Below are 64142 nucleotides of genomic sequence, written 5' to 3'. Positions count from 1 at the left end.
AACTCTTGATTGGAACAAACTGTCTACGGTGGCAGTAAACCAAGAGGTCTTTCATAACTCCACACCATCATTCTCTTTGCTCATGTACTGTATACAAATATTTTACTGTGATTAAATACGACCGCTCTTTTTATGTCTGGATCCATGAGACCAAGAGAATATGTCCCGCTTGTTTTTATATTATATCATCATAATAAACTAGTAGGCTTACTGTTGGGCATGTGCAAGTTAATGACATAGAGATCTGATTGTCTCACTGAGAAGCATCTGTCTGATTCTCTCTCTACACACTGGTTTACAGTGGCTGATAAATGTATACTAGTTGGGCTGACCAGGTTATTCCTTTTGGTGGGACAGCAACAAGATGGAACCTAGTTTCTCAGGTAGGTATCACCATGCACAATGCTGGTACAGTAGGCCTACATAAGCCAGATTGCTCTCCACTACAATCCCTGCCCATAAATGGTGCCAACCCCAGCATGGTCATGGCATGCTGTACTGAACACTACCTGCCGCTCTGCCCAGAAACGACCTGTGCTGGCAATAACTATCACCCCGGGTGCCGACAGCCATATGGCCCTGTTCAAAGGCAATGCACCAGTCTTGTACTCGGTATCGAGAGCACATTTTGAATGTCTCCGTCTCAGATATTGAGGACTCGTAATTTCTTACCCAGACCAGTGGAGTAAAAAAACTCATAATTATCAGCTTCCATTCAGTCAGCCATAAAAGCACTTCGCCAGGTCAAATATATACACTTCTTTTTGAAATATTAATAACCTATGACCTATTTAAACCTGGGATTCCGACTTTACTCGTAACATTACTGTCCTTCAATTTCACTGAAAGAAATCCTCAAGCTGTGTCCAATATCCTTGGCTGGCTGGTAGGGAAGAGTGGGGAAAATTGTTGGAAAGTTGCGCGCTCACTATTAGTAAAGGGGAGACGGTGAAATTCTAGGTCTTTATATTTGTTATAGACATTTGCGCATTGGCGAACCTATTGAACCTAGTCCTTCAGGCTCGTGATGCTGAAAGGACAGCAACCATAGCACCAGCGCACTCATGTATGAAAGCGCACTTTTTGTAAAAAGGAAAGGGCCGGTGGTGTAGTGGAGGCTATATACATCCCATACCCACTTTTTGACATCGGTAGCCGGTAGGTAGGAAAGACGTTTCACCTTATGATCCACTATATATACAAAAGTGTGTGGACATCCCTTCAAATGAGTGGATTCGGCTAATTCAGCCTCAACTGACAGGTGTATAAAATCGAGCACACAGCCATCCGTAGACAAATATTGGCAGTAGAATGGCCTTACTGAAGAACTCAGTGACTTTCAACTTGGCACCATCATAGGATGACACCTTTCCAACAAGTCAGTTTGTCAAATTTCTGCCCTTCTAGAGCTGCTCCCGTCAACTGTAAGTGCTGTTATTGTGAAGTGGAAACTTCTGGGAGCGACAATGACTTAGCTGTAAAAAGGCAAGCCACACAAGCTCACCGAACGGGACTGCAGGGTGCTGAAGCGCATAGTGCATATAAATTGTCTGTCCTCGGTTGCAACACTCACTACCGAGTTCCAAACTGCCTCTGGAAGCAATGTCAGCACAATAACTGTTAGTCGGGAGCTTAAGGAAATGGTTCCCATGGCCAAGCAGCCTCACACAGTCTAATACCACCATATGTAAATCCAAGCGTCGGCTGGAGTGGTGTAAAGCTTGCCGCCATTGGACTCTGGAGCAGTGGAAACGTGTTCTCTGGAGTGATGAATCATGTTTCACCTTCTGGATCTGGGTTTGGTGGATGCCAAGAGAACGCTACCTGCCCCAATGCATAGTGCCAACTGTAAAGTATGGTGGAGGAGGAATAATGGTCTGGGGCTGTTTTTCATGGTTCAGGCTAGGCCCCTTAGTTCCAGTGAAGGGAATCTTAACGCTACAGAATACAATGACATTCTAGACGATTCTGTGCTTCCAGCTTTGCGGCAACAGGTTGGGGAAGGCCCTTTCCTGTTTCAGCATGACAATGCCCCTGTGCACATGGTGAGGTCCATACAGAAATGGTTTGTCGAGATCTGTGTGGAAGAACTTGACTGACCTGCACAGAGTGCTGACCTCAACCACATCAAACACCTTTGGGAGGAATTGGAACACGGAATGCGAGCCAGGACTAATCGCCCAACATTAGTGCCCAACCTCACTAATGCTCTTGTGGCTGAATGGAAGCAAGTCCACGCAACAATGTCCAAACATCTAGAGTGAAAGCCTTCCAAGAAGAATGGAGGCTGTTTTAGCAGCAAAGGGTGGACCAATTCCATATTAATGCCCATGATTTTGGAAAGAGATGTTCAACAAGCAGGTGTCCACATACTTTTGGTCATGTAGTGTATCTACCAGTAAATGCTAACTAAGGCAACAATGGGTATGCACACCAGGTAGTGAAAATGTTTGGTCCTTAGTCTTTTTTTAGGGGGTGGATCAGCTTTAGAATTGCAGATAGATTGGGGCTTCCATCAATGTGATTGTCTACATAATTTCAAATCCCCCATATATATCTTTTGTACATTTTTACAGTACCAGTCAAACATTGTACGTTGTATAATAATAGTGAAGACATCAACACTATGAAATAACACTTATGGAATCATGTAGTAACCAAAGAAGTGTTAAAAAAATCTAAATATATTTTATAGTATATTTGCCTTGATTAGAGCTTTGCGCACTCTTGGCATTCTCTCAACCAGCTTCATGAGGTAGTCACCTGGTAAAAGTCCAAGTCCATATTATGTCAAGAACAGCTCAAATAAGCAAAGAGGAACAACATCATTACTTTAAGACTTTAAAAGTTTGAAAGTTTCTTCAAAACCATACAGTGCTGTAATGAAATAAATTGGCTCTCATGAGGACTGCCACAGGAAGGAAGACCCAGAGTTACCTCTGCTGCAGAGGATAAGCTCATTGGAGTTAACTGCACCTCAGATTGCAGCCCAAATAAATGCTTCCCAGAGTTCAAGTAACAGACACGTCAACATCAACTGTTCAGAGGAGACTGCGTGAATCATGCCTTCATGGTCGAATTGCTGCAAAGAAACCACTACTAAAGGACACGAATAACAAGAAGAGACTTGCTTGGGCCAAGAAACATGAGCAATGGACATTAGTCCGGTGGAAATCTGTCCTTTGGTCTGATGAGTCCAAGTTTGAGATTTTCGGCTCCAACCGCTATGTCTTTGTGAGACGCAGAGTAGGTGAACGGATGATCTCCGTATGTGTGGTTCCCACCATGAAGCATGGAAGAGGAGGTGTGATGGTGTAGGGGTGCTTTGCTGGTGACACTGTCTGTGATTTATTTAGAATTCAAGGCACACTTAACCATCATGGCTACCACAGCATTCTGCAGTGATATGCCATCCCATCTGGTTTGCGCTTAGTGGAACTACAATTTGTTTTTCAACAGGACAATGACCCAACATACCTTCAGGCTGTGTAAGGGCTATTTGACAAAGAAGGAGAGTGATGGAGGGTTGCATCAGATGACCTGGCCTCCACAATCACCTGACCTCAACCCAATTGAGATGGTTTGGGATGACTTATACTGCAGAGTGAAGGAAAAGCAGCCATCAAGTGCTCAGAATATGTTGGAACTCCTTAAAGACTGTTGGAAAAGCATTCCTTATGAAGCTGGTTGAGAGAATGCGAAGTGTGCACAGCTGTCATCAAGGCAAAGGGTGGCTACTTTGAAGAACCTCAAATATAAAATACATTCTGATTTGTTTAACACTTTTTGGTTACTACATGATTCCATATGTGTTATTTCATAGTTTCGATATCTTCACTATTATTCTACAATGTAGAAAATAGTACAAATAAATAATAAACCTTGAATGAGTAGGTGTTGTCCAAACTTTTGACTGGTACTCTATAGATAATATATTTATTTTTTTAAACTAATTTTTGTTTATTATTTACCCCTAACCCTACCACCCCTCCCCTAATTGGATTAAACTAATGGACAACAACACTTGGGCTTCTACTTTATACAGACTATAAACATTTTACGGACACAGTATATTTTGTAATAATTATATTTTGTTTGTTTTTAGTCCCATCTTTCAGCATCACTCAACCCCTCCCATCTATCTCTGAACACCATCCACTTTTGATTTCGATTTGCCAAATATTTTTCAACTGTGCTGTTTCACAAACGTTCTAAACATTTCTATTATCATAGTTTCTACAGTGACAGGTAGCCTAGTGGTTAGAGTGTTGGACTTCAAGTTCAAACCCCCGAGCTGACAAGGTACAAATCTGTTGTTCTGCCCCTAAACAGGCTGTTAACCCACTGTTCCTAGGCCATCATTGAAAATTTGAATTTGTTCTTAACTGACTTGTCTAGTTAAATAAAGGTAATACAAATCTTGGTTAGTAGGTTATTTGCGATGTGTCATCAAGCACTGTTTTATATCAATATTTCTAAAGGCCTCCCCAAAAAACCTTTTCAATAAAATGCTGACTGCAATGTTAGCATACCTGACAAAACTGATTTGTATCTATGGGGAGGGCATTTTGTTTAGCTCAATTGAATTAAAGGGCAACTACACCCTCCAAAAATATATATTTTTTTCCAGATCTAAAAAATGTTCTGCTGATGAGCTTTAAGAATTATTGTTGACTTTAAACATCACATTTTTGTCTTTTAATTATATATTTTTTTGAGAGGGAAAATCTGAAAATCTATGTGAAAACATAGGATTTTTCCCGCAGGGCCTTTCCTTCACACAGGACCCACTTCCCCAGGCATCACTACAGTACTGCATAGGGCAGATGGAAAGACAGCAGTCCATTCACTCTGACATTATAAGCCAGTAGGTCCCAAACATAAGAATACAAAAACACAATCATCAGGCTAAGCATTTTCCAATCACAATTTACAACTATTACCTCCCATTGCAAAAAAGGTTTAGCTCACAAAGTAATGGGTGATCTAAAGTTTAAATGCAACAATGTTTCACACACATCAGTTATTTTAACTTCTTGTTGAAAGTTATTCTTGAAAAGGGAGAAGCTAACAAATTAGCCATAATATCCTCTTCAATAACACCTGCTGCAGCAGCTGCAAACTAGCCTACAATAAAAGTTAGCTCCTTAGACCATGGGAAAACTATTCCTCACTATTTCAACCGATCGCTGCCTGCACCTGCCCGCCTGTCCAACATCACTACTCTGGACGGCTCTGACTTAGAATACGTGGACAACTACAAATACCTAGGTAAACTCTCCTTCCAGACCCACATCAAACATCTCCAATACAAAGTTAAATCTAGAATTGGCTTCCTATTTCGCAACAAAACATCCTTCACTCATGCTGCCAAACATACCCTTGTAAAACTGACCATCCTACCAATCCTCGACTTAGGCGATGTCATTTACAAAATAGCCTCCAATACCCTACTCAACAAATTGGATGCAGTCTATCACAGTGCAATCCGTTTTGTCACCAAAGCCCCATATATTACACACCATTGCGACCTGTACGCTCTTGTTGGCTGGCCCTCGCTTCATACTCGTCGCCAAACCCACTGGCTCCATGTCATCTACAAGACCCTGCTAGGTAAAGTCCCCCCTTATCTCAGCTCGCTGGTCACCATAGCATCACCCACCTGTAGCACGCGCTCCAGCAGGAATATCTCTCTGGTCACCCCCAAAACCAATTCTTTCTTTGGCCGCCTCTCCTTCCAGTTCTCTGCTGCCAATGACTGGAACGAACTACAAAAATCTCTGAAACTGGAAACACTAATCTCCCTCACTAGCTTTAAGCACCAACTGTCAGAGCAGCTCACAGATTACTGCACCTGTACATAGCCCACCTATAGTTTAGCCCAAACAACTACCTCTTTCCCTACTGTATTTATTCTATTTATTTTGCTCCTTTGCACCCCATTATTTTTATTTCTACTTTGCACATTCTTCCATTGCAAATCTACCATTCCAGTGTTTTACTTGCTATATTGTATTTACTTTGCCACCATGGCCTTTTTTTGCCTTTACCTCCCTTATCTCACCTCATTTGCTCACATCGTATATAGACTTGTTTATACTGTATTATTGACTGTATGTTTGTTTTACTCCATGTGTAACTCTGTGTCGTTGTATGTGTCGAACTGCTTTGCTTTATCTTGGCCAGGTCGCAATTGTAAACGAGAACTTGTTCTCAACTTGCCTACCTGGTTAAATAAAGGTGAAATAAAAAAATAAAAAAATTGCATAGTGACCTGTTGGCCTTTGACCTGTTGGCCATTACAAGTCAATGTGATTGGTTGATTCCACCATCACTCCAAAATGTTGCCCTAATACAGTTGAATGGCAGATGCCTTCTATCAAGCTTCTGATGTCTTAGCCAATGGCTGATTTAGCTAGCTAGATTTATCTAAAAAAACAAAAATCTTCAGCGTTAACCTTATCCTCTCTATCAAAAGTTGAAGAGATTAAATCAGAACATCATTGAAAATAATAATATCACTATTATTATTTTGCTATAAATCCTTAGCCTTTTTTCTGAAACCGGAGAAGGCTCTCAAATCAAACCAAATCAAATTGTATTGGTCATATACTCATATTTAGCAGATGTTATTGTGGGTGTAGTGAAATGCTTGTGTTCCTAGCTCCTCGTTGTTCGCCACTGTGTTTGGATCAGTAATAATGTGTAGAGTGGCTCTATTTGCCTTCAGCATGTATTTGTTTTACCATTCTGAATGCCAAAATAATCCATATGTTGTTCTGAAATATCAACACAGAAATACTGGACATTTTGAATAATTATGGTGACGATTTGACAAAATTACAGTCATGGTCTTGAATTGGACTCTAATTTTTCTGGTCTCGGTCTTGACTGCTTCCCGGACCTCTCATCCCCACCCCGGTCTTGACTCGGTCTCGCCCCCTCTCCGGTATTGGTCTTCACTTGGACTAGATTCCCTCTGGTCTTTGTCTTGAATCGGTCTCGCTTTGGGTGGTCTCGAACAAAACACTGCCGTGCACTATATAGGAAATATGGTGTCTTTAGTACAGAGCCTGAGCTGTATAACATAATTCAGCTTTAGTAGAAATGTTTTACAGTAGACTATTGCCATGAGACATTCTGTATTTCAGAAATTCACATTCACCTATCATATTACATATTGTAGGAATTTTTGAATTGTGTTAGGGCTCTCATAAAACAATCTCTAGTCTTCAAAGGTTTTCAAAATCACAGAAATCGATTGGCCAGTTATAGGGTAAATGGGAGGGGCTGAAAATGAAAGTAAGAACTGGAAAAGATGCGCTCTACCCCTGTGGAAGCATCCGAAGCAGACAGAGCGATAGAGTGCTATTGTTGCCTACACATTTATCCGCTTCATAGGATATGTCGACAGGCAGCTATTATTTATCCTTTGCCTATGCATTTTTTGTTGTTTGCGATTACATTGTAGGGTTTAAACTATAACCCTTTATTTTAGCATGAGTCCACGAGAACGGATAACCCGCTTTAATCGGTGTTCTGCACATTCCCTTCTGCGTCTGTGTCTGTATTTGACAGTCGTTATCTGCTGTGTTGGGTCTGTTGTATCTGGTCACGTAGATGCTGCCGGTAAGTCTGTGCATTCATTACAACAGCTAATCAGTTAATGAATGGAGTTTTTCTGGATGGCTGATAAATATTTCAAGATCATTTATTTTGAACTGTGCATAATGTTGGTTCATTCAGTCCATAGCTATGTGTTTACTGGTGTTTCAAGGTTTATTTAGTCTTTCTTGGGCTATTGTGAATGTTTGAAAGAATCAATTTTCTTATTCATTCACAACATAAGCAAGTTTTCTATAAATTGCAGCCTAAATTATTTTAAAAGCATGTGCCGAAGTCAGTTTTAAATTCAGTAATCTAAAGAACTTCCTGTTGGCTACCTCATGATAAGCTGTAGACCAAACTATGTGCCAAGCAAGTTTTCATCTATATTGTTCATAGATTTCTATTTACCACCACAAACCAAGACTACCCCAGCTGTATAGAGCCCCACAGTAGAGGTGTCATAATACCCATAAAGCCTAGCAGTCAAACAGGGAAACGGTTCCAATCGTTTTTTCACCATTCATTTTTCTCATAAGGAATTTTAGAAACCATTAAAATAGAGTCTGTGTTTCGTGTAGGCTTACCCTGGAGTGACATTTTTGCTAACCATATAAAGCTCTCTCGGACAAGGTGATTTTTATCAATATATTCAAATCTATTTACTCTCAGATTAGAAAATGCTAATTGCATCAAAGTAGCCTCGATTCGGCAGTCACATCCAGATCATCATGGTATTTGTAATTGTTTGTGAAAGCCACATTAGCAGCTAATTAGCATTTCATTTTTGTGTGGTAAATACCAGCAAATATATTGACAAAAGTCACCTTGTCCTAGAGCAGGGGTGTCAAAGTCAAATGGACGGAGGGCCAAATAAAAAATTTAGCTACAAGCCGAGGGCCGGACTGTTCGAATGTTCATTGAAAATTTTTTAAATGACGCATATAGTCTAGTGAACCTAATTGAACCTACTGAAAACCTAACAAATATATTCCAATATGATCAGATAAATAAAGCAATATTTTCTTATGGCTCTGTCAGTAATCTTTAATTTTCAACAGACACAAAAGACAAATTTCCTTTATATAAAAATCCCCATAACATGAACATTAAATGAAAGAAACTGGTATTCAAGGCACCATCAGTAGCCTATATTTTCTATTTTAGCAAAAGTGGGCTAAATTTACTTCAAAGAAAAAAACAATAATAGCAATTTTCTATCATCCACTCAACTGAAATATTTTTAAAATATAATTGGATTGAAATACAATAAAATAAAGTGCAAAAATCTATTAATCAAAAACAACACTTTGTTTAAGGAGAAGTAACATGCAGTGAAAACAAATATTAAACTTTAACTTTTAAACTTGAACTGAGTAAAAACTCTAAATATGTGATTGCACAGTAATGTTCACTTGTTTGAGGTTGAGGGTGATACTTGGTGGTGTCCCATCTTTTCCACAAGTTCATCAATGTTCGGGGTAAGGCTCTGAGCTGAGGAAATCCTCAGAATTGAGTGGAGGTGTTCAGCAGTAAGTCGACTTCTGTGTGATGTTTTGTTCAGGTTCATCAAAGAAAAAAGTTGTTCACACAGGTATGTGCTGCCAAACATAGACAACGTTTGAGCAGCCTGGATGCGCAGCTGGGGCATTGTGTCGGGGAGGAAACGGGCGAACTCCGCAGCACCCACTGCCGCATATTTTGCCCTCAGTGCATCATTGCATTGGAGGTCAATCAACTCCATTTGGAGGTTTGGTGGTGAGCTTTCCACGTCAACAGCAAATGGGTTACCGAGCAGTTCCAACCTGCTTTTTTGTGCTTCAAAGTCAGCAAATCGGCGTCGAAAGTCAGCGGCAAGCATACCTATTTTATCAGCCAACTGTGCGCTCGGGAACGCACTGGTAGAGAGCTTCTCTTTCATGGTCTGGCAGCTGGGAAAGTGGCTCAAATTTTCTTTCCGCATCTGCGTCTCCCACAGAGTCAGTTTGGTTTTAAATGCCTTCACTGTACTGTACATATCAGAGATGACATGATGACCCTGCAGCTGCAAGTTCATTGCATTCAGATGACTCGTAATGTCACACAGAAAAGCCATTTCACACAGAAACATTTGTCTCGGAGTTGTGTTGTGTCTTTCCCTTTGCTGTCCAAGAACAGACAAATCTCCTCACGAAGCTCGAAACATCTTTGAAGCACCTTTCCCTGGCTTAGCCATCGCACCTCTGTGTGATAAGGCAAATCACCATGCTCCGTTTCTAACTCCGTCAGAAATGCCTTGAACTGGCGGTGATTCAAACCTTTGGCTCTGATAAAGTTAACTGTGCGCGTGATGATGCTCATTACATGCTCCATTTTCAAGGCTTTACCGCACAACGCTTCCTGGTGTATGATACAATGATAAGCTGTCAGCTCACCTGTCGCGTTTTCCTCTTGCATCTTTTCCCGTATCTTCGCCACCAGTCCGCTCCTGTGTCCACACATCGCAGGTGCTCCGTCGGTTGTCAAACCCACGAGTTTTTCCCAAGGCAGCTCCATCTCATTTACACATCTTGACACCTCTTCATACAAATCATGCCCCGTAGTTGTGCCATGCATAGGACGTAAAGCCAAAAACTCCTCTGTCACGCTTAGGCTGGAGTCCACTCCGCGGATGAAAATTGACAACTGGGCAATGTCAGAAATGTCGGTGCTCTCATCCACAGCCAAGGAATATGCAATGAAATCTTTTCCCTTTTTCACAAGCTGCTCTTTTAGATTGATGGACAACTGGTCTACTCTCTCGGCAATGGTGTTTCTGCTCAGACTCACATTTAAAAAGAGTTGCCTTTTTTCTGGGCAAACTTCGTCACAAACTTTAATCATGCAGTTTTTGATGAAATCCCCCTCCGTAAATGGCCGGGCTGATTTAGCGATCTCTTCTGCCAAAATAAAACTGGCCTTGACAGCAGCCTGGCCTTGTGATTTGGCTTTTTTGAACAGAGCCTGTCGAGATTTGAGGCCTCGTTTTAATTCCTCTGCCTTTTGTAGCCTTTGTTCCATGTCCATATTCTTGTTTTTGTCCGCGTGTTTATTTCATAATGTCGTCTCAGATTATACTCTTTCAGTACCGCCACACTTTCTCCACACAGAAGACACACAGGTTTTCCAGCTACCTCCGTGAACATATACTCCGACTCCCACCTTGTTTGAAACCCCGGTTCTCAGTGTCCACCTTCCGTTTTGCCATTTTTGATGGGTATCTGAAAGTTAATTTTACTGTGATGCTGACGACTGCTGTGCCAATAAATGTTGAAATGAAGCAGCCTACTGCTCGGTGCGTCACCGTTGCATTGTGGGAAATGTAGTATTGGTGCGTGTAAAAGATCTGCGGGCTGCCGGCTTGCTGCGGTCTGCGGGCCGGTTCTAATAATAAATCAAGATCATCCCAGGGGCCGTAAAAAACCTTCTCGCGGGCCGGATGTGGCCCGCGGGCCTTGACTCTGACATATGTGTCCTAGAGAGATTTACACGGTTCTCAAAACCTCAGGCCAGGGTAAGCCTACACAAAACTCAACCCTTATTTCAAGTGTTTCTAAAAATGAACAGTGAAAAATTATTGGAACCATTTCCTTGTTTGACCGCTAGGTTTTATGGGTATGATGACTCATACTTTGATATTCTATAGGGCTATAATCAAACAAGAAAATGCTCATCCAGAGGCGGCGCACCTAGTGGCCTGTGATTTTAATGCAGGAATACTGAAATCTACGAGCATGTCACATATGCAACTAGAGATGAAATTACTCTAGATCACATTTACTCCACACACAGAAAACACATACAAAGCTCTCCCTCACCCTCCATTAGGCAAATCTGACCATAATTCTACCTCCTGATTTGTGCTTACAAGCAAAACTTCGAGCAGGATGTACCATAGACACACTCAATATGGAAGTATATATATATATATATATATATATATATATATATATATATATATATATATATATATATATATATATAATATCTACATATTTCAAGCAGACCACCATAGTCCCTGTGCCTAGGTAACCTGTCTAAATGACTATCACTCACATCTGTAGACATGAAATGCTTTGAAAGTTTCTTCATGGCTCACATCAACACCATCATCCCAGACACCCTGGACCCACTGCAATTCAAATACTGCCCCAAAAGATCTACAGATGACACAATCTTTATTGCATTCCACACTGCCCTTTCCCACCTGGACAAAAGGAACACCTATGTGAGAATGCTGTTCATTAACTACTGCTCAGCATTCAACACCATAGTGCACTCCAAGCTCATCACTAAGCTACAGAGGGTAGTGCGAACATCAGTGGGGGCAAGCTCCCCACCATTCAGGACCTCTGTAGTAGGCGGTGTCAGAGGAAGGCCCTACAATTGGTCAAAGACTCCAGCCACCCAAGTCATCGACTGTTCTCTCTGCTACTGCACGGCTTGCGGTACCGATGCACCAAGTCTGGAACCAACAGGACCCGGAACAGCTTCTAGCCCCAAGCTACAAGACTACTAAATAGTTAGTTAAATAATTAAAACTGCATTATGTAACTTTTTGGGTGACCTGACCAAATTTACATAGAAATTTTAGTTATAGAACTGCATTGAAAGCAAGTCTAAGAAGCGGTTAATCTGTTCTATGTGCGCTATTTCTATGCTTCTCATTTCATTTGTGTGTATTTTACTTCCGGTTTTGTACATTAGTTTCAAACAGCTGAAAATACAATATTTTTGTTTTTTGAAAATAGATTTCACAGTGGTTTAGATGGTACAATGATTATCTGCACTTGTCTATAGTATTGCTTGTTTTGTCACATAAACTAGTTATATGTTCATATCTACCTCAGTTACCTCGTACCCCTGCACATCGACTTGGTACTGGTACCCATATAGCCAAGTTATCATTACTCATTGTGTATTCGTTATTACTTTTATTTTTACATTTTACTTTTCTATTATTTCTCTTTTGTCGTTCTCTCTGCACTGTTGGGAAGGGCCCGTAAGTAAGTATTTCACTGTTAGTCTATACCTGCTGTTTTACGAAGCATGTGACAGACATTTATTTGAGGTGATTTTACAATGACTACACAAGCTTGTTGTATTATATGTTATCAGAATACATCATATTCAAACCTGTCTAACAAAATGAAGTGCACTGGTTTAATTGAGAAATCAATCAACCAACAAATCTTTCAATAAACTGTTACCTTCTACTGTCCTCTTTGTTGACATGCTTGTAAATGCTTTGTGTAGAGGAGCAGAGACCGAGCCCTCAGGAGAACAGCCACAGAATAGAACACAGAGAGAGCTATGAGATTACCTATCCACACTGGTTGCAGCCTGCAAGACACAGGAGGTCCGTCCATGGAGAGAAGGTGAGATCCGATCTTATCACTGACATTCCCTACTAATTCAGAGACATGATTGTCCTCTGAAATAGCACAACACATTTCACATGTTACATGTTAGAGAGGTATTATGTTAGATATAATGCTAGAGAGATATAGAGTACATTCGAAAAGTATTCAGACCCCTTGACTTTTTCCACATTTTGTTACATTACAGCAATATTCTAAAGTGGATTTTTTTAAATACTCCTTAATCTACACACAATACCCCATAATGAAAAAGCAAAACAGGTGGTAAATTCAATTGATTGGACATAATTTGGAAAGGCGTCAACCTTTCTATATAAGGTCCCACAGTTGACAGTGCATGTCAGAGCAAAAACCAAACCGTGAGGTTGAAGGAATTGTCTGTAGCGCTCTGAGAAGGGATTGTGTAATATTAGATATAAAGTTAGAGAGATATAATGCTAGAGAGATATAATGCTAGAGAGATATAATGCCAGAGAAATATCATGCTAGAGAGATATCATGCTAGAGAGAGATAATGCCAGAGAGATATAATGCCAGAGAGAGATAATGCCAGAGAGATATAATGCCAGAGAGATATAATGCCAGAGAGAGATAATGCCAGAGAGATATAATGCCAGAGAGATATAATGCCAGAGAGATATAATGCTAGAGAGAGATAATGCCAGAGAGATATAATGCCAGAGAGATATAATGCCAGAGAGATATAATGCCAGAGAGAGATAATGCTAGAGAGATATAAAGTTAGAGAGATATAAAGTTAGAGAGATATAATGCTAGAGAGATATAATGCTAGAGAGATATAATGCCAGAGAGATATAATGCTAGAGAGATATAATGCCAGAGAGATATAATGCCAGAGAGATATAATGCCAGAGAGAGATAATGCTAGAGAGATATAATGCCAGAGAGATATAATGCCAGAGAGATATAATGCCAGAGAGATATAATGCCAGAGAGAGATAATGCCAGAGAGATATAATGCCAGAGAGATATAATGCCAGAGAGATATAATGCTAGAGAGATATAATGCCAGAGAGATATAATGCCAGAGAGATATAATGCCAGAGAGATATAATGCCAGAGAGAGATAATGCTAGAGAGATATAATGCCAGAGAGATATAATGCCAGAGAGACATAATGCCAGAGAGATATAATGCCAGAGAGAGATAATGCCAGAGAGATATAAAGTTAGAGAGATATAATGCTAGAGAGATATAATGCCAGAGAGATATAATGCTAGAGAGATATAATGCCAGAGAGATATAATGCTAGAGAGATATAATGCTAGAGAGATATAATGCTAGAGAGATACAATGCTAGAGAGATATAATGCTAGAGAGATATAATGCTAGAGAGATATAATGCTAGAGAGATACAATGCTAGAGAGATATAATGCTCGAGAGATATAATGCCAGAGAGATATAATGCCAGAGAGATATAATGCCAGAGAGATATAATGCCAGAGAGATATAATGCCAGAGAGATACAATGCTAGAGAGATATAATGCCAGAGAGATATAATGCCAGAGAGATATAATGCCAGAGAGAGATAATGCCAGAGAGATATAATGCCAGAGAGATATAATGCCAGAGAGATATGATGCTAGAGTGATACAATGCTAGAGAGATATAATGCCAGAGAGATATAATGCCAGAGAGATATGATGCTAGAGTGATACAATGCTGGAGCTATATGATGTTAGATATAATGTTAGAGAGATATAGCATTAGAGATATATAATGTTAGAGAGATATAACATTAGAGAGATATAATGTTAGAGAGATATAACATTAGAGAGATATAATGTTAGAGAGATATAACATTAGAGAGATATAATGTTAGAGAGATATAACATGAGAGAGATATAATGTTAGAGAGATATTTTTAGAGAGATATAATGTTAGATACAATGCTAGAGAGATATAATGTTCGAGAGATATCTTGTTGGAGAGATATAATGTCAGAGAGATATAATGTATGAGATATATAGTGCTTGAGAGATATAATGTTAAATAGATATAACGTTAGAGCTATTTAATGTTAAAGAGAGATGTAATGTTAAAGAGAGATATAATGTTAAATAGATATAACGTTAGAGCTATTTAATGTTAAAGAGAGATGTAATGTTAAAGAGAGATATAATGTTAAAGAGATTTATTGTTGGATATAATGTTAGAGGGATATAATGCTAGACATATAATGTTAAAGAGATATAATCTTAGAGATATATAATGTTAGAGTGATATAATGCTAGAGAGATATAATGTTAGAGTGATATAATGCTAGAAAGGTATAATGTTAGAGATATAATGTTAAAGAGATATACTGTTAGAGATAATGCTAGAGAGATATAATGTTAGATAGAGATGATGCTGGAGAGATATAATGTTAGATATAACGCTAGAGAGATATAATGTTAGATAGAGATGATGCTAGAGAGATATAATGTTAGATATAGATGATGCTAGAGAGATATAATATTAGATATAATGCTAGAGAGATATAATGTTAGATAGAGATGATGCTAGAGAGATATAATGTTAGATATAATGCTAGAGAGATATAATGTTAGATAGAGATGATGCTAGAGAGATATAATGTTAGATATAGATGATGCTAGAGAGATATAATATTAGATATAATGCTAGAGAGATATAATGTTAGATAGAGATGATGCTAGGGAGATATAATGTTAGATATAATGCTAGAGAGATATAATGTTAGATAGAGATGATGCTAGAGAGAAATAATGTTAGATATCATGCTAGAGAGATATAATGTTAGATAGAGATGATGCTAGAGAGATATAATGTTAGATAGAGATGATGCTAGAGAGATATAATGTTAGATAGAGATGATGCTAGAGAGATATAATGTTAGATAGAGATGATGCTAGAGAGATATAATGTTAGATAGAGATGATGCTAGAGAGATATAATGTTAGCTAGAGATGATGCTAGAGAGATATAATGCTAGAGAGATATAATGTTAGATATCATGCTAGAGAGATATAATGTTAGATAGAGATGATGCTAGAGAGATATAATGCTAGAGAGATATAATGTTAGATATCATGCTAGAGAGATATAATGTTAGATAGAGATGATGCTAGAGAGATATAATGTTAGATAGAGATGATGCTAGAGAGATATAATGTTAGCTAGAGATGATGCTAGAGAGATATAATGCTAGAGAGATATAATGTTAGATAGAGATGATGCTAGAGAGATATAATGCTAGAGAGATATTATTCTATTTCTCTGCTTTTCTACACAGCAGCACCCGTCTGAGGCAGAGGTCCTCATCACAGCTGAGGGAGAGGAGATGACACTCCGTCTGCACAGGAATGAGTAAGAACCTTACTGTACCATACCATAAAATACTGTTGTCGTGTCTTTGGCTATGCCGGATTAAGTGACATGACATGCTATTCTATAAAATAATTTCTCCGTAATTAATATCACCCGATTGAGCTAATCATGTAAGTGTAATTAACTAGAGAGTCGGGGCACCACAAAATAATATTTATAGAGCTGTTATCTTTCGAATAAACTCTTAAAGACCTAGTAATATTTTACACCAATAGAAGTCAATATTAATCATCATCTTAATTCAGTCTCATCTGAAAGTTGTAAATTCTTGGTTATCTGCACGAACCCTGGCTAACCAGTTGAATCAGGAATACAAAATTGGGTTTAATTATTTATTTACTAAATACCTAACAAATCACACAGAATTACACATACACATAATTAAATCATAACTTGATTACAAATTACATCATAAAGGAAAACGTCCCTAGCAGGCGGAACAGATTTGACAGCTGGTTACACAAAGGAAAAGGGTCTGGGTTTGAGTGAAAGAGTGGGAAGACTGAGGAACAAAGGGAAGAAGCTGTGCTATCATAAATACAATATCTTATGCATTCTAAATTACTGTCCATTTGGAAAAGGAAAATGCAATAAATATTTACTCTGAGCTGCGCTTCGGTAGGTTGGTGGTAGATGGAAGGCCGTGTTGCCAAACCGAGTCCTTTGAAGAATGTCAATTGGGTCAATTGGGTACGTTGGGTACGTTGTAGTAATGTCGTTGTGTGATAGATGGTTTACTCTGTCGGTTCCTTCCTAACCCTCGTTTGCAGCGGCTGTTGCTAACTCAACGGCTAGGAGGTATCACTTCTGTAGTGAATAAGAGTTCACAGTTCATACCATTCGCAACCAAAGCTCATGATGATGTCGGCTTCGTTCTGTAGTTATTATCTGAACCATTCTGACATCGGACCGTCGTCCTCACATCCTCGGAACAGGAGGTTACGTTGTCGTCAAGGCTTTATATAGGAAGGGAGAGGAGAGCGTGTTTTAAACGTTTTATAGCCCACTGATTGAGCAGAGCCCTAACCTTATAAAAACCCAATTCTCACATTTTAGAAGCTCAAATCATATTTCATCCCATCACGAATAATTTCATATTCAAACATTTAAATTGAACAACAATTCCATGTGAATCCGATAACTCTGATGTGTAGACTTTCCACTGTAGAGTTTATGTCACCTTATCATTGATGAGAATGTCTCAGATGACAACCGAACTGACATCATATTCATTAAGTACCACCGCATATGTTCAATTGGTCGGATTACCAGAATATAGTTCATTTCCCCCCACCTTCTGATGTTCCCAGAATCTCTATGTTAACCAAAGGGGTTTGCAAATGTAACATCAGTAGGGTAGAGAGAGGATAAAGGGGGAAAGAGGTATTATGACTGTCATAAACCTACCCCCAGGCCAACGTCATGACACTGTACTATACCATACCTTACTGTACTGTTCCATAGCATACTGTACCATACCATACAATACTGTACTATACCATACATTACTGTATTATTTCATTACATACTGTTTTATACCATAACATGATTAACTATACCATAAGATGATGTACTATACCATAACATGATTTACTATACCATAACATGAGTAACTATACCATAACATGATTTACTATACCATAACATGATGTACTATACCATAACATACTGTACTATACCATAACATACTGTACTATACCATAACATACTGTACTATACCATAACATACTGTGCTATACCATAACATACTGTATTATACCATAACATACTGTATTATACCATAACATAATTAACTATACCATAACATGATGTACTATACCATAACATGATTTACTATACCATAACATGATGTACTATACCATAACATGATGTACTACACCATAACATACTGCACTATACCATACATTACTGTATTATTTCATAACATACTGTATTATACCATAACATACTTAACTATACCATAACATGATGTACTATACCATAACATGATTTACTATACCATAACATGATGTACTATACCATAACATGATTTACTATACCATAACATGATGTACTATACCATAACATGATGTATTATACCATAACATGATGTATTATACCATAACATACTGTACTATACCATACCATGATGCACTATACCATAACATACTGTACTATACCATAACATACTGTACTATACCATAACATACTGTACTATACCATAACATGATGGACTATATCATAACATGATGGACTATACCATAACATGATGGACTATACCATAACATGATTTACTATACCATAACATACTGTACTATACCATAACATACTGTACTATACCATAACATACTGTATTATACCATAACATTATGGACTATACCATAACATGATTTACTATACCATAACATGATGTACTATACCATAACATGATTTACTATACCATAACATACTGTACTATACCATAACATACTGTACTATACAATAACATGATGTACTATACCATAACATGATGTATTATACCATAACATACTGTACTATACCATAACATACTGAACTATACCATAGCATGATTTACTATACCATAACATGATGTATTATACCATAACATGCTGTACTATACCATAACATGATGGACTATACCATAACATACTGTACTATACCATAACATGATGGACTATACCATAACATGATGGACTATACCATAACATGATTTACTATACCATAACATACTGTACTATACCATAACATACTGTACTATACCATAACATACTGTATTATACCATAACATTATGGACTATACCATAACATGATTTACTTTACCATAACATGGTGTACTATACCATAACATGATTTACTATACAATAACATACTGTACTATACCATAACATACTGTACTATACAATAACATGATGTACTATACCATAACATGATGTATTATACCATAACATACTGTACTATACCATAACATACTGAACTATACCATAGCATGATTTACTATACCATAACATGATGTATTATACCATAACATGCTGTACTATACCATAACATGATGGACTATACCATAACATACTGTACTATACCATAACATGATGGACTATACCATAACATGATGGACTATACCATAACATGATGGACTATACCATAACATGATGGACTATACCATAACATGATTTACTATACATAACATACTGTACTATACCATAACATACTGTACTATACCATAACATACTGTATTATACCATAACATGATGGACTATACCATAACATGATTTACTATACCATAACATGATGTACTATACCATAACATGATTTACTATACCATAACATACTGTACTATACCATAACATACTGTACTATACAATAACATGATGTACTATACCATAACATGATGTATTATACCATAACATACTGTACTATACCATAACATACTGTACTATACCATAGCATGATTTACTATACCATAACATGATGTACTATACCATAACATGCTGTACTATACCATAACATGATGGACTATACCATAACATACTGTACTATACCATAACATGATGGACTATACCATAACATGATGGACTTTTCCAATAACATGATGGACTATACCATAACATACTGTACTATACCATAACATACTGTATTATACCATAACATGATGGACTATACCATAACATGATTTACTATACCATAACATGATGTACTATACCATAACATGATTTACTATACCATAACATACTGTACTATACCATAACATACTGTACTATACAATAACATGATGTACTATACCATAACATGATGTATTATACCATAACATACTGTACTATACCATAACATACTGTACTATACCATAGCATGATTTACTATACCATAACATGATGTATTATACCATAACATGCTGTACTATACCATAACATGATGGACTATACCATAACATACTGTACTATACCATAACATGATGGACTATACCATAACATGATGGACTATACCATAACATGATGGACTATACCATAACATACTGTACTATACCATAACATACTGTATTATACCATAACATGATTTACTATACCATAACATGATGTATAACACTTTACTATACTGTACTATACCACACACACACACAAACAGAATGGAAAGACGACCCGTTCTGACAGTGGACAACATCAGTTCAAAATGAGGGGTGGGGAGTAGGATTAAACCTGTTGAATAAAGTTATGGTGGTGACCGGTGACACACACACACACACACCCACAGAGAGAGAACGAGTGTGACTCCGCTGTGTCTGGCTGACTCTCCCCCCAGGGAGAAGGCCCCAGCAGGTGGTGACATTACAGCTGGGGGAGTGATTAACATCTGTGTGTGTGTGTGTGTGTGTGTGTGTGTGTGTGTGTGTGTGTGTGTGTGTGTGTGTGTGTGTGTGTGTGTGTGTGTGTGTGTGTGTGTGTGTGTGTGTGCGTGTGTGTCATTAGCAGACATTCTTTGAAATGAGATAAGAGAGGTACTATTTTACTGAGGTTGTGCTTTAGTAATCTGACTCACTCTTGTACCCCTACGTCAACCCCCTACCCCAGTCCTCTACCTCCCTACAGCAGTCCTCTACCCAAAGATCTCTTTACCCCAGTCCTTTACCCCAGTCCTCTTTACCCCAGTCCTCTACCCAAAGATCTCTTTACCCCAGTCCTTTTTACCCCAGTCCTCTTTACCCCAGTCCTCTACCCAAAGATCTCTTACCCAGTCCTTTTTACCCCAGTCCTCTTTACCCCAGTCTTCTACCCCAGTCCTCTACCCAAAGATCTCTTTACCCCAGTCCTTTTACCCCAGTCCTCTACCCAAAGATCTCTTTACCCCAGTCCTTTTACCCCAGTCCTCTACCCAAAGATCTCTTTACCCCAGTCCTTTTTACCCCAGTCCTCTTTACCCCAGTCCTCTACCCAAAGATCTCTTACCCAGTCCTTTTTACCCCAGTCCTCTTTACCCCAGTCTTCTACCCCAGTCCTCTACCCAAAGATCTCTTTACCCCAGTCCTTTTACCCCAGTCCTCTACCCAAAGATCTCTTTACCCCAGTCCTTTTACCCCAGTCCTCTACCCAAAGATCTCTTTACCCCAGTCCTTTTACCCCAGTCCTCTTTACCCCAGTCCTCTACCCAAAGATCTCTTACCCAGTCCTTTTTACCCCAGTCCTCTTTACCCCAGTCTTCTACCCCAGTCCTCTACCCAAAGATCTCTTTACCCCAGTCCTTTTCCCCAGTCCTCTACCCAAAGATCTCTTTACCCCAGTCCTTTTACCCCAGTCCTCTACCCAAAGATCTCTTTACCCCAGTCCTTTTACCCCAGTCCTCTTTACCCCAGTCCTCTACCCAAAGATCTCTTACCCAGTCCTTTTTACCCCAGTCCTTTTTACCCCAGTCCTCTTTACCCCAGTCCTCTACCCAAAGATCTCTTTAACCCAGTCCTCTTTACCCCAGTCATTTTTACCCCAGTCCTCTTTACCCCAGTCCACTTTACCCCAAGATCTCTTTACCCCAGTCCTCTTTACCCCAGTCCTCTACCCAAAGATCTCTTTACCCCAGTCCTCTTTACCCCAGTCCACTTTACCCCAGTCTTCTACCCCAGTCCTCTACCCCAGTCTTCTACCCCAGTCCTCTACCCCAGTCTTCTACCCCAGTCCTCTACCCCAAGATCTCTTTACCCCAGTCCTCTTTACCCGTCTTCTACCCCAGTCCTCTACCCCAGTCTTCTACCCCAGTCCTCTACCCAAAGATCTCTTTACCCCAGTCCTTTACCCCAGTCCTCTACCCCAAGATCTCTTTACCCCAGTCCTTTTTACCCCAGTCCTCTACCCAAAGATCTCTTACCCAGTCCTTTTTACCCCAGTCCTCTATACCCCAGTCCTCTACCCAAAGATCTCTTTACCCCAGTCCTCTTTACCCCAGTCCTCTACCCCAGTCTTCTACCCCAGTCCTCTACCCCAAGATCTCTTTACCCCAGTCCTCTTTACCCGTCTTCTACCCCAGTCCTCTACCCCAGTCTTCTACCCAAAGATCTCTTTACCCCAGTCCTCTACCCCAAGATCTCTTTACCCCAGTCCTTTTTACCCCAGTCCTTTACCCAAAGATCTCTTTACCCCAGTCCTCTTTACCCCAGTCCTCTTTACCCCAGTCCTCTTTACCCCAGTCCTCTTTACCCCAGTCCTCTACCCCAGTCCTCTACCCCAGTCCTCTACCCCAGTCCTCTACCCCAAGATCTCTTTACCCCAGTCCTCTTTACCCCAGTCCTCTTTACCCCAGTCCTCTACCCCAGTCCTCTACCCCAGTCCTCTACCCCAAGATCTCTTTACCCCAGTCCTCTTTACCCGTCTTCTACCCCAGTCCTCTACCCCAGTCTTCTACCCAAAGATCTCTTTACCCCAGTCCTTTACCCCAGTCCTCTACCCCAGTCCTCTACCCCAAGATCTCTTTACCCCAGTCCTCTTTACCCGTCTTCTACCCCAGTCCTCTACCCCAGTCTTCTACCCAAAGATCTCTTTACCCCAGTCCTTTTTACCCCAGTCCTTTACCCAAAGATCTCTTTACCCCAGTCCTCTTTACCCCAGTCCTCTTTACCCCAGTCCTCTTTACCCCAGTCCTCTTTACCCCAGTCCTCTTTACCCCAGTCCTCTTTACCCTAGCCTCTTTACCCCAGTCCTTTTTACCCCAGTCCTCTTTACCCCAGTCCTCTTTACCCCAGTCCTCTTTACCCCAGTCCTGTTTACCCCAGTCCTGTTTACCCCAGTCCTGTTTACCCCAGTCCTGTTTACCCCAGTCCTCTACCCCAGTCCTCTTTACCCCAGTCCTCTTTACCCCAGTCCTCTTTACCCCAGTCCTGTTTACCCCAGTCCTCTTTACCCCAGTCCTCTTTACCCCAGTCCTCTTTACCCCAGTCCTCTTTACCCCAGTCCTCTTTACCCCAGTCCTTTTTACCCCAGTCCTCTTTACCCCAGTCCTCTTTACCCCAGTCCTCTTTACCCCAGTCTTCTACCCAAAGATATCTTTAACCCAGTCCTCTTTAACCCAGTCCTCTTTACCCCAGTCTTCTACCCAAAGATATCTTTAACCCAGTCCTCTTTAACCCAGTCCTCTTTAACCCAGTCCTCTTTACCCCAGTCCTCTTTACCCCAGTCTTCTACCCAAAGATATCTTTAACCCAGTCCTCTTTACCCCAGTCCTCTACCCCGGTCCTTTACCCCAGTCCTCTACCCAAAGATATCTTTAACCCAGTCCTCTTTAACCCAGTCCTCTTTAACCCAGTCCTCTTTACCCTAGTCCTGTTTACCCCAGTCCTGTTTACCCCAGTCCTCTTTACCCCAGTCCTGTTTACCCCAGTCCTGTTTACCCCAGTCCTGTTTAACCCAGTCCTCTTTACCCCAGTCCTCTTTACCCCAGTCCTCTTTACCCCAGTCCTCTTTAACCCAGTCCTCTTTAACCCAGTCCTCTTTAACCCAGTCCTCTTTACCCTAGTCCTGTTTACCCCAGTCTACTACACCAGCCCTCTACCCCAGTCCTGTACACCATTCCTCTTTGCCTCAGTTCTCTCTTTCCTTGTCCTTGAACTCTCCTCTCCTACAGTCCTCTACTGTACTCCAGCCTCATCCCCCTGCTCCAGTCCTATACCTCACCAGCCTCATCCCCCGCTCCAGTCCTAAACCTTACCAACATTATCCCCCTGCTCCAGTCCTAAACCTCACCAGCCTTATCCCCCTGCTCCAGTCCTAAACCTCACCAGCCTTATCCCCCTGCTCCAGTCCTATACCTCACCAGCCTTATCCCCCTGCTCCAGTCCTAAACCTCACCAGCCTTATTCCCCTGCTCCAGTCCAAAACCTCACCAGCCTTATTCCCCTGCTCCAGTCCTAAACCTCACCAGCCTTATTCCCCTGCTCCAGTCCTAACCCTCACCAGCCTTATTCCCCTGCTCCAGTCCTATACCTCACCAGCCTTATCCCCCTGCTCCAGTCCTATACCTCACCAACATTATCCCCCTGCTCCAGTCCTAGTCTCACCAGCCTTATTCCCCTGCTCCAGTCCTATACCTCACCAGCCTTATCCCCCTGCTCCAGTCCTATACCTCACCAGCCTTATCCCCCTGCTCCAGTCCTAAACCTCACCAGCCTTATTCCCCTGCTCCAGTCCTAAACCTCACCAGCCTTATCCCCCTGCTCCAGTCCTAAACCTCACCAGCCTTATCCCCCTGCTCCAGTCCTATACCTCACCAGCCTTATCCCCCTGCTCCAGTCCTAAACCTCACCAGCCTTATCCCCCTGCTCCAGTCCTATACCTCACCAGCCTTATCCCCCTGCTCCAGTCCTATACCTCACCAGCCTTATTCCCCTGCTCCAGTCCTATACCTCACCAGCCTTATTCCCCTGCTCCAGTCCTATACCTCACCAGCCTTATTCCCCTGCTCCAGTCCTAGACCTCACCAGCCTTATTCCCCTGCTCCAGTCCTAAACCTCACCAGCCTTATCCCCCTGCTCCAGTCCTATACCTCACCAGCCTTATTCCCCTGCTCCAGTCCTATACCTCACCAGCCTTATCCCCCTGCTCCAGTCCTATACCTCACCAGCCTTATCCCCCTGCTCCAGTCCTATACCTCACCAGCCTAATCCCCCTGCTCCAGTCCTAAACCTCACCAGCCTTATTCCCCTGCTCCAGTCCTATACCTCACCAGCCTTATCCCCCTGCTCCAGTCCTATACCTCACCAGCCTTATTCCCCTGCTCCAGTCCTATACCTCACCAGCCTTATCCCCCTGCTCCAGTCCTAGACCTCACCAGCCTTATTCCCCTGCTCCAGTCCTAGACCTCACCAGCCTTATTCCCCTGCTCCAGTCCTAGACCTCACCAGCCTTATTCCCCTGCTCCAGTCCTATACCTCACCAGCCTTATTCCCCTGCTCCAGTCCTAGACCTCACCAGCCTCCAGTCCTAGTCTCACCAGCCTCCAGTCAATGGATGTTTATCATCAGGTTGAGGGAATAAAGGAGATTAAATTTTCTCTCCTTCTTTCTACCTTGATCATTATTTCCTTTCATCTCCTTTCCTGTTGTCCAGCTGTCCTTCTCTCTCTCTTCCCCTCCCACTCTCATTCTCTCTCTCTTCCCCTCTCTATCACCTTATGTCTCCTCCCTCTCTCCTTCTCTATTTCAGTCTGTCTCCTTTGCTCTTGTCTTTGAATCACTTAATAATAAACCTGCTGTGAATTTGCATGTGTGTGTGTGTGTGTGTGTGTGTGTGTGTGTGTGTGTGTGTGTGTGTGTGTGTGTGTGTGTGTGTGTGTGTGTGTGTGTGAGAGAGAGTGTTGCAGGGCTTTTAGTCTAATGACAGGCTGTGTTGGGGCCAGAGGGGGACGGTGATTTGGTTAAGAGTCAGGCGGGGCTGTGCTGCTGACTCAGAGAGAGACAGGGAGAGAAGCAGAGAGAGAGAAACGGAAAGATGGAGGGAGAAAGAGAGACATGGAAGGACAAGAGAAGGGTAGAGGTCAGGAAAGACGGGGGGAGTTAAGAAATGAGAGGAGACATTTGGTCAGTCGCGGGAGGAGGGTTATGTGGTTTTCAAATCTGTTTATTGTCCTGTTCCCCCCTGCACCTCGCTTCCCTCCCTACTCCATTCTTACTGTACATTAACCCTCTGCCTTGACAATAGAACTCCTCTGTCCACCCATTTCCTCTGTCCAACCCTCTCCTCTGTCCAGACCTCTCCTTTCCTCTGTACGCCCATTTCCTCTGTCCAACCCTTTCCTCTGTCCACCCCTCTCCTCTGTCCAGCCCTCTCCTCTGTCCAGCCCTCTCCTTTCCTCTGTCCAGCCCTCTCCTCTGTCCAGCCCTCTCCTCTGTCCACCCCTCTCCTCTCCTCTGTCCAACCCTCTCCTCTGTCCAGACCTCTCCTTTCCTCTGTACGCCCATTTCCTCTGTCCAACCCTTTCCTCTGTCCACCCCTCTCCTCTGTCCACCCCTCTCCTCTGTCCAGCCCTCTCCTCTGTCCAGCCCTCTCCTTTTCTCTGTCCAGCCCTCTCCTCTGTCCACCCCTCTCCTCTGTCCAGCCCTCTCCTCTGTCCAGCCCTCTCCTTTCCTCTGTCCAGCCCTCTCCTCTGTCCAGCCCTCTCCTCTGTCCAGCCCTCTCCTCTGTCCACCCCTCTCCTCTCCTCTGTCCAGCCCTCTCCTCTGTCCAGCCCTCTCCTTTCCTCTGTCCAGCCCTCTCCTCTCCTCTGTCCACCCCTCTCCTTTCCTCTGTTCACCCCTCTCCTCTCCTCTGTCCAGCCCTCTCCTTTCCTCTGTCCAGCCCTCTCCTCTGTCCAGCCCCTCTCCTCTGTCCAGCCCTCTCCTCTGTCCACCCCTCCTCCTCTCCTCTGTCCAGCCCTCTCCTCTGTCCAGCCCTCTCCTTTCCTCTGTCCAGCCCTCTCCTCTCCTCTGTTCACCCCTCTCCTTTCCTCTGTCCAGCCCTCTCCTTTCCTCTGTCCACCCCTCTCCTTTCCTCTGTCCACCCCTCTCCTTTCCTCTGTCCACCCCTCTCCTCTGTCCACCCCTCTCCTTTCCTCTGTCCACCCCTCTCCTATGTCCACCCCTCTCCTCTGTAAAGCCCTCTCCTCTCTCCACCCCTCTACTCTGTAAAGCCCTCTCCTTTCCTCTGTCCACCCCTCTCCTCCCCTCTGTCCACCCCTCTCCTCTGTAAAGTGTTTCGGGGTGGCAGGGTAGCCTAGTGGTTAGAGCGTTGGACTAGTGACCGGAAGGTTGCAAGTTCAAATCCCCGAGCTGACAAGGTACAAATCTGTCCTTCTGCCCCTGAACAGGCAGTTAAACCACTGTTCCTAGGCCGTCATTGAAAATAAGAATTTGTTCTTAACTGACTTGCCTAGTTAAATAAAGGTGAAATTTAAAACAAGAAAAAAAAGCCCTCTCCTTTCCTCTGTCCACCCATTTCCTCTTTAAAGCCCTCTCCTTTCCTCTGTCCACCCCTCTCCTTTCCTCTGTCCACCCCTCTCCTCTGTAAAGTCCTCTCCTTTCCTCTGTCCAATCCTCTCCTTTCCTCTGTCCACCCCTCTCCTCTGTAAAGCCCTCTCCTTTCCTCTGTCCAACCCTCTCCTCTGTCCACCCCTGTCCTCTGTAAAGCCCTCTCCTTTCCTCTGTCCACCCCTCTCCTTTCCTCTGTCCACCCATCTCCTCTGTAAAGCCCTCTCCTTTCCTCTGTCCACCCCTCTCTTTTCCTCTGTCCACCCCTCTCCTTTCATCTGTCCACCCCTCTCCTCTCCTCTGTCCACCCCTCTCCTTTCCTCTGTCCACCCCTCTCCTCTGTAAAGCCCTCTCCTTTCCTCTGTCCACCCCTCTCCTTTCCTCTGTCCACCCCTCTCCTCTGTAAAGCCCTCTCCTTTCCTCTGTCCACCCCTCTCCTTTCCTCTGTCCACCCCTCTCCTCTGTAAAGCCCTCTCCTTTCCTCTGTCCACCCCTCTCCTTTCCTCTGTCCACCCCTCTCCTCTGTAAAGTCCTCTCCTTTCCTCTGTCCACCCCTCTCCTTTCCTCTGTCCAACCCTCTCCTCTGTCCACCCCTGTCCTCTGTAAAGCCCTCTCCTTTCCTCTGTCCACCCCTCTCCTTTCCTCTGTCCACCCATCTCCTCTGTAAAGCCCTCTCCTTTCCTCTGTCCACCCCTCTCTTTTCCTCTGTCCACCCCTCTCCTTTCATCTGTCCACCCCTCTCCTCTCCTCTGTCCACCCCTCTCCTTTCCTCTGTCCACCCCTCTCCTCTGTAAAGCCCTCTCCTTTCTTCTGTCCACCCCTCTCCTCTGTCCACCCCTCTCCTTTCCTCTGTCCAGCCCTCTCCTTTCCTCTGTCCACCCCTCTCCTCTGTCCACCCCTCTCCTTTCCTCTGTCCACCCCTCTCCTCTCCTCTGTCCAGCCCTCTCCTCTGTAAAGCCCTCTCCTTTCCTCTGTCCACCCCTCTCCTTTCCTCTGTCCACCCCTCTCCTCTCCTCTGTCCACCCCTCTCCTCTGTAAAGCCCTCTCCTTTCCTCTGTCCACCCCTCTCCTCTCCTCTGTCCACCCCTCTCCTTTCCTCTGTCCACCCCTCTCCTTTCCTCTGTCCACCCCTCTCCTTACCTCTGTCCACCCCTCTCCTCTGTCCACCCCTCTCCTTTCCTCTGTCCACCCCTCTCCTCTCCTCTGTCCACCCATCTTCTCTGTAAACCCCTCTCCTTTCCTCTGTCCACCCCTCTCCTCTGTCCACTCCTCTCCTCTGTCCACCCCTCTCCTCTGTAAAGCCCTCTCATTTCCTCTGTCCACCCCTCTCCTCTGTAAAGCCCTCTCTTCTCCTCTGTCCACCCCTCTCCTCTGTAAAGCCCTCTCCTCTCCTCTGTCCACCCCTCTCCTCTGTAAAGCCCTCTCCTCTCATCTGTCCACCCCTCTCCTCTGTAAAGCCCTCTCCTTTCCTCTGTCCACCCCTCTCCTCTGTAAAGCCCTCTCCTTTCCTCTGTCCACCCCTCTCATCTCCTCTGTCCACCCCTCTCCTCTGTAAAGCCCTCTCCTCTCCTCTGTCCACCCCTCTCCTCTGTAAAGCCCTCTCCTTTCCTCTGTCCACCCCTCTCCTCTGTAAAGCCCTCTCCTTTCCTCTGTCCACCCCTCTCCTCTGTAAAGCCCTCTCCTTTCCTCTGTCCACCCCTCTCCTTTCCTCTATCCACCCCTCTTCTTTCCTCTGTCCACCCATTTCCTCTGACAACCCCTCTCCTCTCTCCACTGCTCTCTGTCCACCACTCTTCTCTGTCCACCACTCTCCTCTGTCCACTCCTTTCCAATCCTATACTCTCCACCCCACTCCTCCATCATCCCCTCTCATCCCCTCTCCTCCTTCTCCTCCCCTCTCATCTCCACTCCTCCCTCTCCTCACCTCTCCTCTCATCCTTTTCCCAGTAGTGTAGTTTAAGCTTGAGGTCATCACAAGTCCCCCACTGTACAGTCAGGATGTAGAGAATGATGACCACACACAGAGACAGAAACCAGACAGACAGAAACCAGATAGACGCCACACCAAACAGACACCAGACGAGACAGACACCAGATAGACAACATACCAGACAGACACCAGACAGACACCAGACAGACAGACACCAGATAGAGACATGTCTTCTCTCTGTGACTTTGGTACGTTTGATATATAACAGAGACGTCTCTTCTCTCTGTGACTTTGGTACGATTGATATATAACAGATACATCTCTTCTCTCTGTGACTTTGGTACGTTTGATATATAACAGATACATCTCTTCTCTCTGTGACTTTGGTACGTTTGCTTGTCTTTCTTTCTTTCAGTTGATGTTTAGACTTTCACCGCTACAAATCTATGTGCTTGTGTGACTTTAGCTTGACCCCTGGCTGAGACAGTCTGACACACACACACACACACACACACACACACACACACACACACACACACACACACACACACACACACACACACACACACACACACACACACACACACACACACACACACACACACACACACACACACACACACATCCTCCCGGCTCTGCCATAAAAGCCCCTTCATCATTCATTTCGGAGTAGCCTCTAGTTGCGTCATCCCCTGCCCCCCCTCCATTTAGCTCTTGTAAAGTCACACACATACACACACACACTGAGAGACCCTGATGATGTCATCTGATACCAGGACAGAATGCGATCCACTGACCCGCCCCTTTTCCCCCTCTCTCTCTATCCACATCTATCCATCTTTCCTAATCCCCCTCTCTCTATCCACATCTATCCATCTTTCCTAATCCTCCCTCTTTCTCTACTCAGTCTCTCTCTATCCACATCATCTTTCCTAATCCTCCCTCTTTCTCTATCTCAGTCTCTCTCTATCCATATCTATCCATCTTTCCTAATCCTCCCTCTTTCTCTATCTCAGTCTCTCTCTCTTTCTCTCCCCCTCCTCTCTCCCTCTTCCTCCCAGTCTTTCTTGCCCCCCCTCTCTCCCTCTTCCTCCCTCTATTTCTCTCCCCCTCCTCTCTCCCTCTTCCTCCCTCTCTTTCTCTCCCCTTGCTCTCTCTATCTATCTCTGTCTTTCGTTCGTTCGTGACTGAACCAAGTCTTTTGTCTTAGCCCTGCTCTCAGACTAGCTGGTTCTCAATCACAGCATCTGTCTGGAGCCTGGGCTCCATAACCCATAGCCCAAAACCCATTGTGCATACACTCAGCAACAAAATAAAGGAACTCAGTCTGGCTTTCAACCTACTCTTGAAAGTTGTAATAGTAAAATGCACAAGCTGCAATTTGGGGTATTGGGTATTGCATCGTCAGTTCCTCTTGTCATGTCAGTCATTGCATACATTAGAGAGATATTTATAACTTGTCAGAAATACGTTTTAAACCTTGTAAATGTTCTGCAAAAGGAGAGAGAACTGTTTCCTGTACCCTCTTAATTACATGTTGTGTCTGTGTGTGTAACTGTAGTGTCAGGAGTCAGACCCATCACTGTGTCAGGCTGTAACCTCCCCTAGGACCATCACTGTGTCAGGCTGTAACCTCCGCTAGGACCATCACTGTGTCAGGCTGTAACCTCCCCTAGGACCATCACTGTGTCAGGCTGTAACCTCCCCTAGGACCATCACTGTGTCAGGCTGTAACCTCCCCTAGTACCATCACTGTGTCAGGCTGTAACCTCCCCTAGGACCATCACTGTGTCAGGCTGTAACCTCCCCTAGGACCATCACTGTGTCAGGCTGTAACCTCCCCTAGGACCATCACTGTGTCAGGCTGTAACCTCCCCTAGTACCATCACTGTGTCAGGCTGTAACCTCCCCTAGGACCATCACTGTGTCAGGCTGTAACCTCCCCTAGTACCATCACTGTGTCAGGCTGTAACCTCCCCTAGTACCATCACTGTGTCAGGCTGTAACCTCCCCTAGTACCATCACTGTGTCAGGCTGTAACCTCCCCTAGTACCATCACTGTGTCAGGCTGTAACCTCCCCTAGGACCATCACTCCATCACTGTGTCAGACTGTAACCTCCCCTAGGACCATCGCTCCATCACTGTGTCAGGCTGTAACCTCCCCTAGGACCATCACTGTGTCAGGCTGTAACCTCCCCTAGGACCATCACTGTGTCAGGCTGTAACCTCCCCTAGGACCATCACTGTGTCAGGCTGTAACCTCCCCTAGTACCATCACTGTGTCAGGCTGTAACCTCCCCTAGGACCATCACTGTGTCAGGCTGTAACCTCCCCTAGGACCATCACTGTGTCAGGCTGTAACCTCCCCTAGGACCATCACTGTGTCAGGCTGTAACCTCCCCTAGGACCATCACTGTGTCAGGCTGTAACCTCCCCTAGGACCATCACTGTGTCAGGCTGTAACCTCCCCTAGTACCATCACTGTGTCAGGCTGTAACCTCCCCTAGGACCATCACTGTGTCAGGCTGTAACCTCCCTAGTACCATCACTGTGTCAGGCTGTAACCTCCCCTAGTACCATCACTGTGTCAGGCTGTAACCTCCACTAGTACCATCACTGTGTCAGGCTGTAACCTCCCCTAGTACCATCACTGTGTCAGGCTGTAACCTCCCCTAGGACCATCACTGTGTCAGGCTGTAACCTCCCCTAGTACCATCACTGTGTCAGGCTGTAACCTCCCCTAGGACCATCACTGTGACAGGCTGTAACCTCCCCTAGGACCATCACTCCATCACTGTGTCAGACTGTAACCTCCCCTAGGACCATCACTCCATCACTGTGTCAGGCTGTAACCTCCCCTAGGACCATCACTGTGTCAGGCTGTAACCTCCCTTGGGACCATCACTGTGTCAGGCTGTAAACTCCCCTAGTACCATCACTGTGTCAGGCTGTAACCTCACATAAGACCATCACTGTGATAGGCCGTAACCTCCCCTAGTACCATCACTGTGACAGGCTGTAACCTCCCCTAGTACCATCACTGTGACAGGCTGTAACCTCCCCTAGGACCATCACTGTGTCAGGCTGTAACCTCCCCTAGGACCATCACTGTGTCAGGCTGTAACCTCCCCTAGGACCATCACTGTGTCAGGCTGTAACCTCCCCTAGGACCATCACTGTGTCAGGCTGTAACCTACCCTAGGACCATCACTGTGTCAGGCTGTAACCTCCCCTAGGACCATCACTGTGTCAGGCTGTAACCTCCCCTAGGACCATCACTGTGTCAGGCTGTAACCTCCCCTAGGACCATCACTGTGTCAGGCTGTAACCTCCCCTAGTACCATCACTGTGTCAGGCTGTAACCTCCCCTAGTACCATCACTGTGTCAGGCTGTAACCTCCCCTAGTACCATCACTGTGTCAGGCTGTAACCTCCCCTAGTACCATCACTGTGTCAGGCTGTAACCTCCCTAGGACCATCACTGTGTCAGGCTGTAACCTCCCCTAGTACCATCACTGTGTCAGGCTGTAACCTCCCCTAGGACCATCACTGTGACAGGCTGTAACCTCCCCTAGTACCATCACTGTGTCAGGCTGTAACCTCCCCTAGGACCATCACTCCATCACTGTGTCAGACTGTAACCTCCCCTAGGACCATCGCTCCATCACTGTGTCAGGCTGTAACCTCCCCTAGGACCATCACTGTGTCAGGCTGTAACCTCCCCTAGGACCATCACTGTGTCAGGCTGTAACCTCCCCTAGGACCATCACTGTGTCAGGCTGTAACCTCCCCTAGTACCATCACTGTGTCAGGCTGTAACCTCCCCTAGGACCATCACTGTGTCAGGCTGTAACCTCCCCTAGTACCATCACTGTGTCAGGCTGTAACCTCCCCTAGGACCATCACTGTGTCAGGCTGTAACCTCCCCTAGGACCATCACTGTGTCAGGCTGTAACCTCCCCTAGGACCATCACTGTGTCAGGCTGTAACCTCCCCTAGGACCATCACTGTGTCAGGCTGTAACCTCCCCTAGGACCATCACTGTGTCAGGCTGTAACCTCCCCTAGTACCATCACTGTGTCAGGCTGTAACCTCCCCTAGGACCATCACTGTGTCAGGCTGTAACCTCCCCTAGTACCATCACTGTGTCAGGCTGTAACCTCCCCTAGTACCATCACTGTGTCAGGCTGTAACCTCCACTAGTACCATCACTGTGTCAGGCTGTAACCTCCCCTAGTACCATCACTGTGTCAGGCTGTAACCTCCCCTAGGACCATCACTGTGTCAGGCTGTAACCTCCCCTAGTACCATCACTGTGTCAGGCTGTAACCTCCCCTAGGACCATCACTGTGACAGGCTGTAACCTCCCCTAGGACCATCACTCCATCACTGTGTCAGACTGTAACCTCCCCTAGGACCATCACTCCATCACTGTGTCAGGCTGTAACCTCCCCTAGGACCATCACTGTGTCAGGCTGTAACCTCCCTTGGGACCATCACTGTGTCAGGCTGTAAACTCCCCTAGTACCATCACTGTGTCAGGCTGTAACCTCACATAAGACCATCACTGTGATAGGCCGTAACCTCCCCTAGTACCATCACTGTGACAGGCTGTAACCTCCCCTAGTACCATCACTGTGACAGGCTGTAACCTCCCCTAGGACCATCACTGTGTCAGGCTGTAACCTCCCCTAGGACCATCACTGTGTCAGGCTGTAACCTCCCCTAGTACCATCACTGTGTCAGGCTGTAACCTCCCCTAGTACCATCACTGTGTCAGGCTGTAACCTCCCCTAGGACCATCACTGTGACAGGCTGTAACCTCCCCTAGGACCATCACTCCATCACTGTGTCAGGCTGTAACCTCCCCTAGGACCATCACTGTGTCAGGCTGTAACCTCCCCTAGGACCATCACTGTGTCAGGCTGTAAACTCCCCTAGTACCATCACTGTGTCAGGCTGTAACCTCACATAAGACCATCACTGTGATAGGCCGTAACCTCCCCTAGTACCATCACTGTGACAGGCTGTAACCTCCCCTAGTACCATCACTGTGACAGGCTGTAACCTCCCCTAGGACCATCACTGTGTCAGGCTGTAAACTCCCCTAGTACCATCACTGTGTCAGGCTGTAACCTCACATAAGACCATCACTGTGATAGGCCGTAACCTCCCCTAGTACCATCACTGTGACAGGCTGTAACCTCCCCTAGTACCATCACTGTGACAGGCTGTAACCTCCAGTAGGACCATCACTGTGATAGGCCGTAACCTCCCCTAGTACCATCACTGTGACAGGCTGTAACCTCCCCTAGGACCATCACTGTGACAGGCTGTAACCTCCCCTAGTACCATCACTGTGACAGGCTTTAAACTCCCCTAGGACCATCACTGTGACAGGCTGTAACCTCCCCGAGTACCATCACTGTGACAGGCTGTAACCTCCCCTAGGACCATCACTGTGACAGGCTTTAAACTCCTCCAGAACCATCACTGGGACAGGCTGTAACCTCCCCTAGGACCATCACTGTGACAGGCTTTAAACTCCCCGAGTACCATCACTGTGACAGGCTGTAACCTCCCCGAGTACCATCACTGTGACAGGCTGTAACCTCCCCTAGGACCATCACTGTGTCAGGCTGTAACCTCCCCGAGTACCATCACTGTGACAGGCTGTAACCTCCCCTAGGACCATCACTGTGACAGGCTTTAAACTCCTCCAGAACCATCACTGTGACAGGCTGTAACCTCCCCTAGGACCATCACTGTGACAGGCTTTAAACTCCTCCAGAACCATCACTGTGACAGGCTGTAACCTCCCCTAGGACCATCACTGTGACAGGCTTTAAACTCCTCCAGGACCATCACTCCATCACTGTGTCAGGCTGTAACCTCCCCTAGTACCATCACTGTGTCAGGCTGTAACCTCCCCTAGGACCATCACTGTGTCAGGCTGTAACCTCCCCTATGCCATCACTGTGTCAGGCTGTAACCTCCCCTAGTACCATCACTGTGTCAGGCTGTAACCTCCCCTAGTACCATCACTGTGTCAGGCTGTAACCTCCCCTAGTACCATCACTGTGTCAGGCTGTAACCTCCCCTAGGACCATCACTGTGTCAGGCTGTAACCTCCCCTAGTACCATCACTGTGTCAGGCTGTAACCTCCCCTAGTACCATCACTGTGTCAGGCTGTAACCTCCCCTAGGACCATCACTCCATCACTGTGTCAGACTGTAACCTCCCCTAGGACCATCGCTCCATCACTGTGTCAGGCTGTAACCTCCCCTAGGACCATCACTGTGTCAGGCTGTAACCTCCCCTAGGACCATCACTGTGTCAGGCTGTAACCTCCCCTAGGACCATCACTGTGTCAGGCTGTAACCTCCCCTAGTACCATCACTGTGTCAGGCTGTAACCTCCCCTAGGACCATCACTGTGTCAGGCTGTAACCTCCCCTAGGACCATCACTGTGTCAGGCTGTAACCTCCCCTAGGACCATCACTGTGTCAGGCTGTAACCTCCCCTAGGACCATCACTGTGTCAGGCTGTAACCTCCCCTAGGACCATCACTGTGTCAGGCTGTAACCTCCCCTAGGACCATCACTGTGTCAGGCTGTAACCTCCACTAGTACCATCACTGTGTCAGGCTGTAACCTCCCCTAGGACCATCACTGTGTCAGGCTGTAACCTCCCCTAGTACCATCACTGTGTCAGGCTGTAACCTCCCCTAGTACCATCACTGTGTCAGACTGTAACCTCCCCTAGTACCATCACTGTGTCAGGCTGTAACCTCCCCTAGTACCATCACTGTGTCAGGCTGTAACCTCCCCTAGGACCATCACTGTGTCAGGCTGTAACCTCCCCTAGTACCATCACTGTGTCAGGCTGTAACCTCCCCTAGGACCATCACTGTGACAGGCTGTAACCTCCCCTAGGACCATCACTCCATCACTGTGTCAGACTGTAACCTCCCCTAGGACCATCACTCCATCACTGTGTCAGGCTGTAACCTCCCCTAGGACCATCACTGTGTCAGGCTGTAACCTCCCTTGGGACCATCACTGTGTCAGGCTGTAAACTCCCCTAGTACCATCACTGTGTCAGGCTGTAACCTCACATAAGACCATCACTGTGATAGGCCGTAACCTCCCCTAGTACCATCACTGTGACAGGCTGTAACCTCCCCTAGTACCATCACTGTGACAGGCTGTAACCTCCCCTAGGACCATCACTGTGTCAGGCTGTAACCTCCCCTAGGACCATCACTGTGTCAGGCTGTAACCTCCCCTAGTACCATCACTGTGTCAGGCTGTAACCTCCCCTAGTACCATCACTGTGTCAGGCTGTAACCTCCCCTAGGACCATCACTGTGACAGGCTGTAACCTCCCCTAGGACCATCACTCCATCACTGTGTCAGGCTGTAACCTCCCCTAGGACCATCACTGTGTCAGGCTGTAACCTCCCCTAGGACCATCACTGTGTCAGACTGTAAACTCCCCTAGTACCATCACTGTGTCAGGCTGTAACCTCACATAAGACCATCACTGTGATAGGCCGTAACCTCCCCTAGTACCATCACTGTGACAGGCCGTAACCTCCCCTAGTACCATCACTGTGACAGGCTGTAACCTCCCCTAGTACCATCACTGTGACAGGCTGTAACCTCCAGTAGGACCATCACTGTGATAGGCCGTAACCTCCCCTAGTACCATCACTGTGACAGGCTGTAACCTCCCTAGGACCATCACTGTGACAGGCTGTAACCTCCCCTAGTACCATCACTGTGACAGGCTTTAAACTCCCCTAGGACCATCACTGTGACAGGCTGTAACCTCCCCTAGGACCATCACTGTGACAGGCTGTAACCTCCCCTAGGACCATCACTGTGACAGGCTTTAAACTCCTCCAGAACCATCACTGTGACAGGCTGTAACCTCCCCTAGGACCATCACTGTGACAGGCTTTAAACTCCCCTAGTACCATCACTGTGACAGGCTGTAACCTCCCCAGTACCATCACTGTGACAGGCTGTAACCTCCCTAGGACCATCACTGTGTCAGGCTGTAACCTCCCAGTACCATCACTGTGACAGGCTGTAACCTCCCCTAGGACCATCACTGTGACAGGCTTTAAACTCCTCCAGAACCATCACTGTGACAGGCTGTAACCTCCCCTAGGACCATCACTGTGACAGGCTTTAAACTCCTCCAGAACCATCACTGTGACAGGCTGTAACCCCCCTAGGACCATCACTGTGACAGGCTTTAAACTCCTCCAGGACCATCACTCCATCACTGTGTCAGGCTGTAACCTCCCCTAGTACCATCACTGTGTCAGGCTGTAACCTCCCCTAGGACCATCACTGTGTCAGGCTGTAACCTCCCCTATGCCATCACTGTGTCAGGCTGTAACCTCCCCTAGTACCATCACTGTGTCAGGCTGTAACCTCCCCTAGTACCACCACTGTGTCAGGCTGTAACCTCCCCTAGTACCATCACTGTGTCAGGCTGTAACCTCCCCTAGGACCATCACTGTGTCAGGCTGTAACCTCCCCTAGTACCATCACTGTGTCAGGCTGTAACCTCCCCTAGGACCATCACTGTGACAGGTTGTAACCTCCCCTAGGACCATCACTCCATCACTGTGTCAGACTGTAACCTCCCCTAGGACCATCACTCCATCACTGTGTCAGGCTGTAACCTCCCCTAGGACCATCACTGTGTCAGGCTGTAACCTCCCCTAGGACCATCACTGTGTCAGGCTGTAAACTCCCCTAGTACCATCACTGTGTCAGGCTGTAACCTCACATAAGACCATCACTGTGATAGGCCGTAACCTCCCCTAGTACCATCACTGTGACAGGCTGTAACCTCCCCTAGGACCATCACTGACAGGCTTTAAACTCCTCCAGAACCATCACTGTGACAGGCTGTAACCTCCCCTAGGACCATCACTGTGACAGGCTTTAAACTCCTCCAGAACCATCACTGTGACAGCCTGTAACCTCCCCTAGGACCATCACTGTGACAGGCTTTAAACTCCTCCAGAACCATCACTGTGACAGGCTTTAAACTCCTCCAGGACCATCACTCCATCACTGTGTCATGCTTTAACCTCCCATAAGGACTGCCAACTCAGTACTGCTCAGCACGATGATAGCTAACTGGGATTAGTATCACACAGATAAAGAGAGAGGGAGAGAAGAGAGAGAGAGGAGAGAGAGGGAGAAGTTAGAGAGCAAGAGAGAAATAATAAAAAGAGGGAGAAAGATGGAGAGAGGCAATCGAGAGAGAATGAGAGAAAATGAGAGAGAGGAGAGAGAGAGACGGCTCTCAAAGCAGAGGTGAGAGGAGGAGGAGGAGGAAGAGAAGGAGGAAGAGGAGGAGGAAAAAGATTTACATGAGAGATACGGGGGACAGAGCGAGAAAGGTTGCAGACTCTACATAAATGTCATAGCAGCACAGTCTACCTTTTCCCAGTGCGGGGGGATGTCATCCAGATACAGTGAACCCTAATGAGTATTAATGTGTTACCTGTTGTGCTGCTGGGGGCTGTGTGTGGCCTGTGCTGGAGGGAGGGAGGGAGGTTGTATCTTGATAACCATCAGAGTGGTTGTTTGTTGGGGATGGAAAAGGTCTTGTCTCCCCCCTCTCTCTACTCTGCCCCAGAAATCCAAAGGAGAGAGACAAAAAATGCTCACTCATCCTCCTCCCCCTTATTCCCCACTCCTCCTGTTTTCTCTTTTAGTACACTCCCCCTCTAAGAAATTGAATGGTGAATGGGATATAATTTACATTTTAATTTACATGATTCCATATATGTTATTTCATAGTTTTGATGTCTTCACTATTATTCTTCAGTGTAGAAAATAGTATTAAATAAGGAAAACCCCGAGAATGAGTAGGTGTGTCCAAACTTTTGACTGGTTCTGTATATTTATTTAAATATATTTTATTATTTTCCCCTAACCCTTCCAGCCCTCCCCTAATTGGAGTAAACTAATGGACAGCAATACGTAGGCTTCTACTTCATCTTCCAGTTCATACATACTACATACATTTCACAGACAGTATATTTTACATTAGTTATCTTTTGTTTTTTTTTGTCCCAGCCTTCAGCTACCTTCAACCCCTCCCATCTATCTCTGAAGACCATCCAGTCCCAGCCTTCAGCTACCTTCAACCCCTCCCATTTATCTCTGAAGACCATCCAGTCCCAGCCTTCAGCTACCTTCAACCCCTCCCATCTATCTCTGAAGACCATCCAGTCCCAGTCTTCAGGTCCCTTCAACCCCTCCCATTTATCTCTGAACACCATCCAGTCCCAGTCTTCAGGTCCCTTCAACCCCTCCCATTTATCTCTGAACACCATCCAGTCCCAGTCTTCAGGTCCCTTCAACCCCTCCCATTTATCTCTGAACACCATCCAGTCCCAGTCTTCAGGTCCCTTCAACCCCTCCCATTTATTTCTGAAGACCATCCTGTCCCAGCCTTCAGCTACCTTCAACCCCTCCCATTTATCTCTGAACACCATCCAGTCCCAGTCTTCAGGTCCCTTCAACCCCTCCCATTTATCTCTGAACACCATCCAGTCCCAGTCTTCAGGTCCCTTCAACCCCTCCCATTTATCTCTGAACACCATCCAGTCCCAGTCTTCAGGTCCCTTCAACCCCTCCCATTTATCTCTGAACACCATCCAGTCCCAGTCTTCAGGTCCCTTCAACCCCTCCCATTTATCTCTGAACACCATCCAGTCCCAGTCTTCAGGTCCCTTCAACCCCTCCCATTTATTTCTGAAGACCATCCTGTCCCAGCCTTCAGCTACCTTCAACCCCTCCCATTTATCTCTGAACACCATCCAGTCCCAGTCTTCAGGTCCCTTCAACCCCTCCCATTTATCTCTGAACACCATCCAGTCCCAGTCTTCAGGTCCCTTCAACCCCTCCCATTTATCTCTGAACACCATCCAGTCCCAGTCTTCAGGTCCCTTCAACCCCTCCCATCTATCTCTGAAGACCATCCAGTCCCAGTCTTCAGTTCCCCTCAACCCCTCCCATTTATCTCTGAAGACCATCCAGTCCCAGTCTTCAGGTCCCTTCAACCCCTCCCATCTATCTCTGAAGACCATCCAGTCCCAGTCTTCAGTTCCCCTCAACCCCTCTCATCTATCTCTGAAGACCATCCAGTCCCAGTCTTCAGGTCCCTTCAACCCCTCCCATCTATCTCTGAAGACCATCCAGTCCCAGCCTTCATCTCCCCTCAACCCCTCCCATCTATCTCTGAAGACCATCCAGTCCCAGTCTTCAGGTCCCTTCAACCCCTCCCATCTATCTCTGAAGACCATACAGTCCCCGTCTTCAGCTCCCCTCAACCCCTCCCATCTATCTCTGAAGACCATCCAGTCCCCGTCTTCATCTCCCCTCAACCCCTCCCATCTATCTCTGAAGACCATCCAGTCCCAGCCTTCATCTCCCCTCAACCCCTCCCATCTATCTCTGAAGACCATACAGTTTTCTATTTGCCATATATTTTTCAACTGTGCTGTGATTTTTCACAAAAGTTCCGAACCTTCCTATTCTCACAGTTTCTGCAGATTGTAAATTAAAGATTAACACCTTTGCTAAGAGTATTATTATATTATTGATCTATTGACTATGACTTATCAAATCACCCAGCAGTGCTATTTGCAGAGTTAGAAATGTTGCATTTTCAGCCATTCCTGAACCTGCGACCAAAAACTGCCATCATTCTATTGCTTGCAAGAATTTTGTATAATAATTTAAATTGAAAAAGTCTATGTTTTGAATCGGGTGTCGTTCTGTGCATCAGTTCATAAACCATGTGCCATGGAATCGGTATATTTAAAATCTCTTCCCAACTATTTTTGCAACCTGTATGGTGCAGCGTAACATTTTTTGTCCTTAAATGAAACTGGTATACTTTTTAATTTATCACTTTAGACAATTTTGGTCTTTAATGCAGGGTCGACAGACAACTTCCTTACCTTCTTCCTCTTTCCACTTGCCTGCTCCATTTTTTCAGTAATGCTGCAGTCAGGTAGTTGTAATTTTGGATAGAGAAAACATTTCCATAGATTTTTGTTAACTGCATGTGCAACATAACTCTCCTAGTCCGATTTATAATATAATTTACAAAGATTACATATATAAAAATAAAAAAAATATTTTTTGAATCAATTATTATATTTGAGTTTAACCATAATATTTGTTATATTAGTTCTGTCTTTTCTGTTGGATTAAACTGAAATTTCAACCAGCTTTCTATTGCTTGTTTTAAAAATTGCGTTATTTTGGAGATGATTTCAAATTCAAATAACCAAAAGTGAGAGTTTGTCATGTGAATTAAGGGAAATTGCCATTTCTGAACACTGGGTGAGCCATTAGTATGAATGGCTCAACCCGTGTTCAATAATAATTCAAATTCATATTCATTATATAAATAGGCCCGTTTAATTTTGTCTGGCTTGCCGTTCTAAATAAAGTGGAATATACAGAGACAGCGGGGGTTCAAACTGTACAACCCAGTTCCTACATTTGAGTATAAAATGTATTTTATCAAACAAAACTATGCTATATTTTTATTGACCATTTTATTGGTAAACTACACGGTAATGTAAAAGTTGCATTTTTCAGTGATCCAATACGTAATATAGGGGACACTTATCATAATTCAGTTTTAATCTAGAGGGGTTAGAAAAAGTATATAGATCCTCTATGAGGCTGTGCAGGGAACCAGAAATAATTTAAAAGAAAACATGAATCGTCAGTGTACAATAACACCTTTGTTTTTAAGACCTGAATTTTGTAGCCTCTTGATGTTATTTTTGGATCCAATTTTAATAGTTGACATTTCAATGGCCATAATAAAATAGATATGGCGATAGTGGACAGCCTTGTTTTACTCCTATTGACAATAGAATACTTTCCGAGAAGTAGCCATTATTGACTATTTTACACCTGGGGTTACTATACATAGCTTAAACCCATTGTATAAGAGTTTCTCTTTTCCAGTCCTACTTTATCAAAGGCCTTTTCAAAGTCAGCTATGAATACCAGACCTAGTTTCCCAGATATTTCATAGTGTTCTATTGTTTCCAGTACTTGTCTTATATTATCTCCAGTCTATCGTCCATGTAAGAAACCTGTCTGATTTGAATGAATAATATCCGATAATAAATGTTTTATTCTATGCGCTATGCATTTTTTCTAGGATTATGGCATCACAACACTGAAGTGTAAGCGGTCACCAGTTTTTTTTAGGTGGACTGGAACTTAATATTTACCACCTGGGTCCTGTTTCAGTAATAGTGAAATCAGACCTTCTTGCTGAGTATTTGATAGTCTGTCACGCCCTGGTCATAGAGAGGCTTTTATTCTCTATCTTGGTTAGGCCAGGGTGTTTCTAGGGTGGGCATTCTAGTTTCTTTATTTCTATGTTGGTGTGGTTCCCAGTCAGAGGCAGCTGTCTATTGTTGTCTCTGATTGGGGATCATATACAGGTATAAGTTGTCCTTTTTCGTTTGTGTTTTGTGGGTAGTTGTTTTCTGTGTAGTGTCTGCACCTGACAGAACTGTTTTGTTTGGTTCAACTTTGTTATTTTGTTCGCGGTGTTCAGTTTTAATAAAAATCATAAATGCCTACCACGCTGCACCTTGGTCTCCTTCTTCATCCGACGACAGCCGTTTACAAGTCTACCATTTTTAAGAGTGGTTAAAACATGTTAATAACTTACCTTTGACTACATTGAAAAATATTTGATATAGCTCAACTGGTATGACATCCAGCCCTGGAGTTTTCCCAGACTTGAAGGCTTTAATTGAATCTAGAAGTAACTTCAGTTAGTGGAAATGGAGGAGACTGAAATTATAGTACTTTGCTTTCTCTTTCAAAATATAGTTTTGTAAATCATGGATAACACATTTCTATACATTATTTTTGTTAGAATTTCTTTGTTGCAGATAAAACAATAATTTGGTGCATTTATACCCATATTCCATCCAGTTTGCTTTATTTTTTACAATATATTACACTTACACTCTTAAATAAGTCCCTCCATTTCTTTCAGTTTTCCTCTAACTTATTCTGTGCCTCTATGTTAGTTTTTATTGCTATCTATCTGTACTGTTAGTTCCTCTATTTCCTTTAAGATGAACTCTTTTGCCCTAAATAATTTTGGTTTTAAAGATGAGTATTGAATTGATGATATAGATTTGATGATATAGATTTGATTATATAGATTTGAGGCGGGGGGCGGCAGGGTAGCCTAGTGGTTAGAGCGCTGGACTAGTAACCGAAAGGTTGCAAGTTCAAATTGTAATGATTTTCATGGTGTGAAGGAGAGTCGGACCAAAATGCGGCGTGGTTATTTAGATACATCTTTAATGAAGATGAAACACGATCTATACAAAAACAATAAACGTAATGTGAAAACCGAAACAGCCTAAAATGGTTCAAACTAACACGGGAACAGGAACAATCACCCACAAAACCCAACACCAAACAGGCTACCTAAATACGGTTCCCAATCAGAGACCTATGACTAACACCTGCCTCTGATTGAGAACCATATCAGGCCAGACATAGAAATAGACAAACAAGACATCCAACATAGAATGCCCACTCATATCACCCCCTGACCAAACAAAAACATAGAAACATACAAAGCAAACTATGGTCAGGGTGTGACACAAATCCCCAAGCTGACAAGGTTCAAATCTGTTGTTCTGCCCCAGAACAGGCAGTTAACCCACTGTTCCTAGGCCGTCATTGAAAATAAGAATTTGTTCTTAACTGACTTGCTTAGTTAAATAAAGGTAAAATGAAAAGATGAATGGACAGAGAGATAGGTGGAGGTATAGAAAAGATTAATGGACAGAGAGATGGGTGGAGGTATAGAAAAGATGAATGGACAGAGAGATGGGTGGAGGTATAGAAAAGATGAATGGACAGAGAGATGGGTGGAGGTATAGAAAAGATGAATGGAGAAATAGGTGGAGGTATAGAAGAGATGGGTGGAGGTATAGAAAAGATGAATGGACAGAGAGATGGGTGGAGGTATAGAAAAGATGAATGGACAGAGAGATGGGTGGCGTTATAGAAAAGATGAATGGACAGAGAGGTGGGTGGAGGTATAGAAAAGATTAATGGACAGAGAGATGGGTGGAGGTATAGAAAAGATGAATGGACAGAGAGATGGGTGGAGGTATAGAAAAGATGAATGGACAGAGAGATGGGTGGAGGTATAGAAAAGATGAATGGACAGAGAGATGGGTGGAGGTATAGAAAATATGGATGGACAGAGAGATGGGTGGAGGTATAGAAAATATGGATGGACAGAGAGATGGGTGGAGGTATAGAAAATATGGATGGAGAGAGAGATGGGTGGAGGTATAGAAAATATGGATGGAGAGATGGGCGGAGGAAAAGAAGTGATGGGTGGACAGAGAAATAGGTGGAGGTATAGAAGAGATGGGTGGAGGTATAGAAGAGATGGGTGGACAGAGAAATAGGTGGAGGTATAGAAGAGATGGGTGGAGGTATAGAAGAGATGGGTGGACAGAGAAATAGGTGGAGGTATAGAAGAGATGGGTGGAGGTATAGAAGAGATGGGTGGATAGAGAAATAGGTGGAGGTATAGAAGAGATGGGTGGAGGTATAGAAGAGATGGGTGGACAGAGAAATAGGTGGAGGTATAGAAGAGATGGGTGGAGGTATAGAAGAGATGGGTGGATAGAGAAATAGGTGGAGGTATAGAAGAGATGGGTGGAGGTATAGAAAAGATGGATGGATAGAGAGATGGGAGGAAGTATAGATACTCTTGAGTTTGTTCTAGCTATTCGTGTGAGCCCTCAGCCAAACCCAGTGATGAAGAAATATGTCTCCCAAGTGTGTGTGTGTGTTCGGCATGGTCCAACTGCATTCCTTAGTTTGATGGATCTGAGAGAGAGAGGGAGGAGAGAGAGAGAGGGAGAGAGAGTGAGGGGTAGAGAAAGAGAGAAACCTATAACAGCTGGTAGTGTGGTTTCGTATTTGAATGAAAACAGGAAGAGTGGATTGAGACAGACTTGGAACCAATCAGAGCAAAAAAATAAACATCTGCACAAGACCCTGAATGTTTGTTGGTCTGTCTATAGAGCATCTGCGTGTGTTTGACCAGACTATCACATACTCCTAACTATGAGTTCACCCAGGTGTGACACTCCAAATTAAGCATGTACCCATTCAGTAAGGATGTTAGAAAAGTCTAGAAGAGTTGACTGAAAGCCCTGTCATAGTGTCGTTGGACGAACAAACAGTCACTCTATATATGTAGACATAGTTATTATCCAAATGTTTTGGAGGGAAAAATAGCTTTTCTGACCGTACAGAAAGGTTTGGGATTGTATATGTTGTAGATAGGATTGTTTCTTTAATATGGTTGAGTCTGGGTTGTTCTTTATTTCTGTCTCTCTGTGTATATCTATCTCTGTCTCTCTCTGTGTATCTCTCCCTATATCTGTCTCTCTGTGTATATCTATCTCTGTCTCTCTCTCTGTATCTCTCTATATATCTGTCTCTCTGTATCTCTATCAATTAATATAATTCAAAGGGCTTTATCTCTGTCTTTCTGTGTATCTCTCTTTATATCTGTCTCTCTGTGTATCGCTCTGTCTCTCTATATCTCTCTGTATCGCTCTGTATCTCTCTCTGTATCTCTATCTCTCTGTGTATCTCTCTGTATTTCTATATCTCTCTGTATCTGTATCTCTCTGTATCTCTATCTCTATGTATCTCTCTGTGTATCAATTCAATTCAAGGGGCTTTATTGGCATGGGAAACATATGTTAACATTGCTAAAGCAAGTGAGGTAGATAATATACAAAAGTGAAATAAAAAATACAAATTAATAGTAAACATCACAAGTTCCAAAAGAATAAAGACATTACAAATGTCATATTATGTATATATACAGTGTTGTAATGATGTACAAATGGTTAAAGTACAAAAGGGAAAATAAATAAGCATAAATATGGGTTATATTTACATTATATTTTGTATCTCTCTCTATCTGTATCCCTCTCTATATCTCTCTGTATCTGTATCGCTGTGTATCTGTATCTCTCTGTGAATCTCTCTCTATATCTCTCTGTATCTGTATCTCTGTGTATCTGTATCTCTCTGTGTATCTCTCTGAATCTGTATCTCTGTGTATCTCTCTGTATCTGTATCTCTGTGTATCTCTCTGTATCTGTATCTCTCTGTGTATCTCTCTGTATCTGTATCTCTCTGTGTTTGTATCTCTTTGTGTATCTCTCTATATCTGTATCTCTTTGTGTATCTCTCTGTGTATCTCTCTGTGTCTGTGTCTGTATCTCTCTGTATCTGTATCTCTTTATATCTCTCTGTGTATCTCTCTGTGTCTGTATCTCTCTGTATCTCTGTATCTGTATCTCTTTGTGTATCTCTCTATATCTGTATCTCTTTGTGTATCTCTCTGTGTCTGTATCTCTCTGTATCTGTATCTCTTTCTGTATCTCTCTGTGTCTGTATCTCTCTGTGTATCTCTTTGTGTATTTCTCTGTGTATCTCTCTGTGTTTGTATCACTCTGTATATGTATCTCTGTGTATCTCTCTGTATCTGTATCTCTCTGTGTATCTCTCTGTGTCTCTCTCTGTGCCTGTATCACTCTGTATCTGTATCTCTATGTATCACTCTGTATCTGTATCTCTCTCTATCTGTATCTCTTTGTGTATCTCTCTGTATCTGTATCTCTCTGTGTATCTCTCTGTATCTGTATCTCTCTGTGTATCTCTCTGTATCTGTATCTCTCTGTATCTGTATCTCTCTGTGTATCTCTCTGTATCTGTATCTCTCTGTGTATCTCTCTGTATCTGTATCTCTCTGTGTATCTCTCTGTATCTGTACCTCTCTGTGTATCTCTCTGTATCTGTATCTCTCTGTGTATCTCTCTGTATCTGTACCTCTCTGTGTATCTCTCTGTATCTGTATCTCTCTGTGTATCTCTCTGTAATGCTTTGAGACACTCTCTTTCCCTTTGTAACTCAGAATGTCACAATTAATATTTCATGAGCTGTGTCCCTGGAGAGGAACACAGTACTTCTCTCTCTTTCTCTTCTTTTCTCTCTCTTCCTCGCTCACTCACTCTATCACACTCCTGTCATGTTCTCATTCCCTTTCCCTCTCTCTGTTCTCTCACTTTTCATCACTCACTCACATTCTCTCTCTTCCTCGCTCACTCACTCTATCACACTCCTGTCATGTTCTCATTCCCTTTCCCTCTCTCTGTTCTCTCACTTTTCATCGCTCACTCGCATTCTCTCTCTTCCTCGCTCACTCACTCTATCACACTCCTGTCATGTTCTCATTCCCTTTCCCTCTCTCTGTTCTCTCACTTTTCATCGCTCACTCGCATTCTCTCTCTTCCTCGCTCACTCACTCTATCACACTCCTGTCATGTTCTCATTCCCTTTCCCTCTCTCTGTTCTCTCACTTTTCATCGCTCACTCGCATTCTCTCTCTTCCTCGCTCACTCACTCTATCACACTCCTGTCATGTTCTCATTCCCTTTCCCTCTCTCTGTTCTCTCTGTTCTCCCTTTGTTTTATGTTGACAGTTTATTCTATTCACCAGCACTGTTTTCAGTGGGGTAATGTTCTCTCTCTCTCTCTCGTTCCATATGTTCCAGGCAGTTATTGGCCCCCGGATATCAGGAGATATGGTACAGTCCCAGTGGTTCCCGCCAGACCTCCAATCCACCCAGCACTGTGAGTTCAATCGGGTGTTCTAAAGCATCTCACAATAGGGGGGTAACCATGTAACCAGCCTATTTCTGATTTGTGGATGTCAAATGGCAAAAGAGTTGGCTGAATCAGAGACAGACTAACCAAGCTCTTAACTCTTAGGTGACATCATCGGAAAAAGAAAATTGCATGATGTGAGTTTGTTTAACTCTCCTCTCGTGTTGCAGGGCCACTGTTTCTACCATGGGGACGTCCGTGGTGTGGAGGGGTCAAGTGCAGCACTCAGCACCTGCTCAGGTCTCAGGTAAGAGTTGCCACAGGTAACATTTCTGGTGAAAGTGGTGATCACTAACGGCATTGAATAAGAAATGCCTCCTAAATATTAATACATTTTATTTTAATGATAATTCAGACATATATTTGTCACACGGTCATTCTCAAACCAACCCAATAGGAGAGAAGGTCAAAAGATGGTTTATTTGTTGGCCATGCACTGACTGTTGAGATATGCAGGCCAGTGTGTTTCTAGGTCATTTGGGTTCCATGTTAAGTTATTGAAGCTCCAGCAGCATCAGGGATGGAGTTTAGAGGTTGGGATCCAGCCTTGCTGTTGTTTCCTTTCTGGGTTCACAGAGGAGACTGTTATAGGAGAATAACATACACATACATTGCCAGAACATCTGCAGGAGGAGGAGTGCTCTCACACAGACACACACACACACACACACACAAATACACACACACACACACACACAAATGCACACACACGCACAAATACACACACAAATTCACACACACACACACACACACACACACACACACACACACACACACACACACACACACACACACACACACACACACACACACACACACACACACACACACACACACACACACACACACACAAATACACACACACAGACACACAAATACACACACACACACAAGTACACACACAGCCCCACATCTGCAGGAAAGGAATTAATGAATACATCTCCCAGCTATGTCCCCTAGACAGAACTCAGTATAGAGGCCAGAGCACTCACGCGCACAGACACATACAGACACATACATTGCCAGAACATCTGCAGGAGGAGGAGTGCTCTCACACACACACACACACACACACACACACACAAATACACACACACACACACACACACACACACACACACAAATGCACACACACGCACACACACACACACAAATACACACACACACACACACACACACACACACACACACACACACACACACACACACACACACACACACACACACACACACACACACACACACACACACACACACACACACACACACGCGCACACACACGCACACACACACACAGGGCTGTAGAGAGCATCTGGAGAAGGGTGCTATTTGCTGGGTGTCTCCCTGATCCAATCCCCGCTGAGTCAGAATGTGATATGTGCTGGGTGTCTCCCAGATCCAATCCCCGCTGAGTCAGAATGTGATATGTGCTGGGTGTCTCCCAGATCCAATACCCATCCGGTATCAGGATTTATGTACACAGTTCAACATACAGTTCAGCCAGGATTTAGTTGTCTCAGACCTGACATGTAAATCCCAGCTGTTTCTAGTTTTACATTCTGCCATATCTAACTTCTCTCAATAGTTATTTGATGGATTCTCTCTTAAACTAGAGACTGAAAAACCAATATGTTTTCCCCAGCTATAATAGTTTTAGTTTGTTTTCTAGCCTGGAACTGTTGTGATTCAGATCTCTGTTTCCCTAGGGGACTGATTACAGTGAACACCAGCGTCAGCTACCTGATAGAACCCCTGCCCGCTGTCACCATGGATACACAGCCTCCTCACGCTGTGTTCCGAGCCAAGAACCTTCGTCTGCCTAACGGAACTTGTGGGCATCACCATAGCAACCAGGGGGAGGGTCTGGGTGACCTCATCCGGGGAATGATGACGGCGCGGGGCGGAAGGGTGAGTGGAGGAGGGATGATTAGACTGGTATCTGATATGAGAAAAACCACTATATTCTCCAGTGAATAGAGGGCTGCTTTGTATCAATGAAATATCCAAGAAATGTTAGGCATTTTAAGACGGATGAAAAATAGACGCAAAACATACTGTGAGTTGATAATAAACCATTATGGTGGGGGGGGGGGGTATATGTGTGTGTTGCACGCTCATACAAGTAATAATGCAAGTAATAATGCACTGTAATAGTTGGCTATAAAGTTCTCTACTATGTCCTGATTTTCTCCAGGAGCGGAGAGATGTGGGCCAGAGTATGAAGTATGTAGAGCTGCTGCTGGTAGCTGACCATGCTGAGGTAAGAGGCCAGACACCTTAGTCATTTTTACATGGCCATTTATTCCAGTTAGTCAGTTGAGAGGGTAGACAGGATGGATGACCTCCATCTCCTCTTCTGACCTGTGACTCATACTCCAAGGAAAGACTGAACTAGAGACACTCCATCTCTCTGTTACATCCCCCCATCCCTTCATCTCTCTATCGTCACATCTCATCCACATCCTCCCCACTTCCCCCTAATGAGACCTGACAGGGTCTGTTCTCATGAGACCTAACAGGGTCTGTTCTAATGAGACCTGACAGGGTCTGTTCTAATGAGACCTGACAGGGTCTGTTCTAATGAGACCTAACAGGGTCTGTTCTAATGAGACCTAACAGGGTCTGTTCTAATGAGACCTGACAGGGTCTGTTCTAATGAGACCTGACAGGGTCTGTTCTAATGAGACCTAACAGGGTCTGTTCTAATGAGACCTAACAGGGTCTGTTCTAATGAGACCTAACAGGGTCTGTTCTAATGAGACCTGACAGGGTCTGTTCTAATGAGACCTGACAGGGTCTGTTCTAATGAGACCTATCAGGGTCTGTTCTAATGAGACCTAACAGGGTCTGTTCTAATGAGACCTGACAGGGTTTGTTCTAATGAGACCTGACAGGGTCTGTTCTAATGAGACCTATCAGGGTCTGTTCTAATGAGACCTAACAGGGTCTGTTCTAATGAGACCTGACAGGGTTTGTTCTAATGAGACCTGACAGGGTCTGTTCTAATGAGACCTAACAGGGTCTGTTCTAATATCCTTTATTGCTATCTAACATGTCTGATTGGTTGAGGTCATCCTGCTGTCCTTACTCTTCCGGGTGAAATTCTTCAAGCATGGCTGTAACTGTGTGTGTCTGTGTAGTTTCAGAAGCACGGCGGGGACTTAAATAGGACGAAGACGAAACTGCTGGAGGCAGCTAACTACGTAGACAAGGTAAGAAAACCACACAAATTAACACTGTGGTTCATTTGAGATTTGGGAGATTGTGGGTCCCTAGTTTAATATTTTTAGTTTATTTAACCTTTATTTAACGAGGCATCTAGTTTGGGGTGCGGTGAGGGGTATAAGACAGTAACCTAAACAATATAATACTGACAAAAGGCACATATCACAGCATACTACAGGTGGTGGAGAGACCTAGACTTTTGTGGGGAGAAGGACTGCGAGATGGCCAGTTCTGGTGACATTTCAGAACAACATTCTACTGCAAACTGAATGAAAATATCATTTCCCCCTCCAGAAATGAGCCCAATAACATATAGGTCCATATGATCAGGCAGGTTAGATCACACACTGTAAAGTGTAAACATAAGGCTATAATGTTGCTAGTTAGAAACATGTTGATGACTTGATTCCCCCCCCCCCCACACAAAAAAAAAGTTCCACTCAGTCAACCAAGGATCCTGTACGGTGAATATAATGTAGGCCTAGTTACACTGACACTCAGTCAGCCAAGGATCCTATACGGTGAATATAATGTAGGCCTAGTTACACTGACACTCAGTCAGCCAAGGATCCTATACTGTGAATATAATGTAGGCCTAGTTACACTGACACTCAGTCAGCCAAGGATCCTATACTGTGAATATAATGTAGGCCTAGTTACACTGACACTCAGTCAACCAAGGATCCTGTACGGTGAATATAATGTAGGCCTAGTTACACTGACACTCAGTCAGCCAAGGATCCTATACTGTGAATATAATGTAGGCCTAGTTACACTGACACTCAGTCAACCAAGGATCCTATACTGTGAATATAATGTAGGCCTAGTTACACTGACACTCAGTCAGCCAAGGATCCTGTACGGTGAATATAATGTAGGCCTAGTTACACTGACACTCAGTCAGCCAAGGATCCTGTACGGTGAATATAATGTAGGCCTAGTTACACTGACACTCAGTCAACCAAGGATCCTATACGGTGAATATAATGTAGGCCTAGTTACACTGACACTCAGTCAACCAAGGATCCTATACTGTGAATATAATGTAGGCCTAGTTACACGGGCCCGTGTTACATTTAGCCCCAGTCATCTCTATGCATTCAACGCCATTGGCGAGCGTTAACTCACATGGAACAATACCACGGCTAAACACCACTGCTAAACACCACTGCTAAACACCACTGTTGTACACTCTGGTTCTAAAATGGTGCAGTTTAGGCCTACTTATTTCTTGGATTTGAGAATTAAGTATAAGCCTGTTAACTCTGGAGAGCTCAGTTATCCTCCACTTTTAACAGTGGCCATCAAATGATTTCAGATATGTGTTTTCCTCTGGACTGCATGAAGAATGTTGTACAATGACTGATGCATATCTCTCTCCCTTTCTCTTGCGATTTGAATGCGCCTCGAGCAATATTCTTTTCTCTCATAGAATGCGACAGGTTGAACAATTTAATAAGTCAACTATTCTACTATGGAGTTGTCTGATTTTGCTGTTGTTTACTCGTGTTTTTGGCTGTGGAAAATTAAATGGGGACAACAATTTTTCATTAGATAATTCAAATAACTAAAGGTACCGGGTCTCAGCTCCGTCTGGCTCTCATTTGGATCGTAGGTGCTGGGTCTCGTACCCATCACTGCCTGGTAGAACTAAGAACAGATATAGCCCTTGGTTCACTCCAGACCTGACTGCCCTTGACCAGCACAAAAACATCCTGTGGCGTTCTGCATTAGCATCGAATAGCCCCGGCGATATGCAACTTTTCAGGGAAGTCAGGAACCAATATACACAGTCAGTTAGGAAAGCAAGGACTAGCTTTTTCAAACCGAAATTTGTCCCCTTTAGCAATAATTGCAAAACGTTTTGGGACACTGTAAAGTCCATGGAGAATAATAGCACCTCCTCCCAGCTGCCCACTGCACTGAGGCTAGGAAACACTGTCACCCCCGATAAATCTATGATCATCGAGAATTTCAATAAGCAACAGCTATGCACCCCGCAGCAACTTGCCCCCCCCTCACCCAAATCCAGATAGCAGATGTTCTGAAAGAGCTGCAAAATCTGGACCCCTACAAATCAGCCGGGCAAGACAATCTGGACCCCTACAAATCAGCCGGGCAAGACAATCTGGACCCCTACAAATCAGCCGGGCAAGACAATCTGGACCCCTACAAATCAGCCGGGCTAGACAATCTGGACCCCTACAAATCAGCCGGGCTAGACAATCTGGACCCCTACAAAGCTGGGCTAGACAATCTGGACCCTCTCTTTCAAAAATTATCTCCCGCAATCGTTGCAACCCATATTACTAGCCTGTTCAACCTCTCTTTCGTATCGTCCGAGATCCCTAAAGATTGGAAAGCTGCCGTGGTCATCCCCCACTTCAAAGGGGGAGACACTCTAGACTCAAACTGTTATAGACGTATATCCATCCTGCCCGGCCTTTCTAAAGTCTTCCAAAGCCAAGTTAACAAACAGATCACTGACCATTTTGAATCCCACCGTACCTTCTCCGCTATGCAATATGGTACCTCTCAGATAGAGTTCAGTGTGTCAAATCGGAGGGCCGGTTGTCTGGACCTCTGTCAGTCTCTATGGGGGTGCCACAGGGTTCAATTCTCGGGCCGACTCTTTTCTCTGTATATATCAATGATGTCGCTCTTGCTGCTGGTGATTCTCTGATCCACCTCTACACAGATGACACCATTCTGTATACATCTGGCCCTTCTTTGGACACTGTGTTAACAAACCTCCAAATGAGCTTCAATGCCATACAACTCTCCTTCCGTGGCCTCCAACTGCTCTTAAATGCTAGTAAAACGAAATGCATGCTCTTTAACCAATCTCTGCCCGCACCAACCCGCCCGTCGAGCATCACTACTCTGGACGGTTCTGACTTAGAATATGTGGACAACTACAAATACCTAGGTGTCTGGTTAGACTGTAAACTCTCCTTCCAAACTCACATTAAGCATCTCCAATCCAAAATTAAATCTAGAATCAGCTTCCTTTTTCGCAACAAAGCCTCCTTCACTCATGCTGCCAAACATACCCTGGTATGCCAAACCCACTGGCTCCAGGTCATCTTTAAGTCTTTGCTAGGTAAAGCCCCGCCTTATCTCAGCTCACTGGTCACCATAGCAACACCCAGCTGTAGCACGCACTCCTGCAGGTATATTTCACTGGTCATCCCCAAAGCCAACACTTCCTTTGACTACCTTTTCTTCCAGTTCTCTGCTGCCAATGGCTGGAACGTATTGTAAAAATCACTGAAGCTGGAGACTTATATCTCACTCAATAACTTTAAGCATCAAGCTGTCAGAGCAGCTTACCAAGCACTGCACCTGTACACAGCCCATCTGTAAATAGCCCACCCAACTACCTCATCCCCATATTGTTATTATTTTGCTCTTTTGCTCCCCAGTATCTCTACTTCCACATCATCATCTGCACATCTGTCACTCCAGTGTTATTGCTAAATTGTCATTATTTCACCACTAAGGCATTTTTATTGCCTTACCTCCCTAATCTTACTACATTTGCACACACTGTATATAGATTTTTCTCTTGTGTTATTGACTGTGTGTTTGTTTATGTGTAACTCTGTGTTGTTGTTTTTGTCACACTGCTTTTCTTTATCTTGGTAAATGAGAACTTGTTCTCAACTTGCCTACCTGGTTAATTAAAGTTTAAATAAAACATGTCAAATTGTCTGTGTGTGTGTGTGTTTGTGCAGTACTACAAGTCTCTAAGTATTCGTGTGGCAGTGATCGGTCTGGAGGTGTGGTCTGATCAGGACAGGATCAGTGTGTCTGGTAACCCCTACAGTACCCTGGGAGCGTTCCTGGCTTGGAGACGCAAACAGCTACACACACTACCTAACGACAACGCTCAACTCATCACGTTAGTGTGACACACACACACACACACACACTACCTAACGACAACGCTCAACTCATCCCGTTAGTGTGACACACACACACACACACACTACCTAACGACAATGCTCAACTCATCCCGTTAGTGTGACACACACACACACACTACCTAACGACAACGCTCAACTCATCACGTTAGTGTGACACACACACACTACCTAACGACAACGCTCAACTCATCACGTTAGTGTGACACACACACACTACCTAACGACAACGCTCAACTCATCACGTTAGTGTGACACACACACACACACTACCTAACGACAACGCTCAACTCATCACGTTAGTGTGACGCACACACACTACCTAACGACAACGCTCAACTCATCACGTTAGTGTGACACACACTCCTTACTGTACTCTAGATCTCTTTAATCCATCCATCCTCAATCCAGCTCTCTTTCCTTCCATTAAAACCATTCAGTGGAACTACAAAGCTGTGTTATTTTGTTTCCACAGGGGCGTGGCATTTCAGGGCACCACCATTGGGCTGGCCCCTCTCAGAGCCATGTGCTCAGAGTACCAGTCAGGGGGAATCAACTCAGTAAGACTACAACAGAACTCTGTCGTTTGAGATTTGACCATAGCCAATAGCAGCCCAGTAAAGCTTTCTCTAAAGTTGTCATGAAGTTGTGATGTATTTGTAATAGCACACATAGATCTAGAACCAAGCTAACATGAGATGTATGTCCCTTTGACTTTCAATACGGGAATCCACCTCTACCCCCCTACAGGACCACTCTGACAGTGCTGTGGGCGTGGCAGCGACCATGGCCCACGAGATGGGGCATAACTTTGGCATGAGCCATGACAGCCCTGGGTGCTGCCAGGCCAAGTCTGATGATGGAGGCTGCATCATGGCTGCTGCCACTGGGTGAGAGAATCTGTCTATGTTGAAAATATCTTTCATATTAAAGAGATTTTATCTTAATGAGAATAAACCTGTATAAATAAAGGTTAAATAATGATATAATGATTGATCCTGCTTTGTAAAAGAAATTCCCGGGACACATTCAGCTGAGCAAAATGTAGTGGATTATTAATGTCTGTATAGAAATATGTAACTTAGAACAGAATTTCCTCTCTGACATGTAGAGTAGAAGGAATAATGTAAAGTCTAGTGATGGCATTTCTATCTGCGTTGCGTTGCACCTTACTGAATACACCCCTGGTGTGTGTGTCACAGCCACCCGTTCCCGCGTGTGTTTAATGGCTGTAACCAGCGGGAGCTGAGCAGGTATCTGAGCTCCGGAGGGGGGAAGTGTCTGTTCAACCTCCCCAACACCAGAGCCATGTACGGGGGCAGCGCTGTGGGAACGGGTACCTGGAGGATGGAGAGGAGTGTGACTGTGGAGATGAGAAGGTGAGGGGGAGAAGTGTGTGTGTGTCAGTAATGGTCAGTGCCGCCATTGACATGGCCTTACTTCTATTACAGCATGTTAGATGACTGTCATTCATTTTTCATTCACCCTGTTCAATATAACATTGAGGTTTAGACTACTACATGATATTCACATTTTCCCTAAATCAGTCATGAGGTTGCTAAAACCTAGCCTATGAATGAAAGTTTACACTTAGGTTGAGAGAAAGACAATGAAATGACAGACAATGACACATTCAATACTGCCTTGCACACTCTTAATTGCATGTAGCTTATGGTGTAATCCTTAGTCCAACAGTTGCAAATGAGAGTTTCTATTTGACAAATTCAGGTATTTTTTAGTTCCGTTTCGTTTGCTTCCGTTTAAGAAACATTTGTCAACAGAATCTGCGGAATGAACACAACAGTGATCAGCATAAAAACAGTTCACTTTCATAGCCACGTTGTATTCCTTCTCGCCTCTATGCACTCTCATCCTCTCACCGTTTCCCTTTGTTTGTGGGCTTCAATGAACAACACATCAGCTCGATGTGACCAGGCAAAAAAACCTTTCCATGCCAAACCATGTCATAACCGCTACACACAGCCTACATCGTTGTCCCCATATTAGCTAAAGTAACATCCTAGTCAAGATAGCTAATATAACTAATTCATTGGTAAACCGGCTACAATCATGCAGTAACGTTACAGTGTACAGTCAGTAAGCAGTTACATCTGTGGGCCACAATGGCAATAAATGAATAAAACCAAAAGCTTACCTTGAATTGGAAGAGTTCCAGTGTTGTGTTGGATAGTCATAGCCAGCTAGCTAACATAGCATCCCTCTGTTTGAGTAACTAAACTAGCCAGCTGCATTTTCTAGCTAAATAAGTGAATAAATGAATAAGTGTGTTTTAATCAATTTTAATCAATTATTTATATAGTTTTATCTAAAAACGGTAACTTTTTCAATGTTTTACAATTTAAAAAAAGAAGATATTCACTGAGGAGGATGGTCCTCCCCTTCTCCATCTGCAGAGCCTCCACTGGTGTGTGTGTGTGCGTGTACGTGTGTGTGTGTGTGTGTGTGAGTGTGTGTGTGAGTGTGTGTGTGTGTGTGTGTGTGTGTGTGTGTGTGTGTGTGTGTGTGTGTGTGTGTGTGTGTGTGTGTGTGTGTGTGTGTGTGTGTGTGTGTGTGTATACTGATTATTCATCCTCTCTCTGCAGGAGTGTTCCAGTCCCTGCTGTAATGCCAACAACTGTACTCTCAAGGCTGGAGCAGAATGTGCCCACGGAGTCTGCTGTCACAACTGTAAGGTACTGTACACTGTCCTCTCTTTCTATCTTTCTCTCTCCCTCTTGCTCTCTTTCTCTCGCTCTCTTTCTCTCGCTCTCTTTCTATCTTTATCTCGCTCTCTTTCTATCTTTCTCTCTTTCTTGTTGTCTGCTCTCTCTCTTTCTCCCACCCTCTCTCTCTCTTTCCCCCACCCTCTCCCTCTCTTTCCCCCACCCTCTCCCTCTCTTTCCCCCACCCTCTCTCTCTCTCTTTCCCCCACCCTCTCTCTCTCTTTCCCCACCCTCTCTCTCTCTCTTTCCCCACCCTCTCTCTCTCTTTCCCCCACCCTCTCCCTCTCTTTCCCCCACCCTCTCCCTCTCTTTCCCCCACCCTCTCTCTCTTTCCCCCACCCTCTCCCTCTCTTTCCCCCCACACTCTCTCTCTCTTTCCCCCACCCTCTCCCTCTCTTTCCCCCACCCTCTCCTCTCTTTCCCCCACCCTCTCTCTCTCTCTTCCCCCACCCTCTCTCTCTCTCTTTCCCCCACCCTCTCCCTCTCTTTCCCCCACCCCTCTCTCTCTCTTTCCCCCACCCTCTCCCTCTCTTTCTTTCCCCACCCTCTCTCTTTCCCCCACCCTCTCTCTCTCTTTCCCCCACCCTCTCCCTCTCTTTCCCCCACCCTCTCTCTCTCTTTCCCCCACCCTCTCTCTCTTTCCCCACCCTCTCTCTCTCTCTTTCCCCCACCCCTCCCTCTCTTTCCCCCACCCTCTCTCTCTCTTTCCCCCACCCTCTCTCTTTCCCCCACCCTCTCTCTCCTCTCTCTTTCCCCCACCCTCTCCCTCTCATTCCCCCACCCTCTCTCTCTCTTTCCCCCACCCTCTCTCTCTTTCCCCCACCCTTTCCCTTTCCCCCACCCTCTCTCTCTCTTTCCCCCACCCTCTCTCTCTCTGTCTTTCCCCCACCCTCTCTCTCTCTCCTCTCTCTCTCTCGCTCTCTCTAGTTGAAGAGTTGAGGTGTGTTGGATCATTTAATAGTCCTCCTTCTCTCTCTCTCTCTCTCTCTCTCTCTCTCTCTCTCTCTCTTTATCTCTCTCTCTAGTTGAAGAGTCCAGGTGTGTTGTGTCGTACTCCAACGGGGTCATGTGACCTACCCGAGTACTGTGATGGGAAGGCAGAGTCTTGTCCTGCTAACTTATACCTGGTGGATGGTACTTCCTGTGATGGGGGGCGGGCCTACTGCTACACCGGCATGTGTCTCACCCTGGAGCAGCAGTGTCAATCACTCTGGGGGCGGGGTTGGTACCTATCAATCATTCTGGGGCGGAGTTAGTAGGCATGTTATTGCATGCTGTTATAAAGTAATGGATTGCTTTTATAGCACTTTTCAATGTAATGCTCCCCTATTGAAATCCATTGTCTGGTCTGCGGCTTCGACAATATTGCTCACACCTATCTGGGTCCTTGGCTCCAAGGGAGAAGGATTAGGGCTTGTTACTGGACTGGGCTCTGTTCGCTGTTATTTCTGTTTTCACTATCAGACATCTTCACAGGACAGGCTTTACCTGACCACAGGAACATTTTTGTGCTTGCAGGAGGTCATATAACACTGTGTGTGTTCGGTCCTCTCTAGATGGCCGTCCTGCTCTAGACCTGTGCTTTAAGAAGGTGAACGAGGCAGGGGACACCTTTGGGAACTGTGGCAAAGACCTGTTGGGGAAATACAAAGGATGCAGGGACAGGTGAGGGGTCACACAGTCACCACCAAATGTGTGATCCTTTGTATAGAAGTTTCTCTTCCTTCAACTACCATTTAACATTTCTTTCACACCTACTAAACAATCCCTTCATGTCTGAATCGATGTGCCCGTTCTGTTGCTTTAGGGATGCTAGATGTGGTAAGATCCAGTGTGTGAGTTCAGCCTCCAAGCCCCTGGAGACTAACGCTGTTCCCATTGACACCACGGTCCGGGTGGGAAGCAAGAAGGTCCTCTGTAGGGGGACACATGTTTACCGACCAGGCCAGGGGGACGAAGAACAGGGGGACACACTCGACCCAGGACTGGTCATGACCGGGACCAAGTGTGGAGAGGACTCGGTGAGGAGGGGAGAGGAGGAGTGGGGGTAGTGTGTGTGGAGGGTGTGGTGTGGTTTGTGTGTGTGTGTGTGTGTGTGTGTGTGTGTGTGTGTGTGTGTGTGTGTGTGTGTGTGTGTGTGTGTGTGTGTGTGTGTGTGTGTGTGTGTGTGTGTGTGTGTGTGTGTGTGTGTGTGTGTGTGTGTGTGTGTGTGTGTGTGTGTGTGTGTGTGTGTGTGTGTGTGTGAGCGCTGTGTATCTTTTAGTCTATGAGCTCTCTGTTGTGGAAGGATGCCATTTACTGGACTATCTACTTATGATAATGACTCTCTCTTTCTCGCTCACTCGCTCTCTTGCTCTCTTATCCCTCTCCTCTCTCTCTCTCTCTCTTTCTCGCTCACTCGCTCTCTCTCTCTCGCTCTCTCATCCCTCTCCTTTCTCTCTCTCTCTTTCTCACTCACTCGCTCTCTCTCTCACTCTCTCATCCCTCTCATTTCTCTCTGATCCCCCTCTCTCTCTCTCTCTCTTTCTCGCTCACTCGCTCTCCCTCGCCCTCTCTCTCATCCCTCTTTCTCGCTCACTCTCTGTAACAGATCTGTTTCGGTGGAGAGTGTCGCAACGCGTCTTTCCTGAGGGCGGATGAGTGCAATGCCAAGTGCCATGGCCATGGGGTATGGGAGGGGCTGGGTGTGTGATAGGGGAAGGGTATGGGAGGGGCTGGGTGTGTGATAGGAGAAGGGTATGGGAGGGGCTGGGTGTGTGATAGGGGAAGGGTATGGGAGTGATGTTGGAGGGGTAGGTAGGTGTATGGGCTACTGCAGAATAAGGGAAGGTGCTGGGTCTGAGGTTGTGGACTCAAAGGTTTAATAAAGCTGTTATAACACAGGTTGTCAGTGTTGAAACCGTCTCTCTCTCTCTCTCTCTCTCTCTCTCTCTCTCTCTCTCTCTCTCTCCCTCTCTCTCTCTCTAGCTGTGTAACAACAACCACCACTGCCATTGTGACTCAGGCTGGGCTCCTCCCCTGTGTGACCAGGAGGGGACAGGAGGGAGTGTCGACAGTGGACCTGTCATCAACCACAGTATGTTATCAACCAACCAGTCACTCAAATAATGATTCAGTCAGTCTAATAACTGATTAAATCTAATAACTGATTAAATCTAATAACTGATTAAATCTAATAACTGATTAAATCTAATAACTGATGTGGTGTTGAAAAAGACTACTAGGTTAGACCACATATATTTGATTGTTGGTTTTCAAGTCATATCTTCCAGGTTAATGTTTGATCTGACATTTGTTGTTGATGTTGTTTGTGTTTCTAGGCAGTCTACTTCCTGTCCTGTTGCTCCTCCCCATGGTACTCTTTGTCCTATTGGCTGCTGTGGGACTGTGGTGCTGCTCCAGCCATAAACTACATAAAAACCTTCCTCTGAAGACCTCGGTCCCACCACCCAAGACAATGTGTGTAGCTCAGTATTTCAGTTGTTTTTACATCTTTTACTCTTTGAATTTATCTTATTTTATTAAAGGAAAATATGCACCATAGACATTTCACAGTAATCAACATCTCAGATTTAACTTCTAGAATGAAAAACACTGTGTTTGACTCCTTAGTTGCCCAGTCAGTTGGCCGGTCCCTGCTGAAGCCAAACATCTACAAGCCAACAGTCATGCCAACAGTCACCTTGACAACAGCCATGCCAACGGCCATGCCAACCCTGCCTTCCTACTGAAGAGACAGGGCTCAGACAGACTGGTGAGGGGATCTGTTCATTCACCTTACACCACAGTACATTCTATGTACAGTAAAGTCAATGCTAAAAATCTTACTCTTGACAGGTAAATAACAAAATAATAATTAAAAAACTGTTCTGACAGTAGTGCTGTGAGTGCTTGTGTTTGTCCGCCACAGAGTCAGTCCAGTCCTCGTCCCAGCCCCTCCACCAGAACCAGGCACGCTATCTTCCGTCCGACTGTGAAACCCCCTCCTATACCTTCTTACGCAACCCAGCAGAGACAGGCTCAACCCCAGCTCCAGCCTCAATCCCAGCTCCAGCCTCAACCCCAGCTCCAGCCTCAATCCCAGCCCCAGTCTCAACCCCAGCTCCAGCCTCAATCCCAGCTCCAGCCTCAACCTCAGCCCCAGTCTCAATCCCAGCCCCAGTCTCAACCTCAGCTCCAGCCTCAATCCCAGCCCCAGTCTCAACCTCAGCCCCAGTCTCAACCTCAGCCCCAGCCTCAATCCCAGCCCCAGACTCAACCGCAGCCCCAGCCTCAACCCTCCCTCCACCCCAAGCCCCAACCCTCTCTCCAACCCCTGCCACAGCTCAAGCATAAACCTCCCATCCCCAGCTACCTAGCCCAGCAGAAAGGACCCCTTCCTCCAGCCATCCTGCCCCCCAAGCCCCACTCAACACCTCACACACACAGACCTGACCCTCCCAACAGACCCCCACCCCCCTGCCCGCTCACCAAACCCCAAATACCGTCAGACGTGTTACAGAGAGGAAAGTCAAATCTGGCACCACCTGGTGGACATAAGAAACCCAGCAGGTAAGAACAGAATATACTGCAGCGCAGAACCTCAAGAACATCACAAAGTGTTTGCTACGCTATGTCCCAAATGGCACCCTTTGTCCTATAAAGTGCACGAGTTTTGACTCATCTGTTCTGTTCTAGATTCCAAAGCAACAGAAACATTCATTACAAAAATATCTGTTATTTTCACTCAATTTCACGATGTTCCACTTTCTTTTCTAGATCCCAAAACAACATCTCAGAGAGGAGACGAGGACCAACACTGGACAACGGAGCTCAGTGAGATGAGACATCTAACTGGAAATCTCTTCTCTCTCTGTGAGCTGCGTCTTTTCTCAAGGTTGTCCAAAGAGGAACATCGCCGTCAGCCTTTATGAAGAAAATGCCACTGTAGGAAAGGAGAGAGGCGGGCCACGGCTGGACACACAGGGACTCAGTCCAAAATGGCACCCTAAAAGTAGTGCACGATATTGGAAATAGGGTTCCGTTTCAGATCTGTCCAGGGATGCCATTACTGTAGAATTATACTCATGCTAACCTGGTAGCCTCTGTTTGCCAGTCTCAGTATTTGTATTTCATTCCAACAACAAAGACAAAGGAGTTGCCTGATGAACACACATCTCTGGCTACTAGGCTGCCAGGCTATGTCTTGCCTTACCACTTGAAACCAGGCGTCCTGTATACTTGTAATATTTAAGAATGGACTTTATCGACTGATGTAGTTCTTGTAGATGGTACCTTATAACATGGGTTAACAGTACCATGTGTTGATATGCTGTTTCAGGTCTATTTATTTGCAACGCTTCAGAGCAAAGAGACTCGTGTTTAAAGTGGATGTACTGTACATTGTTTCTACAAGAGCACGAGTCTTAAGGGAACATCTTATGTTAAGAAAACGCCATGTATTGAATGATGCTTAATGCTTCTAGTATGTGAATAAACGATAGACTGGAATTATAAGGACACAAACATGCATGTTATTATTGCTACATGTGTATGCCGAAGATGAAGGACATCTCAAATGTAGCAATAACTATTTGAAAATGACATTTGTTATGACTGTTTTTTAAATGTATTTCCTGTATATTGCACTGTTCTTGTTGTGTTGGGTTCTAAATTCAGGTTTTCTGACTGAATTGGATGAATGGATATTTGGACACCTGGAAGGTTTTTGTTCCTGTATAACCACAAACAGTATGTTATCTTTTGAAATGTGATGCACGGGACAGCAGAGTCAACACAATTATAGTCAGGTCCATAAAATGAATTTATATAAAATAATCTGTTTTTCCTTGATTGTTGAAATTCACCATCCACCATGAGACCTATGCAAACAGTGTGCCTTCAGTTTGATTTTAAATAAAGTGTTTAGAAACAGGACTACGTCGTTCAGTTTGATTTTAAATAAAGAGCTTAGAAAATAATTCCGATGTACAATATCTCTACATGTTGCCTTTTCCACTTGATGAGAGACGACGCATAACAAAATAGAGATGCAACATGCAACTATCTCAAAGAATACTGAGTCACAGTTCACATAAGGAAATCAGTCCATTTAAATAAATAAATTAGGCCCTAATTTATGAATTTCACATGACTGGAAAAACAGATATGCATCTCTTGGTCATAGATACCTTTAAAAAAAGTAGGGGC

The 64142-nt window shown here is 44.6% G+C and overlaps 2 protein-coding genes across 2 annotated transcripts in view; both read left to right on the top strand.

The window, feature by feature from the left end:
* The window catches only part of thg1l (tRNA-histidine guanylyltransferase 1-like), an 8688-nt gene extending 8473 nt beyond the window's left edge, over positions 1–215 (top strand). The window contains exon 7 of the mRNA XM_064973210.1: positions 1–215. This exon is cut by the window's left edge and continues 340 nt beyond it. The gene's annotated coding sequence lies outside the window, so the exon portion shown is untranslated.
* A 7132-nt stretch (positions 216–7347) lies between these two features.
* On the top strand, positions 7348–63869 carry LOC135545540 (disintegrin and metalloproteinase domain-containing protein 19-like). The gene is given in 23 exon segments (XM_064973209.1): positions 7348–7629; positions 12880–13001; positions 16284–16357; positions 47968–48046; positions 48250–48326; positions 49786–49987; positions 50274–50339; positions 51220–51291; positions 55042–55208; positions 55706–55790; positions 55981–56120; positions 56433–56548; positions 56551–56609; positions 57834–57923; positions 58979–59174; positions 59510–59618; positions 59761–59974; positions 60544–60621; positions 60921–61029; positions 61274–61412; positions 61566–61707; positions 61864–62504; positions 62712–63869. Coding segments are annotated over 23 exon segments (3168 nt in total). The 5' UTR covers positions 7348–7499; the 3' UTR covers positions 62773–63869.
* Positions 63870–64142: the final 273 nt, after the last annotated feature.

This window comes from Oncorhynchus masou, chromosome 9 (genome assembly GCF_036934945.1).
Source record: "Oncorhynchus masou masou isolate Uvic2021 chromosome 9, UVic_Omas_1.1, whole genome shotgun sequence".
Lineage (NCBI taxonomy): Eukaryota > Metazoa > Chordata > Actinopteri > Salmoniformes > Salmonidae > Oncorhynchus > Oncorhynchus masou.
This window is presented reverse-complemented; position numbering and strand designations above follow the sequence as displayed.